The following is a 72,089-nucleotide window of genomic DNA, read 5'->3' as shown; positions in this document are numbered from 1 at the left end:
TTTCAGTCATAAGCACTTTTAAGCTATCGGTCGTGTCAATCAACGGTCTGATGATTCAAATTCTTTAACTGTTTTGATCTACTTCTCGAGTTCGTTTAAATGACACTTGTCAATCATTTTTCAGGACACCCCCACGAGTGAAGATAACGAGAAACACGAGGCGGAAGACAAAGAAAAGGAAGTGACGTCAGCTGAGGGTGGCGCAGACGATTGTGAAATGGCGGGCCAGACGTCAGAAGAGGAAGATGAGCAATCTGAGGATGAAATAGACGTGGAAAACGAGGCTGAAGGAACATGAGAAACGGGTATTAACTCAGGGCAATTACGCTTCTGAAAAGGGATTGTGCCAAGGAAATATTTCATTGAAAAAATACATACGCGTGAGACAAATGCTGACGCCCACGTGACTTGACAGGAACTCTCGCGTGACTTAAAAACCAAAGATGGTGGTGCATTGCACTGAGAGAAACTGTTCAAAGTGCTGAAGCCCATATTACGGAAGAAATTAAGCCAAGTTGAAAGGCTATCGGAAGTGCTACATGTTACTTGCCCTACATTCGGCAGAGGAAAAGGTAGCGAAACTAATAAGACGCGGAGTGCATTTTTATATAGCAAATCCTGAATAGGGTCATTAGAAAACTATACTAAAACAAGAATATCTAATGTTTTGAGAAAATTCAATTGTGTCCTTGCAATGCAGGCAGTATAATACAAGGAAACTCGTTAAACCGAACTTCGTTTAATTCGATATAGTCTTTAACTGGAGGTTCCGCCAGAAGAAATTTCCGATACTACGGTCGAATACAAGTAGAACGTTTGTCTCGAACTACGAGTACTTCGAGTTAACGAGGATTTACTGTATTTACTGTATCGAACTCATTTACACTAAAATAAGCAATAATTTTATAATAAACTCTTAGGATCCCTGGACCCACTGTGTTATAATTGAAAGGGTTCCGTGTGTAAAATGGCTTACACTATTACGCTGTATCCGCCGCGGTGACGTTCTTAGAACGAATATCCTCATCATTATTTCATTTGACATTCTATATGATACTGACGTTCGGATAAGGAACAGGGTTTATCTCTTTAACGAACATGCAATTGTCACAAAACGTCACTGAACGTCACTTAACGCCACTCAACGTCAGCCAACAAGTGACGTGCTGTCGCAACACGCAACTGCAATAATACATCATATCAAATACATTCCATAATAAATATGCCTTGTCAATAAATAGACAGAATATAAACAATTATAGCATGTATACAACTGCTCTATGATTCTAATTTATACATAAATATAAGCCAATCACTTACCGTATTCAGCCGTCTTGTTAATGCTTTGCACCCAGGGCTTTGTTAAACTTTTGCCGCTACCATGTTTGTACATATTATTGTTCAGTGGTATAATGTTATATGTGTCCGTTGGTATTTAACGACCACACGATCCGCTTTAACATTGTCGTATGTGAAGGTATGAATGTAAATCTATGCAAGTTATGTATAATGTATGTAAATAAAAGATACTTAATTCTCTACTAGAGTCACCCTTTGTTTTTATAGCATTCGAATGATTATGTTCGGAAGGTTCGTGTGCAAAGGGTCAGTGGTCACGCTGTATCACTGTTGAGTTGCGCCGTCACCGCTGAAACGTTGTCTCGCGAGGTTCATCTGGATTTGGGAGCGTGAATTTACGCCGGTTTCACAGTATTCAGCCAAACTGGGGAAACCAGGAATGAGCTTAGGAAATGTGATCCATGTGGCGACTTGAGTGAGTAAGTGGGCTGGGTTTAACGCCGCTTGGAACAGTATTTCAGTTATATGACAGAGTGTCAGCTTGATATGGGAGGAATGTCAAAAGCGATGCAGGTCTTAGACGTTTACCACTTTGGTGAAACCCACGAGCACTGTCCGGACAAACCTAGAAACATAATTGGGTTGAACCGGGATTCGAACATACGACGTAGTGAGAGTGGTAACATTAGACGTTGTGCGAGTGGTAACTTTAGACGTAGTGTGATAGGTAACATTAGACGTTGTGTGAGTGGTAACATTATACGTAGTGTGATAGGTAACATTAGACGTGGTGTCAGTGGTAACATTAGACGTAGTGTGAGTGGTAACATTAGACGTAGTGTGATAGGTAACATTAGACGTGGTGTCAGTGGTAACATTAGACGTGGTGTGAGTGGTAAAATTAGACGTTTTGTGAGTGGTAACATTAGTCGTTGTGTGAGTGGTAGCATTAGATGCAGTGTCAGTTATCACATTGGACTTAGTGTCAGTAACCACATTAGACGTAGTGTGACTGGTAACATAAGACAGGTGTTTAGTGGTAACAATGAACGCAGTGTGATGGTAACATCAGACGAGACTTTAAGGGGAAACCTTTAACGCAGTGTGAGGGGTAACATTACATGTAAGTAACATTAGGCGAAGTTGTAACCATAGACATAGTGTGATGGCAACTTTAGACGGGGTTTTATGAGTAACATTCAACGCAGTGTGGGGTAACAATAGCTGTTGTATCAATGGTAACATTAGACGTAGTGTGGTGGAAACCTCAGACGTAGTGTCAGTTGTAGCTTTAGACGCAGTATCAGTTGTAACAATAGAAGTGGTAACATTCTACCTAATGTGAGGGTAACATTGGATTAGTGTGAGTGGTAGCATTAGACGTAGTGTGGGTGGTAACATTAGACGTAGTGTGGGCGGTAACATTAGACGTAGGGTGGGCGGTAACATTAGACGTAGTGTGGTGGTAACATTAGACGTAGTGTGGGTGGTAATATTTAGACGTAGTGTGGGTGGTAACATTAGACGTAGTGTGGGTGGTAACATTAGACGTGGTGTCAGTGCTGCTATTAGACATATAACTGTCCCCCTGAGAAGGTATGTGAGACCACGTCTTTCAAAATATGTTTATTTCTTCCACTTTTTTTAATCGTTGTATATATGTTCGTTCAATCTGGCTAAATTTGTCATTAATCGCCAACAGCAGAAGGGATTATGTAAATCCGGCTGGGGTCCATGCAGGTAGCAAAAGTACTGAAAGTCTCCATGGACCCTAGCATGGTGATCTACCTTCAGCTGCTGGCGATCTGTAGCCCTTTTTTACATTGTACTGTTTCATTTAGCGATATCTTTTTATGGTTGTATGCTAGTTTTAAACATTAATCTGTGATGTTCTGGTAATTTTACTGTCTATCGATGACAGGTTTTATTTAGTTTAAATACATGTACTAAAAATGTATGACTTCGCGTCAGGATATGGCTGAAATACTGCCGATGTGAGGTTAAAAAATAACTCACTCACTCACTCATGCTATTTGACGCAGTGTCAGGCGAACATCATGCGTAGTGTGCGAGAAGTGTAAAATGGTATGACAGGTGTAAAACTGAATGAAATGTAAGGGGTGACATTAGGCGAAGTGCCAGGGTAATATTGAACGATGGGTCTGTGGTGAGATAAGACGTAGAGCCCGGATAATATGTTTGTTGTTTGTTATTAACCGCGAAAATCAGTAATATTCAAGCTATATGAGGGTGGTCTGTACGGTGACATTCATCAACTAAGTCAGCGAACCTGACCACCCGATCGTGTTCGTCGTACCAAGGGTAATAATTCATGGTGGGCTTGTAGTGATTGGACGTAGTTCCAGGGTAATATTGGATGGTAACACTGTGAAAATATTAGAAGCAGGGTCAGGGTAATATTGGATGGTAAAACTGTGATAATATTAGAAGCAGGGTCAGAGTAATATTGGATGGTAAACCTGTGATGATATTTGAAGCAGGGTCAGGGTAATATTGGATGGTAAAACTGTGATAATATTAGAAGCAGGGTCAGGGTAATATTGGATGGTAAAACTGTGATGATATTAGAAGCAGTGCCAGGGTAATATTGGATGGTAAAACTGTGATGATATTAGAAGCAGGGTCAGGGTAATATTGGATGGTAAAACTGTGATGATATTAGAAGCAGGGTCAGGGTAATATTGGATGGTAAAATAATGATAATATTAGAAGCAGGGTCAGGGTAATATTGGATGGTAAAACTGTGATGATATTAGAAGCAGGGTCAGGGTAATATTGGATTGTAAAATAGTGATAATATTAGAAGCAGGGTCAGGGTAATATTGGATGGTAAACTTGTGATGATATTAGAAGCAGGGTCAGGGTAATATTGGATGGTAAAACTGTGATAATATTAGAAGCAGGGTCAGGGTAATATTGGATGGTAAAACTGTGATGATATTAGAAGCAGGGTCAGGGTAATATTGGATGGTATGTCTGATGATATTAGAAGCAGGGTCAGGGTAATATTGGATGGTAAAACTGTGATAATATTAGAAGCAGGGTCAGGGTAATATTGGATGGTAAAACTGTGATGATATTAGAAGCAGGGTCAGGGTAATATTGGATGGTAAACCTGTGATGATATTAGAAGCAGGGTCAGGGTAATATTGGATGGTAAAATAGATATAATATTAGAAGCAGGGTCAGGGTAATATTGGATGGTAAAACTGTGATGATGTTAGAAGCAGGGTCAGGGTAATATTGGATGGTAAAACTGTGATGATATTAGAAGCAGGGTCAGGGTAATATTGGATGGTAAAACTGTGATGATATTAGAAGCAGGGTCAGGGTAATATTGGATGGTAAAATAGTGATAATATTAGAAGCAGGGTCAGGGTAATATTGGATGGTAAAACTGTGATGATATTAGAAGCAGGGTCAGGGTAATATTGGATGGTAAAATAGTGATAATATTAGAAGCAGGGTCAGGGTACTATTGGATGGTAAACCTGTGATGATATTAGAAGCAGGGTCAGGGTAATATTGGATGGTAAAACTGTGATAATATTAGAAGCAGGGTCAGGGTAATATTGGATGGTAAAACTGTGATGATATTAGAAGCAGGGTCAGGGTAATATTGGATGGTAAACCTGTGATGATATTAGAAGCAGGGTCAGGGTAATATTGGATGGTAAAACTGTGATAATATTAGAAGCAGGGTCAGGGTAATATTGGATGGTAAAACTGTGATGATATTAGAAGCAGGGTCAGGGTAATATTGGATGGTAAAACTGTGATGATATTAGAAGCAGGGTCAGGGTAATATTGGATGGTAAAACTGTGATGATATTAGAAGCAGGGTCAGGGTAATATTGGATGGTAAAACTGTGATGATATTAGAAGCAGGGTCAGGGTAATATTGGATGGTAAAATAGTGATGATATTAGAAGCAGGGTCAGGGTAATATTGGATGGTAAAATAGTGATGATATTTGAAGCAGGGTCAGGGTAATATTGGATGGTATGTCTGGTGATATTAGATGCAGTGCCGGGGTATATTGGGTCGCAGATCTGTAGTAATACTAGTCGCAGTGTCAGGGTAATTTTGGAGGGTAAGTCTGTGGGGATATTAGACGTGGTGCCGTGGTAATATTGGATAGTAGGTCTGTGGTAATATTAGACGGAGTGGAAAAGCAATACCAGAATTTGATAGGAGATATGTGGTAATATTGAGCGTAGGGCAAGGGTAATATTGGATGGTAAATTTGTGATAATATAAGATGCAATGCTAGGATAGCAGACATATAGTAACATTGGACGTAGTGCCAGGATAATTTTGGATAGTAGATCTGTGGTGATATAAGATGCAGTGCCAGGTTAATATTGGATAGAAGGTCTGTGTTAATATAAGATGCAATGCCGGGGTAATATTAGATCGTAGTTATGTGGTAATATTGGACGCAGTGTCAGGGTAATATCGGATGGCAGGTGTGTGGTGATATCAGTACATAGTATATATAGTAACAGAGGAAACAGAGACAGGATCGATTGTAGAATCTCCTTCAAAAGACGTATTCGCTCTCGAATAAAACATGAGCCATCCCTTAGACGGAGTGGAAAGGTAATACGAATTGGATAGGAGATATGTGGTAATGTTGGGCGTAGTGCAAGGGTAATATTGGATTGTAAATCAGAGATAATATAAGATGCAATGCTAGGGTAATATTGGACAGTAGACAAACGGTAATGTTAGACGTAATGCCAGGATAATATTGGATAGTAGTTTTGTGGTGATATAAGATGCAGTGCCAGGTTAATATTGGATAGTAGGTCTGTGATAATATAAGACATAATGCCGGGGTAATATTGGATAGTAGATATGTGATAATATTAGACGTAATGCCAGGGTAATATTGGATGGCAGGTGTGTGGTGATATCAGCACATAGTATATATAGTAACAGAGGAAACAGAGACAGGATCGATTGTAGAATCTCCTTCAAAAGACGTATTCGCTCTCGAATAAAACACGAGCCATCCCTTGAATCTAATCATGGAGTAGACACGACAACAGTACTCCCAGTTACTTTGAAGCTATGACCCGTCCCACTGACCCCCGACTCTCGCTACGTTACAGATAGCCCCTTTAAGCACTGGCTCTAGAGGATGTTTTTGCCCTTAATTGACCAAGATGAAAGCCAGAGCCACGCTTGTTTAAGTACAGTTGTTGATGTTTTTTCGACAGCAACCTTTAGTTCGGAAGTGTAAACACTCGTTGAACGTCAACACAAATGCAGGGACTTAGCGGGAGAGTGGCGACCTCAGAGTATGTAGTATAATATTGAAATAGCATTTTTTAAATAAAGGTGACCACCAGTGTTAGATATATGTTACTATTTGCAATCATCCACACGGCCATGTCGAGATAATGCTTTTGTCGAATTATTGTGAAGATGGGTGAGGATGGGTGAGCATTGGTGGGATGGATGTAATTATTCAGAAAATAGATGGTATAGAATATACTTAACAATTTTCTGCCTCAATCTTAACACACACATCCTCCAAAATACCCCGTCTGCCACACCTCAAATAACAGTTGTCTGGATATGACGGACGTTCGGAAAAAAATGTATTGTGAAAAAAATGTTTGGCTACTCCTTTCCGAGAATACTGAGTATACGGGTTTGCAGTGAAATTTTCTGTATATTTTGAAACCGCCTGCTAACCGCAATTTTGTCATACGGTCTTCAAACAGAAGTTTTAGTCCTTTACCTCAACCAAACATACCCCAGTCTCTTCAAAGACTAGATCTCGATACGCTAGTCCTAATCCCTTGTTTATGAGGTCAAAGAAAAAGGAGTATATCCGCCGTTTGTGCTATTCCCGGAGGTGATAAACGGTTCGTCCCAAGTCATTGGAGTTCCAAACAAGGTAATTTTACTTTGAATTACTTCCAGATATCCAGCCAAACAAAAACAAAGTGGGCTATAGTCGGCTTGTCATCCTTGTGGGCAGGAGGCCACCGGAGGCTGGAAATTTGTCTGAGTGTGGATGGTGTGTTTGGGTGCTGTGTTTTGGGTTTCTTGTCCTGTTCTCAGAAATCCAGGTCCAGTTACTTTCTGTTTTGTTTTCGGACTTTGTGCATGTTTGTGTTTATTCACATGGAGAAGGTTTGTGTATGCACATGTTTTTTTATAGCAATAGTTTATTAATAACCACATTTACTTTACCTTACTCCCATGTAACTTGTCCTGGGTATAATGTGTTTGTCTCTAGAGGCGAGACCCGTGAAGATCAAGCTAAGAATTAGTCTTCAGCAACCCATGCTTGTCGAAAGATGCTACTGTGCTTGTCGCAAGAGGCGACTAACGGGATCGGCTGTTCAGGCTCGCTGACTTGGTTGATGCATGCCATCGTATCCCAATTGATTGTTTCGATGTCCATGATATCAATGACTGGTTTGTCTGGTCCAGACTCAATTATTTACATGATGTCGCTGGAATAATGCTCATTGTGGCATTCATGTAAAAATTACAGACGCCATTCGTGACGTCACAGTTTCGAAGACAAATTCCTTCACATTGACTGGTGACTTGTTGAATATGCGTTGCGTGACATACATGTTGCGACTTTCCCTGGGTTTCACACTAAACAGCTTCGCAAAGGGCAGTGTGCTAAATGACCAACCTCTGTACACCCGCGGGGAGTACCCAGTGACCTATGTTTGTCATAGGGGCGATTATATGTGTTTGGGTTCGGTGACTTGGTTGATCAAGGCCGAAGTTAACTTTTCTTGACGGGGGGCAAATATTTGTTCAAGTATCACTTCTCCCCAACTTGATTCAAATAAAACTGTTTTCTATAAAAAAAAAAATCTAGGAGGGGGCAACTGCCCTTTGAACAGCATTTCAGTTATATCACGGCGTGTCAGTATGATGGGGAGGAAAGCCCGAGGGGATGCGGGTCTTGGACGTTTACCACTTCCACTTTGGTGAAACTCACTATCACGGTTATGGTGCCGACAAACCTGGAACGCCCCCACACCCCACCCCACCCCGACACCCCACCCACACCCACACCCACACCCACCCCGACCCCAAACATCCAATTTAATGAGGAAGATGTAACGGCGGTGTAAACATCATTGTGACTGCGTGTGTACCGTATCTATGCTCGGCAAGGAGTTATGACTGATACGACTACCATATATGGGAGAGAGACTGCACAACATTTTAAGTGCTCAGCAATCACGTGACCAGGTCGTCCGCTGCTCATATCACGTGACAACTCTAGGCATTCCCATATCAAGTGATTTGGTGGGCAATGGTCGATCTAGCGAAAGTCTTTCCCAAACAACTGGAAAAGTCTTTCTCGAAGTGGTACTTTGGCGCAAATTAGTAACGCTTTATGTACCACGGATTTCCCCGTATCGGCTACCCACCTTTTTTGCAGACACCGTACATGTTGGATTTGCCCTCGGTCAAGTGACTTGAATAAAGTGTGCATCACTATCCTCATCAACCAGTTTCAGCTCCAGGATCAGCCTCTGGTGGACATTCTTCTTTTCCCATAATTATACATGACATGGAGTTGATGTAGGAAGTAAAAGCCGATTGCCGGTAATACAACAAATAATTCGCTTCTCTCAGTGAATTATGCACCGGATGTAGGCCATGCGACGAGACCGGCTCCGTGGTCTAATGGTAGAGCGTCCGCCCGGAGAGCGGAAGGTCCGGGGTTCGAGCCCCTGCCGCGTCATATCAAAAGACGTTCAAAGATGGTATTTGTTGTTACCCTGCCTGGCACTCGTGTTACCTTGCCTTGTACAAGGAATTAAGGGGCTTTAACAAAAAGTGGTCGCTTCGGCGTCAGTGTACTGTGTGGGGTATTTGTGTTTAACTGTGGGATGGTATCTCAATGGGCTAGCACAATAAATCAGCATTAATCCGAACAAGCAACCACACACACATACGGGCATGCACATCGCTATATAAATGCAATACTCTTGGACGTGACGTTAAACCTCATTTCACCCCACCTCACCATGCGGCGATAAACATACAGAAATTGTTGATGGGGTGACAATATGAAGCGCATGTAAAATCCCCCTTTGTTTATCCAATATATAGCAATAATTGAAATATTTACTGATTGCTTGTTGAATTCAGTGAGTGAGTGAGTTTCGTATTTAGACAAATTAATTAGATTAATTAATGCCCGCTGTAGACGCGGGTTCGATTCCCGACATGGGTACAATGTGTGAAGCCCATTTCAGATGTCCCCCGCCGTGATATTGCTGGAATATTGTTAAAAGTGGCGTAAAACCTTACTCACACACTCACTAACCCTGAAATGTTTAAAAATACAGATTTTGGGCAACCCAACGTTCTTCCAAAATTTCGGTTTGGCACGGGTGACCCAGTACGAAAAGATCCCTCAATTTGCACGATTATCTGCCTTAGGTGGCAGGATCCGCTTTATTTTTCCAATCGCTCCGAGGGTTTAACGGCTAAATAAAGAGGGGACACTCGAATTCGAGGTTAAACCATAAGACACACACTGTCCATTTTCGTCTTTACAAAAAGTGAATCTATTCTACAGCGTAATCCCATGTAAACCCACAGTGCAAAAATACACCCCCCAATATATCTTCAGGTTTATGGCACAACGTTATGACGTCTCTCAACTTCAAGAGCATATTTCCTCCGCTTTTTTCACCGCAGTAAACTTTTGAAGGCGCCGCTCTCGAAGGAGATATATGGGATGGGTGAAAGGTTGGAGAATATAGAGTCGAATCTGACAAATCGGTCCTCATTTTAGGAATTAGTGACAAACCTCGAGTGTTTGTAGGACAAGTAAATATGGATTCATTAAGTTATTACCTGTACAATCTATCAATTTCACTATTTCCTCCGCTGTGTTCGGCGTCAAATGTTTGGTTATTGCTCGAGTTGAATATGAAATATAACCCTAGATCCGACGTTCGAACAAATATAACTGCTTGAAACGGCAGAAGTAGAATGCTAAAATCCACCGGGTGACGTCTCTTGGATGGGTGTTTGAAATCCAGTTGTGTGCATTTCTCTCCAAACACCCGATTGTAAATAGCGATTACTTTCAGAATACAGCTGTGAAGTCACGTTTTTTAAGAGGGAATTAATATTCAAATTGTGAAATCTTTTTCAAATTCAAATTAATCGTTGTTATTAGATTGCAGCTGCTGTGTGATTTAAAAAGAATTGATCAGTTGACTTTTAACAAGTGGGCTTTCAGAAACCAGTTGAAACACTCGAAACTATTGGTTGGGTCAGTTAGTAATTAGAAATGTTTATTTTATCTGAATAAACGAGTGACATTGGCAAGCGCAGTTCGGTATGGCAAGGTTCTTGGTTAAATGGGTTCCGCTTGAACGTTGTCTAATGTGTAATTACATATGTGTATACCATTCATTCGATATGTCAGATATCACCAAGTTCGACTCTCCTTAAAGGTGGGCTATGCTCTGCTAAATTGGCAGACCAAGCAAATTGTTTTGAAGTCGTTTACACATCATATACTTTGCTTGAACTATACATTCTCACTCACTCACTTACTCACACACTCACTCACTCACTCACTCACTCACTCACTCACTCACTCACTCACTCACTCACATATCAACGACCATATGAGCCGTGTTCGAATGCATTTTAATATTTATATAAAATATAGCCCGTAATACTGTTGTTGGCTTTATAAACAAATGGCCTCAAGTTTTACGAAACAAGTTTAATATCTTCTAGACGCCCTGAATAAAATATATTTCGGGCTTCCAAGATGAGTTGTCTTTTAAACAACTGTCACTAGGTTCATGTTTGAAAGTGTTTACATTCTTCAGATCAAGATAGCGGTTAGATCCTGTAAACCTTAGAACAGCCCTCCATCGTTATTGTCGACTCATCGCTACTTACAGCAGGACGACCCTCAAGAACATCCAATACACAGAAGAATTGCCCCATTCAACATAGAGACCTGTGTGAAATTGCATGCACCAATTGAAGCTAATTTGTCTTCTCCTCCTAAAACACGACAGATAGAAATATCTTTTGAAGAGCCCGGGGACTACGTCGCCACGATATGGTCACGTTATTTGGCCGCCAGGCGGCGACACCCTCTCACGTTCAAGACGGCTGTTTAAATTCTCCATAATTTCTCTAAACATGTATCCTAATTTCGATCAATCATGGCTGCGTCTCTAGCTCTCGAATGCTGCCTCAAATCCGAACTCTCGTCACCAAGAGATCTCGTCAAGTAGGCGCGACCTGGCAGCCATTAGCTCCTTCAGTTACCATGACGACAAGCAGGTATCCGGGCATGCGCGGTACTCAAACCTGCTTCTCTATTGACTGTCGGAGCTAAGGTTAGCTGGCAATTTAAGAGTAAGATGTCCCAGTGAATGTGCTTGGCGTCATCAATCATTATTGTTGTCTATTGCAAGACAGACTGGAAGAGCGGCATATTAAGCAATTGTATGCTTCAATTACATTTCATATGGACAGGCTTTCAAACAAATCTACTTGACTTTACGGTGTTTTGAAAAGACAAACTACTCACTATTCATGATAATTCACAGTTTAGACAACTGGAAGTACCTCATATCATTCTTCTTGAGACCTGGCTTTATCAATTAACGTTCTGGACATGTGTTCCGAGGTATTTAAAGCCATTGACCAGAGAGGCTATACGATTATATAATTTATGAAGAAGACTGTTTGCTTAACAATTTACGATTCATCATACAAACGAGTGTTCAACAAGTTAATTTATGTCTAACAAGTAGGTATCATCAAAGCGCCCGGTATAATTTAATATATTGCCCATAAAGGTTGAAAGATCGAGTATAATAAGGGTTCGATATTTGCACATGAGCGTTTTAGCTATTTTTAAACTTGATTGGTCAGTTGTAGCAACATGAGGCCATATTGCCAAAATAGTTTGGGTTCCTTTGGTTCATTTTAAACGTGACATAAGTATGTATATATTATTATTATTATTATTATTATTATTATTATTATTTTAATGACAAGGTGCCGCGGTCGTTTCCTGACTAGAGTTGCGTCCCTTGGACACGACCTAAACCTATCATCATGGGTTCGAATTCCGGTTGGCCCCGATTATGTTTCTAGGTTTGGCAGTGTCTCAATCTCGTATTTTATTCTTTAATAAGTAACCGCCTTCGTAGTCTAGTGGTAGAGCGGCTGCCTGGGGAGCGGAAGGTCGGGGTCATACCAAAAGACGTTAAAAGATGCTATTTGTTGTTAACCTGACTGGCGCTCGGCATTATATAGTGTCTGAGTGTGGTATCCACGGTAGAAATTGGTAGGTATCTCAGTGGGCTAGCACTGTAAAATCCGCATTAGTGTTGACTAGCAAAAGCAGTCACACACACACACACATACACAAACACACACACGCACACACACGCACGCGCGCGCACGCACGCATGTCGCTGCATAAGAGCAAGCAGCCGCACGCACACAGTCACTCACCCGACGTAAACCCCGTTTTCCACACCTCACCTTTAATTTAAGTACAGAGACATGGGACCGCTCCACCAATCGGTTTTATCGCTGCCACTAATAGGTAATTAATTGTACTGGAGTTACATACTGGCTAGTCCTAGCACTAAAATCGTTTGGGGAAAAACTTTACATGCATTTTAAAATAAAAAAATGTTACCGATTCACTGTTTGATTGTTTAATATTTTGACAAAGATTTTACACTGACGTGGATGTCGTACGCATTGCACCCAACAATGAGTGTGCGTATCAATAGTTGTAAAACATATTTTCTGATAATTATTTCTCTTCCACCGTTTCTATTTGCTCGAAATTTTAAGCTCTTCATTTAATGGGCAACTAATGGGCAAATATATTCATATACGAATCATTTTAAAAGTGAAATAACATTCTGATATAAATCTGACTGGTTTGAAATTGTGGGACAAAATGATTGATGTTAGACTTTCTGGTCAATCATGTTTGATTGTTGTGTCGGCGTTAGGTTAATTCGATTATCAGGGAAAGATATTTTGAGTAAAAAATAATTTGTTCCAGACCACACTGTCAAAATTATTTTTGCCTCAGTTTTTGGTTTGTTTTTTAAATTGTTAATTCGAAATGCCGAAGAAAATGAATTCTCGGCCCCTCTTCCCAAATAGTTGGGCTCCTACGTTTCAGAAAGAAATATGTATGTGTGAAATTTGTGAACAGTCATTTTGTCTTCGTCATTCTGCCCGGATGTATACTCTTACTGTCGATGCTCGTCATTTTCCAAACGTGACCCAGTTGACCAATCAGCTTAGCCGTGCCAGGATTTTATTATCGTGTTTTTGAAACCCCTAATCACCCTGAATCCTGGTTTTTCAGCAGAATACCTGTTCGTGGGTTTTCACAAAGTGGTCAACGCGAAAGGCATGTATCGTTTTCCTCCCTTATTAAGCTGACATGCCGTGATGCAAATACTGTCCAAAGTAACGTTAGACCCACTCCCTAATTGCGCCGACGTTGTAAGGCACATGTCCTCCAACCAGCCGATCCAAAAAACATAAATAGGTTTAGTGACCTTCAATAACAAAAAAACACATTGATCACGGCTGCGTCGTAAGGAAGCGCGTCCAGCTATTCCAGCATAAACCGACGCTCACAAGAGCGCGTACATTTCAAATCACAGTGGTTTCGCATAGAAATTAATGTTTAACTTCATTAACTGATAATTTACCGTATTGCATGATATAAAAAAAACAATCTCGCTTGAATGTTACAATTTCCATTTATACTTGGAACAGGAGCAATATTTATGATAAATACAATAAAGCAATGTTCCGAAGTTTGATAGGAATTATTTTTAACTATTTATATATTTGATTCTGGCTGTGAAAATCATCCGACGCAACCATATTCGCTTTATCAGATTTATTCTTAGTAGGTCAAAGGTGAACATGTTTATTGCATGGCAATGACGTTTGAACCGGACCACGCCCACGAAAATGCAAACATTGCACTTTCATTTCCTTGACTGTCGTCGTTTATTGATTGCTGCAGATTTCAATCTACAAGCATTCATAAAGTCTTTACCTTAACAGCCATTTTCATTACTTGTTTTAAACATATATACACTTATTTTTATCTACTCGTCTTTTATATTTCATTATTATTTTTATATCATTTATTTTATTGAATACCTATGTTTGTAGATTCTGATGAGTTCACGGAGTTGGGTTTATATCCGCTTTGAACAGTATTTCAATTCATATATCAGGTGAACATATATAAGTGAATTGTCACTGGGAAATTGGCAGGGGTGTCGTGTTGGTAAAGAAAGGGATGACATACGACGGAAACGTGGATTCGCGGATCGTTGCACTGCTAAGGGAGAAAACTCTGCACACGCCTTATGGCTACGACTCCTTGCACTTGCCACAAGACAAAATTATGGTCGCTAATTGGAGCAGAGATTCATGTCTATGGTGTCGACGAGTACACTTAAACTCTTCGTAAGAGGCGACTTACGGGATCGGGTTGTCAGGCTTGCTGACTTGGTTGATGCATGTCTTCGTATCCCAATTGCGTGGATCGATGCTCATGATGTCAATCACTGGATTGTCTGGTGTTTTTTACAGACTGCCGTCATACAGCTGGAATATTGCTGAGTGTGGTGTTAAAAAACATACTTCACAACACATCACTTAATTTTTTCGTGATTACCCAATATGAAAATATTCATAATTAACAGTCATCGTGAACACGTCATCTCCATTAATGTCGACTCCTTTAACAATCGGTACAGGGCATAAAATACATTTTTCGTGATCACCCATCGAGTTAATATTCATAACCTGCAGCTATTGTGAACATCCGTTATGTCGGGCCCTTTAAGGTTTCGTACTTGGGATATTTATAGTTTAATAGTTTGTTGTTGAACGCCGCACTCAGCAATATTCCAGCTATGTGGCAACGGTCTGTAAAAAATGGAGTCTGCACAATACAATCCAGTGACTGACATCATGAGCATCGGCTTAGACAATAGGGATATAGGGATGTACAATTCAAGTCAGCGAGCCTGACCACACGATCCCGTTAGTCGCCTCTTACGACAAACATGGGTTGGTGAAGACCAATTCTAACCTGGACCTTCACAGGGAATCTTATAGGATGGGGCCAAACATGTCAAAATCAAATGTCAAAATCCTCTTTTCGCCTACTCCTTTCCTCGCGTTAATCTTTCATTTCACTTTCACATATAAGTCCCAGTGTCAATCCAAAATCAATGCTGGAGATAGCGAAACCACACCAGCAGTCTATTTCGCTAAACCCAGTGTCGCCAGTCCAAATCCTCAAGGTCAGAGGTCACCCTGAACTTCAAATATGGCGGCCGTGCCGTCAAATTAATAGCTTATGCTAGCGCTGCAGTAATTACTATATTGTCCCCTCTTCGATATTAAGGGGCGGTCTGGGTATGTGTGTGCAGTTGTTTATGAGCTGTCAAAGGTAAGAGGGTAATACTGGCTGTCATACCGGGTATGGCGAGATAGAGACCTGTTGTAGGCTGCGCAACACGCTGTTGTGTGCCCGCCGCGTGAAGGACCCGCGTGATAGATTGTGTAAACGTTCTGTGTTTAACAGGGGTATTAGCAACCAAAGCTCTCAACTTTGCTACCTGAGGTTACGTAAAAGGGGATGACGCAAGCTTTGGGTGGTTTTAGGGGCAGACCTTTTAATATTAAGTGATGGGGCGGATTTGTGTTGGAGACGAAACATTTCTTTCTCTTTACACTCTAAGATATCCACTTTTCTTTTTGAAAAAGGACGCCAACGTGTGTTTTGGAGAATGTCCAAAGCACAATTTATTTTGGGGAGTAAATTTTGAGGCAAAATATTTTCGAGAACAATTGGGGTTTTCCACAACAAAAAATCTCTTGCTGGTTCACGGAGGATGTCGAATAATAAAGATCCTTTCGGTAACCTTACTCTGTTGGGCCGACAGCTGATGCTGGTTTGTAGAGGGTGTAGGATAAAAAAGGTTTTATACTAACTTTATTCTACTGGGCCGACAGTCGACACTTGCCTCTAATAAATGTAAACGTGGTAATGCAGTGTTATGCAAATATTCGACCAAACATATTTACGACAAATAATGTGAAGGGTGACGTCACAGAGAATCATATATGAAAAGTTAATAAGCGAAAGGGATTACATATTTGTCCAAGTAAGTTCTCGAAGCTGAATTCTAAATGTACTGTTCAATCTGCTGTGAACTTTGACCCAATCTCAAGGTGAGTGACCTTTTTCAACCTGCCATAAAGTTTGCCCATGTCTTATCGGCAGGTTACATCGAACCCAATTATAGGCTTTGTGTGTTGTTAGTGTAAACAGGCCTTATTTACAAGGCGTATTGCAGTGAGTGAAGGTGTAATATTGCGTTGACTACCGTTCTAAAGTCCTGCTTACACTCCTTCAACAAAAGCGTGTTGTAATATCAACACGACGTTTAGCGATGAATAGTTCATGAATCATCATCAGATGGGCTCGTCAATTTAAAAAAAATGATTTCATTTTCAGGGCTCTGATTAATAAAAAATTAAGATTCAGTGAAATTTCGTTATTGTTTTAAGAAAAATGATAAACGAGACCCGGGACAAATGTTTGTTTGTTTGTTTTTGTTTGTTGTAATTCCGCTTTCAGCAACATTCAAGCTCTGTCCACACTCGGCTTGCACGTAATAACCTTGTCGAAACCAGTGGTTGATAGCGTGACCGACGTCTCACGCCGTAAGGGAACGGTGACACAATCACAGATCCGGGTAGGAATAGGTCTTCAGCAACCCATGATTGTCATAAAAGGCGATTATGCCTGTCGTAAGAGGCGACTAACGGGATCGGATGGTCAGGTTCGCTGACTTGGTTGATGCATGTCGTCGTATCCCAATTGCGTGGATCGATGCTCATGATATCAATCACTGGTTTGTCTAGTCCAGACACTATTTTTTACAGACCGCCGTCATATAGCTGGAATATTTGTGAATGCAGCGTTAAACAACAAATAAAGAAACAAACACAATCACAGAGCCTGACCATAAGATCCAAATTTTAGTCGGCTCTTACGACAGTCGGGGGCACGGGTGGCCCAGTCGGCTAGGGCGCCGCGATTCGCTGTGCAGAGTTGCGTCCCTTGGGCACGCCAGAAACATATGCTTGTGGGTTCGAATCCCGGTTCGCCCCGATTATGTTTCTAGGTTTGTCAGAACCATACCCATGCTAGTGGGTTTCATCGATGCGGTAAACGTCTGAGACCCACATTAAGCTGACACGCCGTGATATAACTGGAATACTGTTAAAAGCAGCGTTAAACCCAACTCACTCACTCACTCACTCACTCACTCTTACGACAGTCATGGGTAACTGGGGGCCTAGTCACAAACGCGCAAGCTGTACAACATGTGGATGAACGGAACAAAATACACGCTTGAAGAATGACTGGGTGAATATTGTTTTCGGGCACTTTCAACATAAATCATACTCGAGTCTGGGTCTGTAAACATAGTGGTTAATAGTGTGAGCAAGGATCCGTGACATCAGGGAACGTTGACATACCATCAGTTTACATCTTAACTGTAATGCAAAAAATTAAACATAACAAAATACATAAATTTCTGTATGCCGAACTTCGAATTTGTGTTTCCTGGAACAAGCAACGAATTTTGATTTCTTGCTAATTTGAGAAGTCATTTCAATTTGACAATATGTGTGTCATGGAGCGATACCTAAAGACATTAACTGGGGTTAAAAAGTTAATATATATGGTGTGCTTGGAAAACAGTTGGGGGTTTTTAAATTCCAAATTTTAATTTTTTAAATTTAAAAGACTTCCAGAATTTTTTAATAAAACCACTGACAGTAGTATTCTCTGATTCCCGCCCTGGTGAAAATGTGTTACCATGGCGAGGGCAAACATAGATTACGTTCCATCTCAGAAACGTGAATTTCGGACATTTTTTAGCAAAAACGAAATATAAGAAAAACATATACTACATGATATAGGCTTCTGAGTAAAAATCGTTATCAGCTACTAAGGTACTTCAATGTATGTGACAACGACAGGTGACGCAGGATTATATTACATCGCTATTCTTAATCACCTCTTTAAATAAATAGGTAATCTATCGCCAAACATTTATCTTCATGTTGAACAGCTGTAATTGAAGATATTGTTTCTCACAAACATTATAAATGCTCATAGTGCGCTAAATATTGAAGGAGGGCTGTTTATTGTTATTTGTTTTGAAGGTCGTAGATTACAGGAAACTTGTTTTTAGAGAGCCATAACTGGAGTGGATTGTCCACATAGATTCTGCTTTGAATTTGACAACTGCCATCTTTATTCAATTAAGACTTGGAATATCGAATCTAAGTCCCATTTCAAAACTTTATCGTCTTAGTTTATGTTTGACATGACCTCTTTATGGGATAGTCTTGAATTTTATCGTTTTAATTTGGTTAAATTATAGATACGTAGGTAAAATTAGGAAGGAGATGGTTAAGTGGCTCATAACATGACTGATTTATTGATTTATGTATTGATTAATATTGTATGATGTATTGATTAATATTGAATGATGTACTGCATGATGTATTGGTGGATTGGTAATTGATGTATTGATTGACTGATTGTTTCTTGAAGGTCATACATAAATGGTCACTATCTAGAGGTTATCGTCTTGTAGATCTCATTCAATCGTTCTTTCATACATTCATTCACTCACTCACTCACTCACTCACTCACTCACTCACCCACTATTTATCTATTTATTTTCTTGGTATACTTTTCCATTAAACCCACTGACATGCACACAAACACACATTCACGATTAATGTTCGTCGTGACAAAGTCAGCAGTACCTGTTCCAAGTGCAAAACATTTTTTCATTTTCCTTGTGCCTGATAACGCTATACCCATCGACAATACTCAATTTCTAACGACAAAGTCATTTAGCCATCAACGTAGTCGTATTGCAAGAAATAGACGTATAGATTTTTGTGTAATCATTTAATCTGCCAATATCACGACAATGAACAGCAATGTTCCTTTCAGAGTAATTGCCATACGCCCCCAACAGTTTCTAGTTCGCTCAAAGTTTATTAGAACAATATTTTATCCCAATCTATCAGAGTGACGTCCGCCATTGTTGAAAACATAGTCCACGCGCCTCCTCGGAGCCTAAGACGGCAGGGAGAGGAGTTATGAATGAGGGTGTTTAAATGTCAGTTTAGGACAGCATAACCTTAACCTGACTGTAATAAGTCATAGTGTCTAACGCGGCTTAATTGATGACGTCTATCCGAATAGCAGAGGGATTTGGTCGCGAAACGCCATGCAAGCGCGGAGACGTATCCAATATGGCGGAGTCACTTCAGACAGAATGGCGGTCGTCAGGTGAGAGGCCGAGTCAACGCTCATCCCCTCACAACTGATTGTGTTTTAACGACTTTCTTATCTGTTGAAGTCTCTAGAGCTCATTTAAAGGCTAATCTGTCTCTCTGGCATTCTTGACGTGTGTAGTATGACTAACTCACAACACGATTTGATTAAATGATGTCCGGGGCCTGATACGTCTGACTGAGGTGGCGTGAAAGCGGCCCATTCAATCGTCGTTGCTGTCTGAAATGTGTATATGTTATAAACAAGACTACACAAGAAGGCCAATGAATTCTACGTGGATTTTTATGGGCTGATATTTTGGAAGATCGGTTCAACGTGTCCAGCATGCGGTGTTTGAATGAGTGAGTGAGTGGGTATAACGTGAATATTATGACGGCTGTGTGACGACCTGTCAGCTTGCTGGGTGAGGACAGCCGAAGTGATGCAGGTTTTAGACATTTACCACTTTGGTGAAACGCACACATGTTGTTAACTACCCGAGTTAGAGGTTGCACCAGAGTCGCATACGTAATTGCGGTGGGTACAGGTTACATGTGTTGTGTGGTTGTGTTGTGTAGTTGTATGTGGATGTGGCGATGCAGAGCGTGTCGTGTGGTGATGTGGAACGTGTTCTGTGGTGATGTGGAGCGTGTTGTGTGGTGATGTGGAGCATGTCGTGTGGTGATGCAGAGCGTGTTGTGTGGTAACGTGGAACGTGTTGTGTGGTGATGCAGAGCGTGTTGTGTGGTGATGTGGAACGTGTCGTGTGGTGATGTGGAACGTGCCGTGTGGTGATGCAGAGCGTGTTGTGTGGTGATGCAGAGCGTGTTGTGTAATGATGTGGAACGTGTTGTGTGATTATGCAGAGCGTGTTGTGTGGTAACGTGGAACGTGTTGTGTGATATGCAGAGCATGTTGTGTGGTGATGTGGAGTGTGTTGTGTGATTATGCAGAGCATGTTGTGTGGTGATGTGGAGCGTGTTGTGTGATTATGCAGAGCATGTTGTGTGGTGATGTGGAACGTGTTGTGTGGTGATGTGGAGCGTGTCGTGTGGTGATGTGGAACGTGTTGTGTGGTGATGTGGAACGTGTTGTGTGGTGATGCAGAGCGTGTTGTGTGGTAACGTGGAACGTGTTGTGTGGTGATGTGGAACGTGTTGTGTGGTGATGTGGAACGTGTTGTTTGGAACATGTTGTGTGGTAACGTGGAGCGTGTTGTGTGGTGATGTTGAACGTGTTGTGTGGAACGTGTTGTGTGGTCATGTGGAGCGTGTTGTGTGGTGATGTGGAACGTGTTGTGTGATTATGCAGAGCGTGTTGTGTGGTGATGTGGAGCGTGTCGTGTGGTGATGCAGAGCGTGTTGTGTGGTAACGTGGAACGTGTTGTGTGGTGATGCAGAGCGTGTTGTGTGGTAACGTGGAACGTGTTGTGTGGTGATACAGAGCGTGTTGTGTGGTGATGTGGAACGTGTCGTGTGGTGATGTGGAACGTGCCGTGTGATGATGCAGAGCGTGTTGTGTGGTGATGCAGAGCGGGTTGTGTTGGTTTGGTGCCATGTTTCACCGGGTTGTTCTGTGCTGGTGGAACGTGATGTGGAACGTGTTGTGTGATTATGCAGAGCGTGTTGTGTGGTGATGTGGAGCGTGTCGTGTGGTCATGCAGAGCGTGTTGTTTGGTGATGTGGAACGTGTTGTGTGGTGATGTGGAGCGTGTTGTGTGGTTATGCAGAGCGTGTTGTGTGGTAACGTGGAACGTGTTGTGTGATATGCAGAGCATGTTGTGTGGTGATGTGGAGTGTGTTGTGTGATTATGCAGAGCGTGTTGTGTGGTGATGTGGAACGTGTTGTGTGATTATGCAGAGCGTGTTGTGTTGTGATGTGGAGCGTGTTGTGTGATTATGCAGAGCGTGTTGTGTGGTGATGTGGAACGTGTTGTATGATGATGTGGAACGTGTTGTGTGGTGATGCAGAGCGTGTTGTGTGGTGATGTGGAACGTGTTGTGTGGTGATGTGGAACGTGTTTTGTGGTGATGCAGAGGGTGATGTGGAACGTTTTGTGTGGTAACGTGGAGCGTGTTGTGTGGTGATGTGGAACGTGTTGTGTGGAACGTGTTGTGTGGTGATGTGGAGCGTGTTGTGTGGTGATGTGGAGCGTGTCGTGTCGTGATGTGGAACGTGCCGTGTGGTGATGCAGAGCGTGTTGTGTGGTGATGCAGAGCGGGTTGTGTAATGATGTGGAACGTGTTGTGTGATTATGCAGAGCGTGTTGTGTTGGTTTGGTGCCATGTTTCACCGGGTTGTTCTGTGCTGTGAAATCATTTGCGTTCTTGTGCAGTGTTGTGCGGCGATGTGTCATCTCGTTCTTTACTGTGTTGTGTCTTGACTCTCTGTGTTCTGTTGTTGCGCGGTACCAGTTATTCCTGCGTTGTGCTGTGCTGTTTTGCTGTCATTTTCTTTCTTGTACCTTGCAGTGATACGTCATTTAGTACTGCACTGTGTTGTGTTGTGTGAAGTTGCGTTCACTTGTACTGTACTCTGTTGTGTCGTAATGTCCTGTTTTGTGATTTGTTTTACTAAGCTCTTCTGTTTTTACTAAGTTGCCCAACCCTTTGCTGGGTTGTGTTACACCGTGTGGTATTGTATTATCCTATATATAACACGACAATTTTTTGTCTAAATAAATGAACGAACGACTGCTTTACGATTATTTACAACATTAACAATTTCGCTTCCAGGATGTTTAATTCTCTCGACGGCGAATATATTTGTCCGAAAGTGATTAACAACATGCATAAACCTCTCTCGTAATTCCCCACAAGCCGTATCGTGTTTGATATCATGTCAACGACGCCATTCACACAACACATCGGACATGACGGCGTCATATAAATGATTAACAACATGGAGAAAAATTAAGCATCGTTCCTTCAACCCTTCTCAGAGGTCGTACATTAAGTACTTAATGACGTATCTCCTTGTCGTATCACCAATACCCAACCTACTCAATACTATAACAATACGATACTTGTCACCTTTATCAGGAATCGACATAGCTTGGTCGGATCTCTGATAATTTTTACAACATGGGAAACGTCAAGAGACCTCAAGAGGTAGAACGGCCGATAATAATGGACAATTAATCGAAATATTGGGCTATCATTTCACCTACCGCCAGGCAATAATGCTGTATGACCACTTTATTGCCGAAATAAAATTTGGAAGAAAACGGAGCGCTTACACGCTGAAGTATCTTTAAGAGCAAGCCGAAACGCCGATTATAATTGTTGTCATGCAACTTGTATTGCGTAATGCGCTTAAACTGCAATCATCATAAATCATAATATTGAGAATAATGATCAGACCGAAGAATGAAGCCATTGAGTTGAACATTACAAGTATTAAATGGCTAATAATTCATGTACAAATGTCGAATAACCGTCTGTAAAAAACCAGTTGTTTTTAAAGTAAATATACTGTGGCTGTAAAAACCCTTCTTACGTGAGTGTGTTGTCATCTTTGACTTATTTACGATTTATAAAGTCACGTTTACACCTATAACTCATAACCGACCGTATTTCATTTGTCTCATATTGAAAGTAGCTCCCCTACTTTAAGAGTCGCTGTTAATGCATGTTTAACTAACAAGACAGATCAAATAGCCTTCATTTATTACAGTAAATCATGTCAATTTGACAAAAATAATTTTAGAGGCGTTCTTTAGCTACACTGAGTGAGAGAGTGAGTGAGTATGGTTTTACGCCGCTTTTAGCAATATCATGGCGGGGGACACCAGAAATGGGCTTCACACATTGTACCCATGTCGGGAATCGAACCCGGGTTTTCGGCATGACGAGCGAACGCTTTAACCACTAGGCTACCCGACCGCCCCTATACTACACTCCAACGGTCTTATTTTATCAATGTCTCTGTGGTGATTTTCATGTTTAGTTATCTTCCCCAGCTGTTTGTAATGTTCACGTGATGATTCCAGGTTAGAATTGGTCCCCGACCTATGCTGGTCGTATGAAGCGAATGGATCAGGTGGTCAGACCCGGTGACTGGTGATGGTGTGTCAACCTACCCCGACGGCGTTGATCGTTGCAGATAATAATCACTGGACTGGCTGGTACTGACTCGATTATTTACAGGCCGCTGTCATGATCATATATGTGGAAGATTGCTGAGTGCGGTTCAACAACAAGCATACATACATACGCCAGTTCAGATTCACACAGCCTGACTGAAGGGTGTGTCTCTTCTTCTTTCACTGCTACTATAACTTATACTATATAATCTTCACTGTTTATCAGTGGCTACAGCGTTGGACCCATCCCCGCTGATCAAGTGTATCCTATGATAAATAAAAAACCCACTGTTTTTTCCTTTACTGACAACCAAACAAACTGGCTCCCCTGAACGAAAGTTCGGCATTATCTGCAGTATATTGGAACTCTCGTACTGTTAACTATCATGGAAGAAGTCTCCCGTGAAGATGCGGGTTAGAAGTCTTCAGCAACCTATGATTGTCTTAAGATGCGGCTAACGGGTTCGAGTGGTCAGGCTCACTGACTTGCATGTCATCGTATCCTAATTTCGCATATCGATGCTCATGGCGTCAATCACTGGATTGTCTGGTCTGGTCGATTATTTATAAGCCGCCGTCATATAGCTGGAATATTGCTGGTGTGGCGTTAAGGAACACACAATCACTCAATCAAAGGACGAGATCAAGATGACTTTGAGTGTTGACTCCGAAACAAATTGACTAACGGCGACATCATCAACTGCAAATTTTAGAAGATATTGTGTGCTGTATTCATGACGTGAACAAAAATACACCGATGGACTGACACCCGTGCGTCAATGACAATTCACATCCAGCACATCCACACAAAGGGAGATCTTTTCAGCATTTTCGTCAAATTCTCACACCCCTTGTACCCCATTAACTTCAATTTAGGGGCACGCAGAGCACACTTATTACTTTGAAATGGACAATTGGAGCAACCATATGTTATACATTGTCAGTGACGAAACACGTTCAAAGAAAAACGAACTTTACAAAGGATCAAGCACCAGAAGTGGAACACAGAGTCGCTGAGTTACATCGGACGAGCTCCTCAGAGATATCTATCATTGAGAAGATGGTTGAACTTGCGATTGCTCCCAGAACCAATCCTTTCATCTAGGGCTTTGACTAGGATGATATAATTGAATTATAATTGTTGGTTTTGCACAGCAGGAGGTACCAGCAAGATTTTGGTCTCAATAGGCTTTGAATTAGCCTTATTTATGTATGTGATCGGAACTCAAAACCTTCAAAACCAGGTAGTTGAGAAAAACATAATCATCTGAATTAGACCCAGCATAGCAATAGGAAAGTGTATGCGGCCTCCGTGGCACCTCTTTGCATTTAATTGAAGCAATTTGTCAACTTTCGAATTCACCTTTAAGAACAATTCCCACTTAGACTATTGTATTAACGCTCGTGCGTGATTCGTGCTCGGCCACGCCTCCAGGCAACGGAACCGTCTTGAGAGTGACCTCTCCCTGTTTCAAGTCTGAAGCTATGGATTGACTCTCGCGGTCTGAATTTACAGCCCTAGAACGACACAAAATGTGGCCAACTTTACGATTTTGATCGCAAACCAAACAGTATATTACCTTTTTGTTTACTTTTGGGGCGATTAAACGTGACGGTGTGAAAGAAATCCGCCACGGAGACTCCGTGTTAGACAAGAGGTTATAGGCAGCTGACGTATTGCTTGGAACCTCTATAGTTAAGACAGCGGAGTGCAGATTAATAAGAGCCAATGGCCAATTAGATAGTATTCAATTACTGCACAGTGGCAGTAAAGAACGATAACTGTGTCAAGCCTCGTTGTGGTTGATCAATAGAAATTCCTAATGCATTGGGCATACCCCGAGACTATGCATCGTGTGCTCTGTGTTGCGGGAGACTCAGAGAATGTTATTAGGAATCTTAGACTAGTGAATATAATCAAATGTAACGAAGTTCGCCCTTCAGGTTGGTTGAGATGAAATTAAACTGCGAGATGGGTTTTCGTGTTTTTCTTTTCTTAATTGATAAATGATAACATTGTCGACCACGATTGTACCAGTTAAACCGAATAGTTTGAGTGTGCATGTAGACTGCGCATTTCTGATTATGGACAGATAGATATGGTCTCTTTTAAAGATCCCAGATCATATATTTACTTTAATATATCATTCATTCCCATTCCACTCTCTTTCCATTCCCAGCTCAAGCCATCTTCCCGAGGCAAGGGAGTTAATTGACAATAAAAGTCCAGTTTCCACCCTTGCCGAACCAGGCAGGAATTTCTTGGTTCGATCGGAGCGCGACCAGTGGCTATTACGAGTTATGTCCCTTCTATGTCCCTCCTATTGACCAATCAGATTCCACCTCTAATATCACTTGTATTTGCTTCAAATAGAATGGCGTCGCCCAGTGAAGACGATCTGATCGATAATCAAGATCTTCGCGAAGTGCATCATATCACATGAGAACCTTGATTAAAAACATGAAAAGACTTGGGAAATATCTGTTGACACCCAGTGGACTGTTCACATGCTTTGCAAATCCTGGAATCGACCGAAATCTGCATGGCCGTTTAAGAACAAGATTTCGATTTCGTTAGGCGATTTTGATTGGACCATGCATAGACTCGTTAGTCCAGCCAAAATATATCTCCATAATTGCAGCCTAGTCCGGCCAGGGTGGAAACTATTATAGTCTGTTAACTCCCTTGTCTCGAGAAGTAGAGATAAAGCAGCCAATACGACAGCTTATACACAACTTCTTCCCAGCTCAAGCAGCGTTTTCCTTACCCTCTTCTCAGCTCTAGCAGACTGTACTCACCCTCTTCTCAGCCCTAGCAGCCTGTACTCACCCTCTTCTCAGCTCTAGCAGCCTGTACTCACCCTCTTCTCAGCTCTAGCAGCCTGTACTCACCCTCTTCTCAGCTCTAGCAGCCTGTACTCACCCTCTTAATACCTCCTGGGCGGTCGGGTAGCCTAGTGGTTAAAGCGTTTGGCTCGTCACGCCGAAGCCCCGGGTTCGATTCCAGACATGGGTACATTGTGCGAAGCCCATTTCTGGTGTCCCCCGCCATGATATTGCTGGAATATTGCTAAAAGCCGCGAATCTCGGTTCGCCCCAATTATGTTTCTAGGCTTGTCAGCACCATACCAGTGCTCGTGGCTTTCACCAAAGTGGAAAACGTCTGAGACCTGCATCATTGCGGGCATTCCTATCACATAAAGGTGACACGCCATGATATAACTGTCATTCTGTTAAAGGCGGCCTCCAAAAGCAGCCTACCATCATCCCCGTTTCAGATTTAGGAGTTCCTTTAATAATTATTGCTTACTTTGTAGAATGATATCATGTAACCATTTACAGAACGGTTTGTCTTCAGCGACTATATGTCAGTTTGGTTCAGTATGAACAGTATGTCATGTATATTGCGATGTGTCATTTTGATGTGGGAGATAAGAATGCCTTAAATCAGGCCGTCGATGTTTACATGGGTATGAGGCGATCAGACAACGGATCATAATCGGCAGAACACTTAGACCCGAAACAATGATCAGGGGATCCTGGGGTGACTAAGGGGCATAACTCAGCACAACAAAGGGCGCGACAGATAATAAGACACCTGGCACAAAAAAAAAACCCAAAAAACCCCATCTCGTTCTATAAATAAGCGTTGGGAGGGGGTCAATGCCTCAATTTATCACACAGTGACCCTTTGAACACATCCCTAATAGTTCCCTGGCGGTTATTGGTATCCACTGCTTCGCGCATTTCGTGACGAAATGAGGATACGTTGGCTATAATGGCTGAATGTGAATATTGATTGGATAGGTCACCGTTCTTATAGACTAAGCCTCTACTGTGAACCTAGTGGTTAACCTAGTGCTGTGAACCTAGTCACTCGTCATGCCGAAGACCCGGGTTCGATTCCCGACATGGGTACAATGTGTGAAGCCCATTTCTGGTGTCGCCTGCCGTGATATTGCTGGAATATTGCTAAAAGCGGCGTAAAACCATACGCACTCTGCTGTGAACATGTACCCTGTTGAATATGAGATTGTGATGTCTATGTACCTTGTTGAATATGGGATTGTGATGTCTATGTTCCCTATTAAATATGAGATTGTGATGTCCATGTTCCCTGTTAAATATGAGATTGTGGTGTCTATGTTCCCTGTTGAATATGAGATTGTGTTGTCTATGTACCCTGTTGAATATAAGATTTTGGTGTCTATGTACCCTGTTGAATATGAGATTGTGGTGTCTATGTACCCTGTTGAATATGAGATTGTGATGTCCATGCACCCTGTTGAATATGAGATTGTACTCTCTATGTACCCTGTTCAATGCGAGATTGTGCTCTCTATATACCCTTTTGATTATAAGATTGTGCTCTCTATGTCCCCTGTTTGAATGTGAGATTGTGCTCTCAATGTACCCTGTTGAATATGAGATTGAGGTGTCTATGTACCCTTTTGAATATAAGATTTTGGTGTCTATGTACCCTGTTGAATATGAGATTGTGATGTCTATGTGCCATGTTGAATATGAGATTGTGATGTCTATGTACCCTGTTGAATATGAGATTGTGATGTCAGTGTACCCTGTTGAATATGAGATTGTGATGTCTATTTACCCTGTTAAATATGAGATTGTGGTGCCTTTATACCCTGTTGAATGTGAGATTTTGATGACTATGTACCCTGTTGAATATGAGATTGTGGTGTCTATGTCCCCTGTTGAATATGAGATTGTGATGTCTATGTACCCTGTTGAATATGAGATTGTGGTGTCTTTGCACCCTGTTGAATATGAGATTGTACTCTCTATTACCCTGTTCAATGTGAGATTGTGCTCTCTATGTTCCTTGTTGAATGTGAGAGTGTGCTCTCTATGTACCATGTTAAATATGGGATTGTGCTCTCCGTGTTCCTTGTTGAATGTGAGATTGTGCTCTCTATATACCCTGTAGAATGTGAGAATGTGTTCTCAATGTACCCTGCAGTATGTGAGATTGGACTCTCTATGTACCCATTTATATCACAGTGTGTCAGCTTGATATGGAAGAAAAGTGAGAGTGGACCCTCTTAGTAACTTGTTGAATGTACCCTGTTTGTATATGAGATTGGACCCTTTACGTACCTTCGTGCATATGAGAATTCTCTATGGACCCTGTGGAATGTGGAATTGGACTCTCTCTGTACCCTGCAGTGTGTGAGGATGTACTCTCTCTGCACCCTGCAGTGTGTGAGATTGTACTCTCTCTGCACCCTGCAGTGTGTGAGATTGTACTCTCTCTGTACCCTGCAGTGTGTGAGGATGTACTCTCTCTGCACCCTGCAGTGTGTGAGATTGTACTCTCTCTGCACCCTGCAGTGTGTGAGATTGTACTCTCTCTGTACCCTGCAGTGTGTGAGATTGTACTCTCTATGTACCCTGCAGTGTGTGAGGATGTACTCTCTCTGTACCCTGCAGTGTGTGAGATTGTACTCTCTCTGTACCCTGCAGTGTGAGAGGATGTACTCTCTCTGCACCCTGCAGTGTGTGAGGATGTACTCTCTCTGCACCCTGCAGTGTGAGAGATTATACTCTCTCTGCACCCTGCAGTGTGTGAGATTGTACTCTCTCTGTACCCTGCCGTGTGTGTGATGGTACTCTCTCTGTACCCTGCAGTGTGTGAGATTATACTCTCTATGTACCCTGCACTGTGTGAGATTGTACTCTCTATGTACCCTGCACTGTGTGAGAATGTACTCTCTATGTACCCTGCACTGTGTGAGAATGTACTCTCTGTACCCTGCAGTGTGTGAGATTGTACTCTCTCTGCACCCTGCAGTGTGTAAGATTGTACTCTCTATGTACCCTGCAGTGTGTGAGATTGTATTCTCTATGTACCTTGTTGAATGTGAGATTGTACTCTCTATCTACATTCATTTTTTATGTTAGATTGTACTCTCTATGTACCGTCTTGAATGTACCATGCTGTATGTGAGAGTGAACTCTCTATGTACCATTGTTGTATGTGAGATTGTACTCTCTATGTACCCTGCAGTGTGTGAGATTGTACTCTCTATGTACCCTGCAGTGTGTGAGATTGTACTCTCTATGTACCCTGCAGTGTGTGAGATTGTACTCTCTATGTACTCTGCAGTGTGTGAGATTGTACACTCTATGTACCCTGCAGTGTGTGAGATTATACTCTCTCTGTACCCTGCAGTGTGTGAGATTGTACTCTCTATGTACCATGTAGAATGTGAGATTGTACTCTCTATGTACCCTGCAGTGTGTGAGATTGTACTCTCTATGTACCATGTAGAATGTGAGATTGTATTCTCTATGTGCCATGTTGAATGTGAGATTGTACTCTCTATATACCCTGCAGTATGTGAGATTATACTCTCTATGTACCCTGCAGTGTGTGAGATTGTACTCTCTATGTACCATGTAGAATGTGAGATTGTATTCTCTATGTGCCATGTTGAATGTGAGATTGTACTCTCTATATACCCTGCAGTATGTGAGATTATACTCTCTCTGTACCCTGCAGTGTGTGAGATTGTACTCTCTCTGCACCCTGCAGTGTGTAAGATTATACTCTCTCTGTACCCTGCAGTGTTTGAGATTATACTCTCTCTGTACCCTGCAGTGTGTGAGATTATACTCTCTATGTTACCCTGCAGTGTGTGAGATTGTACTCTCTATGTACCCTGCAGTGTGTGAGATTGTATTCTCTATGTACCTTGTTGAATGTGAGATTGTACTCTCTATCTACATTCATTTTTTATGTTAGATTGTACTCTCTATGTACCGTCTTGAATGTACCATGCTGTATGTGAGAGTGAACTCTCTATGTACCATTGTTGTATGTGAGATTGTACTCTCTATATAGCAAGTCATATGTTACTTTGTACTCGCTACGTACCATGTTGTATATGTAATTTAACTCTCTTTCTGCCCCTTTTAATACCCCTCTCAGACACAGTATACTGACTCGGGGCGCCAGACAGGGTAACAGCAAGTACCATCGTTTAACGGCCTTTGGTATGACGCGGTTTCCACTATCCAGGCAGACGCTCTTCCACTAGACGATGGAGACCTACATTCAATTCTATATTCAACAAAGATAAATGTCTGAACGTGTGAATCTTGTAGATGATTTATCAATTCTGTTTGCCCGACTTGCTTTGTGAAAGCGATTCTCAACTGAAAGTATATATCTTGTGAGATCAAATGCAATTTTCAAAGAGAACCTATTTTCCTGACCACTCCTTCAAATCATGACTGAGTTTTTGTTTCTCCTCAAACTCAAAATAGGTTAGTAATCATTTAATCATTCACAGTTACTCTTTGTAACAATAATATCCTTTATTCCTGATGACAAGGGGATATCTGAGGTTCTTGTTATGACATAGGCCGTCAGGTAGTATTCCAAAGTGTTATATATTTCTTGATGTTCGTCTCAAGTCTGTCTTGAACACTCAATACATTCCGCTTAGTACCGACAGGGTTTTATTTGCTTGCATTAGTGGGAGGGGAATGTTTGTCAAACAACATTTGAAAGTCAATTTCATGTGAAGTAAATTGCTTATCTGGGATTGAAACAAGACAACCCTGCAAACACGCGTGTCAATTTGAGCGTCACACTCTGAAATGTTCCCTCTGCTGAAGCACCATCGTGGACAGTTTTGTATTTAGTATATTTCACTGTAAAAGGTTCATGCACTGGTATCTGTAACAAAAGGATTTGCATAAACACCTCCGGGTATGTCCGGCTTAGTAAATGTCCCTAAAGGACACTGAGGGCATTTGACGTACGAAGACTCGCGGAAAAGAACGATATTATCCGTGAGAATAACATGAACGTAATAAGGTTTAGAAATGTTCTAGCTCTCATTCGGACTAGGATTAGGCGAGGTGAGGTGAAATTGGGATTAACGTCGCGTCCAAGATTATTGCACTTATATAGCGACATTCATGCACGTGTGTGTGTGTGTGTGTGTGGCTGCCTGTACTAGTCCGGACTGATGCCGATTTAAAGTGCTAGCACACTGAGATACCATGCCGCAGTTTAACATGAATACCCCACTCAGACACAGTATACTGACTCCGAGCCAACCAGTCCTTGCTTCAGCCCCTTAATGCCGAGCGCCAGGCAGGGTAACAACAAGTACCATCTTTTAACGTCTATTGTATGACGCCGCCGGGGATCGAACCCCGGACCTTCCGCTCTCCGGGCGGACGCTCTACCACTAAACCACTCAGGCGGTCCGGACTAGGATTAATCATGACATAATGTTGGGAGAAAGCTGTTGACATAATCGAGCAAGTTTGGAGTTTTAACGCTGTTTGAACAGTATTCCTGTTATATCACGGCATGTTAGCTTAATGTGGGAGGAAAGCCCGAAGTGATGCGGTGTCAGACGTTTACCACTTCAGTGAACCACACGAGCACGGGTATGCTGCTGACAGACCTAGAAACATAATCGTGGCGAACCGAGATTGGAACCCTCGATCATAGGTTTCTGGTGTTCCCAAGGGACCCGACTCTGCACAGCTAATTGCGACTGGACCCCTCGAGCAAGGGTATGGAACTAGCATATGAAGGATGAAGCAATGGAACTAAGGGACGCAACTCTGCAGAGCTAATTGCGACTGGACCCCTCGAGCAAGGGTATGGAACTAACATATGAAGGATGAAGCAATGAAACTAAGGGACGCAACTCTGCAGAGCTAATTGGGACTGGACCCCTCGAGCATGGGTATGGAACTAACATATGAAGGATGAAGCAATGGAACTAAGGGACGCAACTCTGCACAGCTAATTGCGACTGGACCCCTCGAGCAAGGGTATGCAACTAACATATGAAGGATGAAGCAATGGAATTAAGGGACGCAACTCTGCACAGCTAATTGCGACTGGACCCCTCCAGCAAGGGTATGGAACTAACATATGAAGGATGAAGCAATGGAACTAAGGGACGCATCTCTGTTCAGCGAATCGCACCTTGGGTCAGCGGACCAGTCCTTGAAACACATTTCAACCTCAAAACCTCACCCAAATCCGGGCACAGTAAAACTATTTTCCCCAGCAAACGCAGAAGGCTCAATCGTATGCTTTTATATGCGATCAATCTAAAACGACCACACCTCAAAACGGCAACAAAAATTGCTTGCCGAAAAGTCAATTTGACTATAACGGCACCAGATTGCGATGGTGAAAACAACACCATATATTTTATCAGGTATGCCTAGATTGGTAACGTTTGGCAAAAGTTTGGTTTTATTTTCCTCAAAATTAATCACTGACGGTATATTCTACACAGATATATAAGATGTTCTCAATCAGCAAAACACATAATAATGATAAGCATTTGTTAGCCGTATCGGGTACACTATCTACGATGTCACTGCCATTGATGTTTGTTCGTTTGACGTTTAACACTGCACTCGTTAGGTTTTCAACTGCATCGGTCTGTAAACAATTGATATTATTGATATTATGAGCAATGTATCCCGATGCTACCAACCAAGTTTGGCAACGAGCCTGACCAGCCGATTCATTCAGTTTCCACAAGCATAGGTTATTGGGAACATATTCTGACACTATCATGGAACTGATCTGTGTCCTGTTCCTTTGTTTCTTTGTTTCAATTTTCGTGCTCACTCCGCTTATTCCACTTCCATCAGAATGGTAGTAGTGACTTTGCATGACAAAACAAGACAAGACAAGACAAGACAAAACAAAACAAGACAAGACAAGACAAGACAAGACAAGACAAGACAAGACAAGACAAGACAAGACAAGACAATTTTATTCAGTATAGAGGCCAGTGGCCCAAAATACAGATATATAAAGGTTTAATTTCTTAGCGCTATTTTACACACACACACACACACACGCACGCACGCACGCACGCACGCACGCACGCACGCACGCACGCACAAACATACAAACACACATACACATACACACACATACATATATATACATCTGTTTTCATTCTTGGAAAATAGGTATATTAAGTGTTATTTAACATATTTCTCATTTTTTGCACATTGAATAGGTATCAGAGATCATTTATTGTTTGTGTATTTTGAGTGTTCATAATATTTATGAATAAGTTTACTGCACTGTCATTTCTGGTGTATTTACTAATATACTTTTTTCTAATATAGGTATATGCATCACATACATGTAAAACATGAATCTCGTCTTCTAAGAACATTTTGTCATTTAGCCTACAATGAGGGCATAGTCTTAAATGGTATAGTAATATTAGTGTATCTTCCTGTTTTTGTCATAAGTCTAAAATTGCCACATCTAAATCTTGTGAAAGAGATTCTCAAATGTAAAGTTGCATGAACTAGCTGTAAACCGCGCAACGCCTGATCCTCACACATGGGATCCCACAGGAACATGAAACGATACAAAAAAATATATTGTCCAAACTTATATACGTAAGAAATGTCTTAAAACAATACAAAAATGTAATTCAACTTCAACTACAAAAAAACATCACACAGTGATGTCAGGATTATCACCATAGCAGACAGAACGGTCATCTGTATGACATAGATTGGGGCTACCCATAGCCGTGTGGCAACAAACTTTTGCTGCGTGTCGAGTTGTATCCTGTTTTAACGTGCTAATGGAGGACATTTACGTTATTGACTGAAATGTGTGATTCCAGCTCTTCAAGGAGACTTTATTGTGTTTGAGGACACTGACTACTTGCTCGAATACTGAACACTTGACCCCACCTTCATTACTGTACCCATGACATCATTATATGTGAGGGGCGGTCGGGTAGCCTAGTGGTTAAAGCGTTCGCTCGTCACGCCGAAGACCCGGGTTCGATTCCCGACATGGGTACAATGTGTGAAGCCCATTTCTGGTGTCCCCCGCCGTGATATTGCTGGAATATTGCTAAAAGCGGCGTAAAACCATCCTCACTCACTCATTATATGTGCCATTTGATAAAATTCTGTACACATACCCCATGCTGACGTGCCATTCAACAACATTATTTTGTTTCGAGTCGCTTCATGGTCTTTTTAGAAAATGCAATTTTGGGTTTGGTATCGTTTGATTCAATCTCATTAAAATCAGATCTTAGTTCTCGCTATCGCCAAACAAAGATCTGAGGACATCCCATTACGGGTCACGTCAGAACGACCTTTCATCCGACCAATCAAAGCGTCGCTTGCCAGATAATGAAAGTGACAGTCGGAATGTGTTTGCTAATCATGCAACCTCGAAAACGTTAACACGGGGTATTCCAAACGACAGCTACGGCCCGAACGACTTATTCCGTCAAAATTATCGTCTATCTCTCGCTTCCGTGGGATAAACATTTGAACGGAGGAGGCGTTGCACAGTTCGTGGGAAGCACTCTCATGCAATCTCAGCCATATATTAGACATTCCGGAATGTTCGTTTGTTCAGTTTTCAAAATTTTAATCGAGAACTGTGTCAACATATTTTTCAAGCGTTGTCTGAAATAGAAGTTGCCATGTTGAAACGAGTGCCGTAAAGCTCGAAAAAGCTGCTTTCTAATTGGCTGATGTCGACTTCTTGTTCGTCATTTCTGTGGTCGGTCAAAGTTCGCGAAAGGTCGTTCTGACGTGATCTGTAATGGGATGTCCTCAGATCTTGTGTTTAGCGGCAGCGAGAACCTAGATCTGATTTTAATGAGATTGCGTTTTATTCACCCGTCAGTTTAGTTTATATACCATGATGTTCGTGTTTGGAGATTTCATTTTTCATAACAGAAATTATGTACACACTTTGATTTGAAGAAACAAGTTGCCACCTGGTTGTGTTATGTCATGTGATAGTCACGTACACGAAACGGGTTCCAATATGGATTCCGGTCGATGGTGGCCGAGATCCTACTGGGGTGAGCCGAATTATCGCACAAACAGAAATTATTTAGCAAGCTGAAATTTGACGTCATCAGAAGTGAAACCTTGTTAACTCGAACTCTTTAAACTCGATATATCGACCAAGGCGGTGAATGTTTATGGTCCGGGCAGAATCTGTGATAATCTAAAAGCTATTTCCCATTTCGAACGTGGAATATCTCGAACCTTTTGTTGTATTAATCAGAACCATTAATCGATAAATTGGCATCTATGTATATGACCACCCTGCTCGATCACACCTTTTCACGACGATATAGATAGTATAATTGCATAATAAAACACAAAACCAAATCAAAGGTTTCAAATTGCTCCAAACAATGACACGTGATTGACATGCACCGCACTTGAATCAATTGAAACCTTCCAAAACAAAGGAAATAACTCCTTATGAGACACAAGAACGACTCATGCTCAACACCATCATTGTGAGATATAAGTGAAACACAAGTCACTCGAAAACTTGGACAGGAACTAAAACGAACGGAAGAGGGCGATCAAATCTCGGTAGCTTCTGTATCGTCAAAGATCGTCTAATTTGGTCGACGACAGGCGCCCGATGAAACAATTAAGGCGATTGTTGGGGAACACCGTCTCTGAAGACTTCCGTTTATTGTTTTCTCGAGAGCCCAATGTCCGGTTCTTACGTGGCGTCGATTGTTCCTTGGGCTTCTAATTGTGTTGATAGTAATTGAAAACCATTGTGGTATTACGTAGATAGAATTGTGGGGCGTCGTTTAGTTTCATGATACTGAATAATGAAGTTGAAAAGGTCTGGTTTCTATTTTAAAGGATCGGTTTCATAATATGCTTTAGGTGGAATAATTCATATCAATTAGTAATGACCACAAGACAAATTAAACCTGCTTGATTTCTGTGTGATAATGGCCTAATCTACCTAATTCAAGAAATGAGCATTTTTTTAGAAAGGGTTTTGAAAGTAATCAGACATGGTTCATATGAATGACAGTTAGACTTTGTAACACAGTACGTAAACTAAAGGCTCAAATGTGCCGAAATGGCGGATTCTATACGTTTTCGGGAAGTATTTTTAAGAACATTTCAACATGAGTAATTTTGGTGCTGAATTTCTTTCGAAATGTTGACAACGATAGTACAAACATATGGTAAAAAGCTCATCTTGGGTCCAATACTTGCTCATAATTAGGTTTTCTCTCAAATTTGAAAAATCAACTCTCTCATTTTTGCCATAATTATGGATTTCATTATGTCTGAAGTCCATTACTTGCACGTGTAAGAAAGAAAAATAACCATTTTGATATGTCTGCACATCTATATTTCAAAGTTATCTGTAACTGTTATTTTTTTTAAATATCTTTTTTTTTATGTATTTCCAGCAGACCCCAAAGGGTCCTTATCTTTACCTCCTTTACAGAGTATAATTCTCAAAGACCTTCAAGATCATCTCCACTGAAGAAATTGTTAGTGTCACTTACATCGTTTATCCAGCAATAAGACGAAAGAAATAAACATAGTTATTGTTATATACATAGTTATAGTTATATACATAGTTATAGTTATATACATAGTTATAGTTATATACATAGTAAAGGCCATACAAATTACATAGTTGTTCTTCGGATCTCTTTTTCCTTAAATGTGTTTTTTGTTTTTGATGTTAAAACATTATTACTTTCAACACCAAAAGTTGATAATGCATCTTATCAATATCTCAGAAACGGAAGAGATCCTAAAGAAAAAGATATTACAGAATTTAGGTTTAGGATACGTCCTTTTTCACACTTGGGAGAACGTTTATTATATATAGGCCTCACGGCCTAGCGTGAACCGTATATATTATATCTCTGTAATTATACTGAATTAGTTAAAGAATATACATTGTGAATTATCAGACCAAAATAGTGCGTTTGGTATGATGTATATATTGTGACCCAAGCAGTGAGCGTTAAGATGCAGGATAACTGTTTTAGTGAAGATCATGGATTGTGAATGGCGTATATATTGTGACCCAAGCAGTGAGCGTTAAGATGCAGGATAACTGTTTAAGTGAAGATCGTGGATTGTGAATGGCGTATATATTGTGACCCAAGCAGTGAGCGTGAAGATGCAGGATAATTGTTGAAGTGAAGATCGTGGATTGTGAATGGCGTATATATTGTGACCCAAGCAGTGAGCGTTAAGATGTAGGACACCTATTCATGTGAAGATCGTGGATTATGAATGGCGTATAAATTGTTACCCAAGCAGTGTGCTTTAAGATGAAGGACACCTATTCATGTGAAGATCGTGGATTATGAATGACGTATATACTGTGTCCCGTCAGTGTCCTGTAAGATGTAGGACACCTATGCATGTGAAGATAGTGGATTATGAATGGTGTATATATTGTTACCCAAGCAGTGTCCTTTAAGATGTAGGACACCTATTCATGTGAAGATCGTGGATTATGAATGACGTATATACTGTGTCCTGTCAGTGTGCTTTAAGATGTAGGACACCTATTCATGTGAAGATCGTGGATTATGAATGGTGTATATATTGTTACCCAAGCAGTGTGCTTTAAGATGTGGGACACCTATTCATGTGAAGATCGTGGATTATGAATGGTGTATATATTGTTACCCAAGCAGTGAGCTTTAAGATGTAGGACACCCATTCATGTTAAGATCGTGGATTATGAATGACGTATATACTGTGTCCCGGCAAGCCTAGGAATTTTTCCACTTTTATCAACTCGTGTTGATATATTTGATATCAAAAGACACTCGGGTGAGATTCTCTCTCTCTATATATATATTGTATATTGTGTCCCAAGCAGGGAGCGTTAAGATGTAGGATAACTATAGATATGAAAATAATGGATTGTGAATGACGGATTGTGACCCAGGCAATGTTTGAAGATGTAGTATGTTAAAAGTTAAGAAAAAGGGGTCTAACGTAAGTGCGTTTGGTTTAACGCGGCTTTCAACATTTTTGCATAATACAATGTATATTACAGCATGTCAGATTGGTGTGGAGGAAAACCCGACATGAAGCGGTTCATAGACGTTAACCACTTTGGTTTGGTGTTGGTTTGTTTGTTGTTTAACGCCGCACTCAGCAATATTCCAGCTATATGACGGCGGTCTGTAAATAATCGAGTCTGGACAATCCAGTGATTAATATCATGAGCATCGATCCACGCAATTGGGATCGATGACATGCATCAACCAAGTCAGCGAGCCTGACCACCCGATCCCGTTAGTCGCCTCTAACGACAAGTACAGTCACCTTTTACGGCAAGCATGGGTTTTATGAAGACCTATTCTACCCCGGATCTTCACGGTTCTTACCACTTTGGTGAAACCCATGAGCATTAAGCTACCAAACCTAGAAACATAATCAGGACGAAGCCACGATCACAGGTTTCTGGCACCAGTGTCTTTGGATTTGGGGAAGTTTCATGCCTCACCAGTCGTGGATGACTTGACGTTCTTGTGTATCAATGACAGACCATCAGCAACCCCCACGGTCTTGCCGCCTCGCCTGTAGTCATTTCCCGAGCATGGCTACTAAAATATGTTATACAGGAGGGGCTGATAATTCAAACTATTAGACAAATACCTTAACGATCTACTCAAATATGCGAAAACATTTAAGCATCAATTCTGGAATGATGATCACAGTTATCGCAGTGCGGTTATCTCTTAAGCGTGGCTACCTCGTCTCAAAGGCCGAAGATTACATCAACGCCATCTATTGGCCAAGGGTGAACAACTCTGTTTACAGAAACTTTGACACTGTATGGAGTTGTACAGGAGATGATATGTTCGGGAGCTTAAGACCCACCTATCAATGGACGTATGAGATAGCGTGAATAAGTTGGGATGGTTCAGTTATTCTGTTTCATGTACCAAAGGGAGATAACAGACTTACGGAACGTTTGACATGAATATGAATCAAGGTGATATCTGACAAAGCAAGGATTAAAATTGTGTTAGGACTAACCCTATTGTTTGTACTTACTTGCTGATACAGCCGCATGATTCTAAACAGTTTCCGTGCTCGTCCATTAACCTAGTGACACTGTATTTTGGATCACCTTGAGAAAGTGTTTAACCAATTCGTTCCAACTCTTTATTTCTGTGGTGTTATATCACATTTTTTAATATTCATATATGGTTAAAACTGGCGTTATAAAACATATACTTTTGAAAGAAATATTAATACAAAAATAGGAACTATTTACAAGGTAGTAGGAAATAATACTTATTTTATTCGCTAATGCTTTACTGCAGTTACCTCTTACAGAGCTCGTCGATCAGATAACTATTCATGTCCCTATTATTTAGTAGATAAACATTCCGTGTTTTCAGTGTAGAGCTAGGTTACCTGTAGATTTAACCCCGCTAAATTGAATTTGGGACCGAACCCGCATCGTGGGGTTTAAAATGTTAAATTTAGAGCGGTTAAATCTACAGGTAACCTAGCTCAACATTGAAAACACGGTATTTTTATCTCCATTCTACCATGACTAAATAAAACGCGAACTCTTTCGTGTTAGCAAATATACTGAGTGAAGCGGCACGAAATGTATTGCCACACATCCTTTGAATATTGTAGTAACCGCATCTGTGCATTTTGTAACCTGTAATTGTAGATATGATTAAATAGTACTATGAATATTAGCTTCCGCGGTGATGCGGCCGTCAAACCAGCTGTTTCAATCAGAGGGGGTTTATTGTGATTTAATGGCCTCTGATTGACCAATCACAATCGAGGAAATTCCAAATTCATGGTAGAAAACTGTGTAAAAGTAGCTGTTCGTTACATTATTTTTACATCCACAGTATATTATGTTGACTGTAATGATAATGTGTGTGCTATAAAATACCCTGTACATAAAGCCTCTCTGTGTCTCTGAAAGATAAAAAGTTTTACCTTGTTTATCAAGATAAAATATCAAGAGGATTTGAGAGATCACGCAGACTCTGGCGCCATGTTAAAGCCCTCTAACGACCCGCCGATAACTACTTCAGTTTCTAATGCAGACAATCAATTTTGTTTAATTCACTATGCCAGATATACATCATTACAGAACGCAGCACCGATACAAGAAACATTAATTTGCCATGGTGTTGGAGCTGTACGGTAAAGCACTGATGCCTTGTCGGGTTGAACTGAACGTGGTGGCTTACTGACACTCTAGTACGGACGGATTAGTGCAATAATGAGTTCAAGATAACGTTCTTTTACACAGTAATTGACACACACTGATTAGATAAATCGGCCTGGTCACAATCAGGTGTCATATGTTTTAGACAAGCTTGTTGGACCCATATGACTACTTATATGATGAAAACGACATGACGTTATTTAATTTCAGCTTTCCATTTGACATTAGATTTTTTTGCCATGGCAATGGCCCACAAACATGTGAATTTTCTTCGTTATTGTTTGCAGCCTAAACTCTTTGATGAAGCTTGATTGTAATTATTCATAAATGCATATTCCATTGTACAATTTCTATATCATGAGCATGTGTTTATAAATCACTGTCACATGGTGGTGATACCAGGTGAGCGAGAAAAGGTAAGCATGTTCTGCTCCACCGGTGGTGCTCGTTGCAAACACATGCAAAATCAAGTCAATTGTTCACCTGAAAACAACACGGGGAAAATATAGTAAAGTCAAATTAGGGAATTCAATCGGACATAGTTTTTGTCTCTGATGTCCTCCACATGATTGCCTTGAAAGTTGTAACCTTGATCAAAGAATGTTTAGCCAAAGTCGAATGATCAGCTTTGAAATCTTCGTAGTAAGAGCATGATCGATGGTACCTCTAATCGAATCACAGAATCTGGTGCTGCAGGAATATTGCTGGACATACAGGGGAAGTTTACAATTGTGGATAGTCCTATTCCTGTTCACTTTAGGGTAGACGAAACTAGGATTGTACAACCTGAAGTCAGGAATAACGAAGTCAACAGCGACGCAAAACAAACATACAGTTGAACCTCGTTAATCCGGACGGAACTTTCCAAAGAAATCTCCCGGGTTAAAATATGTCCGGATTACGAAGGTTTTCCTTTGCCTATACGAATACGTCCTCAAAACAGATCGTCCGGATTGTAGAGTTTCCGGATTAACGGGGCACGCACTAACGATTTCACTGTATAATGGAGTTTCTAAACATGGCATGTCATACATGCGTACACCAAAGGTTTCACGCCACTTTTAGAACCATCACAACGGGGGTGACATTGTACCCTTACAAAGAATAATACGCAAATATCATAATTCAATATTATTATATTCAATATATAATATCAATCTTCAGAAACCAGCTACAGCCATCCACAAAAGTACGAGACATTGCGAGATTTGGCAATAATGTGGTTCATCTCGTCGGTGCGCCCGCCACCAAACGAGAAAAGTTGACTAAGCGATGTAAGGGAGCTAACTCTAAATACGGAAGCTATTGCTGCACAACAGCGTTGTACCGCGTATGATAGTATTCGCTCCGTACATGCGAGGTAACTGCGCGGAGGGTGTGTTTTCGTACGTCCCGTGTTAGATTCCCAAACATGGCTACAACTTGTGAAAGCAATGATGATTTCTTGCCTCACCATTTCTAGATATCAGGTAAAACAATCCGCTCACAGATTATAGGCATTCCTGACCAACTCGTGTTATTCCGGGACAAGCCGAATAGCGACTCGTGCCCCTCTCATGGCCATTTTTGCGACTGGGTTCCGTCTTAGCGCAAACGGGCATACCTAAAACAATTGTCAACTCGTTGCGCAATGGTTCACATACATTTCCCCATATATTATATATATTTCAGATGCAATTTAAAGCACATCGGGTAGTGCGGAATTATACAGTATGATTGAAAACATTTAACTGTGTCTTGGGTATATGTTTAGGTGCAAGACATATGTAAAATCAAAAAATATTTCTGAGGGATTATTTGACAAAGAACTCGAAATCATACGCGCATTCTGATTGGTTTGTCGTATTTTTGCATATAACATTTATCGATGGGGGCGAGTCTTCTTGCAGGTTACGGAAAGGGGCGAGTGGTGACGCATGAGATTATGGGCTGGATTTCATCTGGGAAATTGATACACAACACCGACTTCATTCACTGGGATGGAATTGTAATTGTTGAAAAGGAAATTTGTCATATAATTCCACTGAAAGACCTCTGTTTAAATTCACACCAAAATCAGTCAACCAGAACCAAAACAGGCTGCACGAGCCAATCGTGACAATCAATCGTGGTCAAATATACCACTCAATTTGAGACACAGTGAGAATGCTCACACAACCTGTGGGTATTCCTGGTAAGAATATAGGACCTCTCCAAACGACGCTTGCCATAAGAGGCAATGAAATAACACGGGAGGTCAGGCTCAGTGACGTAGTGGATTGTGTATCATGGCGCGCTTATGGCGTAGATCGTTGCACAATCTTTCTGGTTTGGTCCAACCTACATTATTTACAGACCGCCGCAAAATAGCTGCAATATTGCTGAGTGTGACGTTAAACAGCAAGCGATGAAACAAAACCAGTAAGAAAACTAAAAAAAACCCAGAATATAAAAGACATCAACATTTGTAAAACGTTTATTTTCGAAGATTCACGAACATAACGAGGTTATTGTTTTTCTGTGTTGAGGCTCCATGATTAGGTGTCAATATTTTCGGTCTGTCAAGAAATTGTATTTGTGATTATAATTCTCGACACTTGAAATAGAATTAAGGAATGACTTGAATAAATTTTGTTGGGATTGCCAATTGCCAGAGCGTAAGTTTCCACTAGCCGCGTCGCCCAGGTCGTTTTCCTCCTGTCATCTTTGGGGGTCGTGGTCGTCGTCCATCCGGTCGTCGGCGTGGAGGTTGTGTAGGCTGTGAAGCTTGTGGGTCTGGTGTATTTTCCCCAGTCTGTCCCGTGGGTCCCCACAGGGACAGATCTAAGGATGCGATAGCCGTTGAACTGCAGTCAACAACCTGGTTGCTGGAGGCGAAAACATGAAATATATGAATGGTTGAACTTATTGTATGAATGGTAGATATCAATCTCATTAAAATCAGATCTTAGTCCTCGCTACCACTAAACAAAGATGTGAGGACATCCCAGGGGTCACGTCAGACCGACCTTGCGCGAACTTTGACCGACCAATGGAATGACCAATCAGAAGGCAGCTTTCTCGTGCTTTACGGCACTAATTTCAAATTGGCGACTACGCTTCGAAACATATTTTGACAAATTCTCGATTACAAATTTGAAACCTGAACAAAAGAACATTCTGGAATGGCTAATAGATGGTCTAGATTGTATGGATTCAGTCGTTAAACCCTATCTATCGTTCGGAATACCCCGTGTTTTCGAGGTTGCATGATTCGAAAATCACATTCCGACTGTCACTTTCATAATCTGGTAAGCAACGCTCTGATTGGTCGGATGAAAGGTCGTTCTGACGTGACCCCTAATGGGGTGTCTTCAGATCTTTGATTAGCTGTAGCGAGAACTAAGGTCTGATTTTAATGAGATTGCGTAGATATTAAAAACTCTTCGTCGGTTTGCATCAATAGCAGCGCGGGAGATATTGTTCAAATGGTTCTTGATACATAGTTGGTGACGTTTTTGGCTGCATTTACTATCTAGGTTCACAACTGATTTGAACAAATTTCAAGTAATATCCTGACGTGGCAACTTGATATGGAACGTTAGCGTTAAGACGTACGTGAATCTCAACAACACAGTGTTAACAGGACACATGTTATAATCGACAAGAATCTGGCACTCTTGTGAATCCAGACGTAATCTTCTCAACGTATTATATTATTGTATAGTGAGTGAGTGGGGTGCTATGAATAGGATTTCAGTTATACCACGCCGTCAGCTCATTGTGGGAGAAAACGATGCAAGTCTCAGACGTTTACCTCTTAGGTGAAACCTACGTGCACGGATTTCGTGCTGAAGAACCTAGAAACATTATCTGAGACTCGAACCACGATCATAGATTTCTGGCGTGCTCAAGGGACACAACTCTGTACAGCTACTCGCGGTATCTTAGTCGACCCGTGCACCCGGATTATTATATAAGTAAACGAATAAGTAACATATGGGCTTCAGAGTTAGTTATTTTAGTGAGTAATCTGATATATTTTTTATTTGCGAAAAATCAATTTATCCACAAGCATTTATTGATAATGAAATCATATCCGACTTACTTATTGTCTTCAGGCAAGCGGAACGGGCGTGTCTGGATGCTGTTGATGTCGGTGTTGTCACAGATGATACGGGATAGAGATACTTGCTCAAGGGAGGCAATTTGTTCTGGAACAAATGAAAACATCGGTGCTCTGAGTGAGAGAGTTTTACGACTCTTGAAGCAATATTCCAGCATTATTATGGGGGAAGGCATCAGAAGTAGACAAATACAGTAAACTACGATTATAACGAACACGCTTATAACGAACTGACGGATATAACGAAGTTACTTTTTTGGTCCCGACTATTTGCTGTTGTTATACTGTATATATGATTATAACGAACTACGGTTATAACGAACTTAAATTACTAGTCCCTTTGAGTTCGTTATAACCGTACTTTACTGTATTGTACCTTTGTTCGGGTTCGAATCAGGGCATTTGGCGTGACGAGCCACCACTTTATCTAAAAGGCTACCCCTTGTCTCCTTGACATTAATACAGAATAAATACATTAAACAAAATAAACATAACCTACTGATCGACAAAACAAGATTATCATTATTACATACCTGTAGTGAATCCCTTAACTGGATCTGTGGTTTCATACCAGTAACTGTCGCCATATTTCAAATCGGCAAACTGTTCTCCCAGCAAGCAGATGTACAAGCTCCCAACAGCGGCACCTCCAACTGGAGCTTCGGAGACGCCCCCGGTGTACAGATCGATGTCATCAGGGGAACTGAAATCCGTTTTATCAGGTGAATCTAACATTAAGAAACTATATACCTAACTGTTTTTGTACTTTGGCAATGTTTTGTTTTAGTTCAATGAAAAGGTTGTATATTTGGTGATGTGAGATTTTAACTCCGCTTCGATCAATATGTGATCGGTTATTTGACGGGTTGTCATCTTCCCGAGGAAAGAGAGTTAACTGACTTTAAAAGTACAGTTTCCATCCTTGCCGAACTAGGCTGGAATTCCTGGGCTCGATCGTAGCGCCACCTGTGGCTATTACGAGCTATGTCCCTTCCATGCATCTCCTATGGACCAACCAGATTTAACCTCTCGCATCACTTGCATTTGCTTCAAGCAAAATAGCGGCGCCCAGTCAATACGATCTGATCGATTATCAAGATCTGGATTGTGATCAAACGGGTCTTTCATCGCGAAGTGCACCAGATCACGTGAGCACCTTCATTAAAACATGAAAAGATTTAGAAAATACCTGTCGACAACGAGTTGGCAGTGCACATGCTTCGCAAATCCTGCAATCGACCGAAATCTGAATGACAGTTTACGAACTGGATTTCGATTTCGTTGCGCAATTTTGATTGGACTATGCATAGACTCGTTAGTCAAGCTAAAATGTAACTCCTTAATACAAGGATAGTTCGGCAAGGGTGGAAAGTAGACTTTCATAGTCAGTTAACTCCCTTGCCTTGGGAAGATGACGAGTTGTCGGCATGATGCGTCTTCCCGAGGCAAAGAAGTTAACTCACTGTAAAAAGTCAGTTAACTCGCTTGCCTCGGGAAGATGGCATTATGTGGCAAAGTTGGGGGATCCCACATACCGACCCACCCCCAGACCGCTCCATCCCCAAGGCGTTTTGTTTCTATTACTTGGTTTACAGAACCAGGCTAGTTAAGTGATGTTGCATCAACGCTTATCAAGTCGGATAATCACTCATCAAAATGATAAATGTACAAACTGCTTCCACATGCAGCCAGTAAACTGGTACAAGGTTAATAACCGGTTTATTCACATACTCATAGCTCTACTTCACCAGTACTCAGTGTGTGGTGTTGTTCCCATTCATGTCTATAAAATTATCATTCTGATACAATTGAATAAAATGCACAGAATAAAATTAAAGAACTTAAGATTAAAAGTGAAAATCATATTTTTCTCTCATCCTAACGAAACTTTAAAATACATAAAATATTTATTTGAAGAGTCTAATCTTTTGCCTTTTTGCGTTACGTATTGGAAAGGTTCAACTTACGTGTATGTCCTTTCTATGTCTCTTCCCGCTCGACCAGAAAATACGTTATTGGTGGGATAAGTAACATTTGGCAGCTGGCAGTAATGTCTCCAGGCGTTATAGGCAGGGAGCCCATGGTCTCGGCCTCTCTGGATGTTGAGAGACACGATGTCCAACCCAGACTCGGCCGTGGTTTCAAACAAATGGTTCCTCATCTCGTCCGCGTACCATGCATCAACTCTCTCATTCGCTCCACCAAGAAGGCCTTCAAAGATGGAATTAATATTTTTCCGGACGTAGGAAGGCCGGTTGTACATTTTTGTCAAAGAAACGTCATCATTTTCGAAACGCATAGTCTTTGGGATCATTGTATGTCCAAATCTGAACGACGCCGTCGAGAAGACGTTTGCAAGACTTGGGTCGACGGTCTGGTCATACGAGTAGTCACCGGAAGTAAGACCGTGTGAGGTCATGGCGTCCCTTCCGATGATTTCCGGTAGCCACTGGTTGTACGTGATGACCTGCAGCTGTGCCCCTACAATCTTCCTGGCTTCGTTGAAGAGAGTTTCGTGAGACCAGGAGGGCTGAAGGGAAGCCAAGGTTGTGGCAATGCGATTGTGTTCGCGGACGAAGAGGGTGTGGAGTGCAGAGAGACCAGGGAAGACGTTCACACGACTATCACCTGTAAAGAAGCCCAATAATAATAATAATAATAATAATAATAATAATAATAATAATAATAATGATGATGATAATAATAATTACCATCATCATAATCATAGACATAATCATAATCATATACTCTTAAAAAAATGAAACGCGAAGCCAGATTTGTGTGAATTAGGAAAATACATTTATACGAGGCACCGTACAAAGTATTGAGCCAAAATGTTGTGGAGAGAACACCTGGTGATTGTAGCCATGGCAGTTATCGGTACATAGGAAAAGTCCAAGGTGAAGGTCATCTACCATCAATAACGCGTATGTCCACCGTTGGAATCGATAGCGGCCTGACATCTCCTGCCCATGGAAGAGACGAGTATCAGAATCACATCCTCGGGAATGATAGCCCGATTAGCCTGCAACGCAAAATCCAACTGCTGCAACGTCTGGGGTTGTGCTTGACGTGGGCGTAGCCGTCTATCCAATTCATCCCACGGGTGCGCTATTGGGTTCATATCCGGGGATCTGGAGGGCCAGGGGAGAACATGAATGTTGTTGTGTAGACAGGCTCTTGTGATCCGTGCTGCATTCGCTCGAGCGTTGTCCTGCTGGAATACACCTTTGCCGTTGGCAGCAATTGTGAGGACGTTTGGTAGGAGAATTTCGATAATGTATCGTTGATACAAGATTGCCCTGAATATGGACGAAACCTGTCCTGCCATGATGAGAGATAGTCGTCCACATCATAACGCTACCTCCACAAAACCTGTCAACTTCCTGTACTCAGATCGGCGTAACGTTCTCCTCGACGTCTGTAACCCGTGCTCTTCCATCCCCTCGACGGGGGAGAAATCTTGATTCGTCGTTGAACCAGACAGTCGAACAGGACGTCTTGCTCGTAGACCTGCAGCTTTTCGTACGGTTTCGTACGGTCTGGTCGGAGATTCTGCACACTCCGGGTATTTGGGATGCGGTTGAGGTGGCTGTGGTCGTCCTTTCACATAGGTTGCGGTCGGATGTAGCGATCTTGGGCTGGGGTGGTTACTCTTGGTCGTCCCAACCTTGGCCGATCACGTGTTGACCCATACTGTTGAAACCGATCCCATAGCCTTGTGATGGTGCTGGGCGCTACATTGACGACCCTGGCTACAGCTGATCGGGATTCCCCTGCCTGCAAGCGGCCTATGACGTTGTTTCTTTGCACTTCTGTTAATCTTGGCATGTTGTTGAACTGTCACTGTTCGATTGACGCAGATGGCAGGCAATCAAAAACCCTGCACCCTGTACCGTTCAAAGTGTCCCCTTTGTTAATGCACTGGGTGCGTTTTTCCGAATCGTACGTGTTTCCCGACTCATGGTTTGCATGGTGTTGTGATCATTTTGATCCGGGAAATTTGTCACTGACACTATAACACATTAAACATCTTCATGTTGCACATCTTAGTCCTCTAATTTTTTCTAATATTTATATATTTATATATTAATAGTAATAATAATTTTGATGATTTAGAGAAGTGTGATCGCCTTACCAAATCGATCAGTGAATGAATGTTCATAAACGCTGCAATCAGAAATATTATGCTCTGAAAATGTTTGTTTGTTGCATGAATTCTCTTCTAATTTGTTTCTATAATAAAATAATTTATGTGACAGCGATACGGTGAATAACCTTTGGTTCTCATCATGCTGCTTAGATTGTGTCATTTGAAACCCCCACTAACCTGCAAGGAAACAGTAATCAGCTGTGTCGTTGGGGTCAAGGGCGCACGCTGTCCCCTCTCCAGCAGGCAGCAGGTTGTCTGACGTCACCTTCAGAAGACCTGTAGCAAGGTTATAGGAGTCAGTGAGTTGGGTTCAATGCAACCCAGTCATCTAAGGCGCTAGGCAGAGTTACGTCCTTTGGCTTGTTGGGGTTCTCGCTCTCTCCCCTCTCTCCATCACAGAAGGCTCACACGCTCCCTCCTTCACTCACTCACTCCTTCACTCATTCACTCCTTCACTCACTCATTCACTCACGCACTCACGGACCCACACAAAACCACCTTCCGACTCATTCATTCATTCACTCGACTGGTGAAGATCCGGGGTAGAATAGGTCTTCAGCAACCTATGCTTGCCGTAAAAGGCGACTATGCTGGAACGGGTGGTCAGGCTCGCTGACTTCGTTGATGCATGCCATCGATCCCAATTGCGTGGGTCGATATTCATGATGTTAATAACTGGATTGTCGGGTCCAGACTCGATTATTTACAGACCGCCGTCATATAACTGGAGTCTTGCTGAGTGCGGTGTTAAACAACAAACAACAACAACACTCACTCACTCACTAGCAGTCTGCCTTGTAAAGAGGGCATTAAAGATGGTGGACAGCAGGATACTAACCGCCTGTGAGGTCAATGAGTTTGGCCGTCTCAACAGTACTGGCACCATAGATCTGGGAACCATCGATGAATGAAGTCAAAGAGTTCTTCTGTTCCCGGGGAGCTGGAATAAATCATGCATACACAAATGTAACTGTCATTAAGTATACGTCCTGTTAGAGGTAAAGAGAGGTGTCGTACAGGAATATAATATAATATAATATATATATATATATATATATATATATATATGTAGATAGATAGATAGATAGATAGACCACGAAAGCGACCGATTCCGTGTTAGAATATATCCCTGCTTGTCGTGAGAGGCGACTGTATTGGATCGGGTGATCGTTGATTGTGTGTCATCGTATCCGATAACGTCGGACGTTGTTCATAATATCAATCACCAGTTTTGCCTGGTGCAATCCCGATTTCTTACAAGACGCAATGATAAACTTGGTACAGTAAACTACGGTTATAACGAACTCAAAGGGACCACTAATTTTAGTTCGTTGTAGCCGTGGTTCGTTATATGCATATATACAGCATAACTACAGCAAAAAGTCCGGACAAAAAAGTAGGTTCTTTTTATCCCTCAGTTCGTTATAAGCGTGTTCGTTATAACCGTAGTTTACTGTATATTGCTGGCCGTAATACCAACAAACAAATACCAGTCGCGGCGGTGCCTTACCTCCGGGGGCTACTTCAGCTGGCTCGGAGCGGACAAAGTTCATGCAGTCCTTGGTGGGGAAATTGGCATCTCGGAATGGCAGGGAGATCGGGAAACAAGGGTTACTTGGACTGGAAACGTCAAGCAGGACATCATTGGAAATAAATAATTTACTATGGTTATGTGATAGATATGTTTATGTTTTTACGTTTGATACAAGGAACTCTATTTGATCACAAATTACACTCAGCGTCATTATTGAATCTATACAAATAAGTGACAATAGGTGAGTGAGTGAGTGAGTGTGGTTTTACGCCGCTTTTAGCAATATTCGAGCAATATCACGGCGAGGGACACCACAAATGGGCTTCACACATTGTACCCATGTCGGGAATCGAACCTGGGTCTTCGGCGTGACGAGCGAACGCTTTAACCACTAGGCTACCCTGACCGCCCCAGTGACAATAGGTCTGAGTATGTTGACTATGTGACAGTTTAAGAACATGTTGGTTCTGCCTATATCAGTATGACTGGATGCTGTAATTGTAATGGAACTGCACTCTTGAAAGTTGAAAATGCGACGTTTTGTCAGGACGGTGCAAATTGTTACCCACTACTCGATGTTATTAACAAATGATCTTCAAGAACGAATTATCCGTCATTATTCTGCATCTACATGTAAGTATTACCTTATTAACATGATTACTTTACCTTGGTAGAAATATTTTGTCCTGAAACTTATTGGAAACTGTCGATATATGTTTGAACAACATCTCTCTCTCTCTCTCTCTCTCTCTCTCTCTCTCTCTCTCTCTCTCTCTCTCTCTCTCTCTCTCTCTCTCTCTCTCTCTCTCTCTGACCAAGACCCTCTCCCTCCTTGGATACTCCCTTACCCTGAACCCTCTCAAACCCCAGACACGCTCTCTCGCGTGGCAGCAGATAACTCTCTGTCATCTTATTATATGCGTGACCCCTCAATAAGGACGCTAAGTATACTACTTTCACAAAGAAAATGTAAAGAACTATAAAAGGAAGATGGTTATAACGAGGGTCCAACTCACTCTGTTGTCGCGTCTTCAAGGACATTGCAGCACTCGATCTTGTCACCATTGTCTAATGAAGAGTAAGACAAATATAAACGTCATGTGTCATAGTAACGACTGATGGGGGTGTGGATGCAGCGTAATAGCTTATTTCCCGATATCAGTAGGCTAACATCGATGTCAATAGTAATGTCAATAGTGTCGACATGTACAACAAACTGCTATTGATAATTAATTATTCGTTTTTAATTAATTCGGATTCGTTTTATCCAAAACACCTTGTTCAAGCAGAAATGTGAGTATCAATTCATAAAAGAAATCATATCAGACACTAATCAGAGTTACCTCCCTTCATTCCTAAACAAGTTAACCTCGGTCATGACGGGCGTCTTTTGCTTTTCCATACTACTACTACTACTACTACTACTACTACTACTACTACTACTACTACTACTACTACCAAGAACAATAACAACAATAATCAATGTTTAAAATCTAAATTTGTTTTAACGTGTTTAAGGTGAGGTTGTGTTTTGGTTTTTTTTGGGCTGTGAGACGATCGTCCATTTCATATGTTTAGACCTAACTGCATTTTGATAGAACCACCAAATGACTTGTCTTTTGTGAACAATGATTCGAATAGTATTTCAACAACAACGTTCAAGAAATTTCATTGTGTGATGAAGGCCCCACAGCTTGTTTGTTTGTTTGTTGTTTAACGCCGCACTCAGCAATATTCCAGCTATATGACGTCAGTCTGTAAATAATTGAGTCTGAACCAGGAACTCTAGTGAATGACATCATGAGCATCGATCCACGCACTGGGGTACGATGACATGCATCAACCAATTCAGCGATCCTGACCACCCGATCCCGTAATTCGCATCTTACGACAAGCATGGGTTGCTGAGGACCCATTCTACCCCGGATCTTCACGGGTCCGTGATATAACTGACCTTCTCTTCAAGGGCACGTTGAACTATACTCACTCATTTCATTTCACTATGCTTGTCGTAAGGGTGGTCAGGCTCGCTGACTTGGTTGATGCATGTCATTGTATCCCAGTTGCGAAGATCGATGCTCATGATGTCAATCACTGGATTGTCTGGTCGAGTATTTACAGACCGCCGTCATATAGCTGGAATATTGCTGTGTGCGGCGCTAAACAACCATCAAACAAACAAACAACGTTATATCACGGTGTGATCGCCTGATATGGGCAGCCATCCCCAAGTGAGGCAGGTCTCAGACAGACGTTCTAATCGGACGTGCGGCACTTACTGGTAGTGACGGGAGTACCGGTCAAGTCGTGGTCAAGGAACTGTCCCCATTGCATAGCCATCACACTGAGGCGGTTTGACGTCCGGTTCAGCTCGAAGTGGACATTATTGCTGACCGTTCGTGCAGTCGGCAAAGGTACCCCGGATGCTGTGTTGAGGCGTGGAGTGCCATTCGCTGGAAAAGACATTACAGTGATATAGCATAACTACAAATGTTTACGCACAATATAAGTAAGTCAGTGGGTTTCGTTTGACGCCGCTTTGACAGTATTCCAATCATATCAGTGAGTGAGTGTGGTTTTACGCCGCTTTTAGCAATATTCCAGCAATATCACGGCGGGGGACACCAGAAATGGGCTTCACACATTGTACCCATGTCGGGAATCGAACCCGGGTCTTCGGCGTGACGAGCGAACGCTTTAACCACTAGGCTACCCGACCGCCCCCCAATCATATCATGGCGTGTCAATTTACTGCGAGGAAAGCCCAAAACGATGCAGACATTTACCACTTTGGTGAAACCCACGAGCACGGGTATGGTGCTGACAAACCTATAACGAAGTCAGGGCTAATGTGAGATTGGAACCCACGATCAATGGGTCCTGGCACGAAACATGGGTACAGTGTAATGGTCCTTTAACTATTCTGCACGTGGGGTCACGGGTGGCCAAATCGTCTAAGGCGCCGTGATTCGCTGTGCAGAGTTGCGTCCCTTTGGCACGCCAGAAACCTATGATTGTGGGTTCGAATCCAGGTTCGCCCCGATTATGTTTCTAGGTTTGTCAGCACCATACCCATGCTCGTGAGTTTCACTGAAGTGGTAAACGTCTGAGACCTGCATCACTTCGGGCTTTCCTCCCACATCAAGCTGACACGCCGTGATATAACAGGAATACTGTAAAAAGCGGCGTAAAACCCAACTCACTCACTCACTATTCTGCACGTACCAAACATTAATCGGCCGGAATGCAGGCCTTCCAAAAACAGTATCTGGTCTAACAGGGTTTCGCTCTTTTTTAAAAGTCCTACTCTTTCTTGTCCATATAATTAACTATCGCTATGAACCAATTCATGGATAACAACCTCCATGCAAGCATTGACTCATCGGCACATACACTGTATGTAACTCCGATTTTTAAGTTACTGAATGTTATTCAACTTTTATTGCATTAAGGACATTTAATACAGTCTCTATTCTCGTGACTTTTTTCATACTAATCGTGTAGGAAGGATGGTTTTATATTTTTAAAATTTTATCAACTCTCCTCCAATGCAAGCAGGTCGTGCACCCGACATTGTTCGGGTGTTTGTTGTTTACAAAATGGGGTATTCATAATTTAAAAGAACGATTAATGTCGGTTTATACATAGGATAAAAACACAACATTTTGAGAGATGTAAGAAAACACATCTCCGGGTAAAAAAGGGCTCCGCCCCGCGTTACTTCTTAAATCTCCTAAATACTATTTACATTCAACCTTTTCACATACCATCATTGTACACCGCCGGTAAGACTCGCCTGAAGTTCCGGTTGACGGAGCCCCACAAGGGGTTGTTCATGTTGTTGCACACGCCGTCTATTGTCCTGAAGCGACTGGCCTCGCAAGTCTGCCGCCTGTAACACATCAATACATTCGTCACCACTCGCCCCTTTCCGTAACCTGCAAGAAGGACTCGTGCCCCTATCGATGAATGTTATGTTCGAAAATACGACAAACCAATCAGAATGCGCGTATGGCTTCAAGTTCTTCGTCAAAGAATCCCTCAGGAATAACTTTTGATTTTACATATGTCTTGCATCTAAAAATATACCCAAGACACAGTTAAATGTGTTCATACTGTATAATTCCGTATGCCCCGATGTGCTTTGAATTGCATCTGAATTAACCATCACGCAACGAGTTGACAATTGTTTTTGTTATGCCCGTTTGCGCTAAGACATCAATGGCCTTAAAACTGCAGGCTAGTTCTGAAATATATTCTTCACGTTTTTCAAAACTGACTGGGCACGGTTGATGATTTTGTTTGTTATTATTTTATTTCTTATTTAGGCTACTAATGTGTCAAAAATTAAAAAAATTATGCATCACGTGATCTGTCTTAGCCTCGCTCTGGAGCTCGAGATGGGAAAACAAACTTATTTAGTATGTTTTCGCGGATGATTCCACTCACTTGACCAATCCGGACGTGTGGCCCGAGTCTGTACGTGGACTGCTGGCGATCTGACCCGCCGACTCAGCGTCGTATACTGTTGGTAGGATCGACTTCTTGCTCGCTGGAAAAAAAGGAAGCATGTTCAGCGGTACGTTTGGACTACCTCAGTGGGGATGTTTCAAAGAAGGCTCGACACCGGCCGTGTTAGTACAAAATAGTCATGCAAACCTGTCACCTATTCAAACCATTCAACGTTGAACTTGATAACAGCGAAACCCCGTTAAACCGAACCCTGGCAGTCCGGAAACCCACTTTCCGGACAATAGTGCTGCGCACGTCTACATAAATGTTTGTTTGGTTGGTTTTTTTAACGAAGCAGTCGGCAATCGAATCTAGATCACCTTGTTGACATTATGGGTATTGATCCACGTAACTCCGGTACGATGACCTGTATCAACCATGTCAGCGAGCCATGCTACTGATCCCGTCAACTCTCACCGGAGCTTCACGGGGTTGTCTACATAAACACACGCGGACACCACTCAGTCAGTGAGTGAGTGGGGTTTTACGCAGCTTTTATCAATATTCCAGCAATATCACGTCGGGAGACACCACAAATGGGCTTCACACATTGTACCCATGTCGGGAATCGAACCCGGGTCTTCGGCGTGACGAGCGAACGCTTTAACCACTAAAGAAAGCATGTCGCTCTTTATTGCACTTATTACAAAGGTCTTTAACGCGTCGTATTGACTGAAGAGGTGAGATGGGGTGAAATGGGGGTTATCTTATGTAGCGACGTGCATCCACGTGTGTGTGTGTGTGTGTGTCTGCTTACAATTACCCCACTCAGACACAGTGTACTGACTTCGAGCCCAACAGTTGTTGTTGGCCCTTAATGCCGAGAGCCAGGCAGGGAAATAACAAGTTCTATCGTTTAACGTCGTTTGGTATGACACCGCCGTTATCGAAACCCGGACCTTCCGCACTCCGGGTGGACGCTCTACCACTAGACCACGGAGACGGTTATGTTTATTTTTTTACTGAAGAACAAAGGGAAGTTCAGTATGTAATAATGGCTTCCACTCTGTCATAAAATCTATATCTACACAATAAAAGATGAGGTGAAATATTGCTATCTGACGTGTCACTAGTAAGCCAATAAGCCTCGTCATCTCCTTGTACACACAAGCTCCATGTGTCAAGAACAGACATCTTCCCGATGCAAGGGAGTTAACTGACTATACAAGTCCAGTTTCCATCCTTGCCGAACGAGGCTTGAATTCCGGAGTTACAGTATGGCTGGTCTATGCATATTCCAATCAAAATCCAAATCTTTTCATGTTTTAAATCAAGGTGCTAACGTGATTTGATGCACTTCGCGTGGTAAGACCCGTTTCATAACAATATAGATCTTAATTATCGATCAGATCGTCTGGAATGGGCGCCGCCATTTTGTTTGAGGCAAATGCAAGTGATATGAGAGATGGAATCTGATTGGACAATTAGCGGGACATAGAAGTGACGTAAGTCGTAATAGCCACTGGTGGGGCTGCGACGGACCTGGAAATTCCAGTCTAGTTCGGCAAGGGTGGAAACTGGACTTTCATACTCAGTGAACAAGCTTGCCTCGGGAAGATGTGAAAAGAGAGCGTCTGTTCAAATAGCGGTAGCTCGGTGGTTGGACGTTAAGATATGGCACTCGCTCGATCGAGTGCTGGTCCACTCGGGGTCAGAATAATGTGTCTGAGAGGGATAGCCATTTTAATCTGCGGCATGGTATCTCAGTGGGCGAGCTCTATGAAACATGCATTAGTTTGGACTATATAAACTGAGGGGCAAACGATACTATACCTAGTTGTTAAATTTGATTATGTGTAGGATAAAACACGTCAGAGGATTTTTATGAGATTTTAAACCCGAATCCATTGGATAAAACCGAGTTTTATCCCGAGGATTAATTCTCATAAAACCCGAGGGTAAGTGTTTCAAACATACTTTCCTTGATCCCTAGGAAACGGGCGTAAAATATGTGTTGCTGGCGTAGGGGTAGAAGAAGACATTCTTAAAAGTATTGTAAGTCATCAGTGCGTCTGCAGCTTTGTGGTACACTCTCTGAACGACAGCTACGAAGGTTGCATCTTCGAACCACAGGAATGTACGGTTGTTTGTCATTTAATATTACATTTCATTACACTGTGTTCAAATGCAAAATAGATTTCTTGCAGTCAAACAGTCATATATTACAATATGAACGGAACTTGTATTAATAAAATCCCCGGGATGGTATATAAACCGGGATAGTTTATGAGATATAACCCCGCTGGAAAACAACAGAATGACGTCACAGGAAGAGTATTAATCTATTTAACCATCACTCATTACTGCAACATTTTGTTCAGTAATCAGTGTCGGGGTAATTTTGTCTAAAAATAAATTGGTTCAATGAAGACTGGGGTAAAGAAATGAATTAGCAACCACATGGTCATGGCCCCTGCCATGTTTGAAATCAGCTGTTGTGATTTATGCTAAATAACAATAATTGTTTAAACGTTTTAAATCATATTTTTATTTTTTTTTAAATAAATCTACGTGGAAGTATTATGTGAATGCTGACTAAGCGCCAGTACATTTCATTCTTTGATATACTATTGGGGAAGAAGATGAAACTGTTGAGGAATATCTTGGAGTGTTATTTAGTGGGAATCGGTAACACTTGCACTTGTGAGTTACCTCCCGTTGGAAGTGCTTGTTGTTATCACAGCTCCAAGAAACATCAAAGAAAAAGATGTGAAAGGAGTGAGTGAGTGAGTGAGTGAGTTGGGTTTAACGCCGCTTTTAACAGTAGTCCAGTCATATCACGGCGTGTCAGCTTAATGTGGGAGGAAAGCCCGAAGTGATGCAGGTCTCAGACGTTTACCACTTCGGTGAAACCCACGAGCACGGGTATGGTGCTGACAAACCTAGAAACATAATCGGGGCGAACCAGGATTCGAACCCACAATCATAGGTTTCTGGCATTCCCAATGGACGCAACTCTGCACAGCGAATCGCGGCGCCTTAGACGACTGGGCCACCCGTGCCCCCAGATGTGAAAGGAAGGTCCATAAGTGACAAAACTCTACTCAATAAGCATGGGTGTTCCGATTGATAGTGGGAATGGAATTGCAGATCAAGTTACTGGAGCAATGCTTTAGGAATTTACAAATATTAAACAATTCGATATACCTGTTGATTGCGAATTAAACTTATTTGATCATCTTATAAAACCAATATTACTATACGGGTCAGAAATATGGGGATATGAAAACATATTATTTAGAACGGATATATTTAATTTCTGTGAATATATCTTTAACGTCAAACATTCGACATCTGATTTGTATGTTTTTGGGTACCGTGGTAGCTATCCAATTGAACGTTTTGTTAAGGTTAAAGCTGTAAACTTCAAGGCTATATTACCTACCAATGTAGATAGATTGTCTTATATTATATACTGCACACTGTTTAGTTTGTCGTCTGATACGAATGTTGATTTTTGATTCTTTCAGAAAATGTGAAATATAGTTTAAATGAAACCGGCTTTTCCTACATCTGGTAAAATCTTTTCTATTAAAAAAATGTAACTTTGCTTACAAATAATGTAAAACTTGTATTAATGGATCAATTTAGACAATCCTTACTTTAACTCAATTCAAAATTTTTCAAACGGAAAATATTATCAGTGTAAAGAAAACTTGAATACTAGTATTCGACCCAATCTTTTGAATTTACTCTTTAATCTTCGAAAGTCACCTTTAACGAGACGCATGGGTTGCTGAAGACCAATTCTACCCCGGAATTTTACGGGTCCTGAGTGTTATATACATCTGATTAATAACAATGCTCAAACCCTTCCACAGTAATACGTTTTACCAATTTCATGATTCATCAAAACAAAATATCCGTTCGTGTTAATAACCATTGATGATAATAGTTCTGTACAAGCTAAATAAGTATTCATAATGTCTTACCAACTGCTGTAATTAAAATGGCGAACAGAGTCCATCTCCCTCTCGTCATGGTGGCCGTCATGCTTGCGATACAGTATCCTATTTCCACAGTACTTATATGGTCTTTTCCTACCCCCGGGGTACACCCTATTTTATCAGGCCATCACAGTACCCGAAATATAATGAACTTATGTTGCCGTCATGGTCACGTGACATATTACGCGTTGATTTAAGATTTGTGAAGGCGATTGGTTCATGTGCTATTTCGTAAGTAAATCCAATAAGGATTATCTCAAATGCAATCTTGTTTAGCAGCCCCAGTAATTATGTTCGCTGTTGATATTGTATATAACAAAGCTGGCGGACGTTGGGATAAGTGGCGAAATGAGTTTGTTTGTACGTTATGTAACGCCATACAGTAATGTTCCAGTTAGTGTAAGGGCGTTCTGTATATAATCGACTCTATATATTACAGACCATTGTTTGATATTATTAGCTTCCATCCACGTCGTCGGTATACGATGACACGAAAACAAGAAACTCAATTAATACAATGTTCCAATGTAAAGGTCCCAATGAGTACAATGTTCAAGGTCCCAATGAGTACAATGTTCAAGGTCCCAATGAGTACAATGTTCAAGGTCCCAATGAGTACAATATACCAATAATGTTTCAATGTACAAGGTCCCAATGAGTACAATGTACAAGGTCCCAATGAGTACAACGTTCCAATGTACACGGTCCCAATGAGTACGATGTTCAATGTACAAGGTCTCAATGAGTACAATGTTCCAATGTACATGGTCCCAATGAATACAATGTACCAATGTACATGGTCCAAATGAGTACAATGTACCAATTTACATATCCAAATGAATATAATGTTCCAATGTACAAGGTCCCAATGAGTACAACGTTCCAATGTACAAGGTCCCAATGAGTACAATGTACAAGGTCCCAATGAGTACAACGTTCCAATGTACAAGGTCTCAATGAGTACAATGTTCCAATGTACATGGTCTCAATGAGTACAATGTACCAATTTACAGATCCAAATGAATATAATGTTCCAATGTACAAGGTCCCAATGAGTACAATGTACCAATGTACAAGGTCCCAATGAGTACAATGTACAATATACAAGGTCCCAATGACTACAATGTACCAGTGTACGCAAATAAGGGAAACAACTATTTACAGGACCCTCCATGACGCACATGGTCAGTGCATGACATATTGTTATCCCACTATTGTGTATAGGGAGTATTCCTTTTTTCAGTTTCAAGTCCCATCCGACAAAAAGAATTATGTGTTCGTGCACAAAACAGATAAACAAAACTTGGCTTCACACTATATTCCAATGTGGAGAACCGAACCGGTTCAATGGCGTGACGAATGGACACTTTAACCGCCAGGCTACCGCAGCAACCCTCAAACTTAACTCTTGTATAACCAGGTTGATACATATCGAGTCTCATAATAGCATGAACATGTTAATAAAGGGGCACCACAGTTCTACTAATGCCCAAAAAAAATACTCTACACAATGACGAGCATTTCAATAATACGAAAATATGTTTTTATGGTTCAGGGAGAGGGGGTCATTGGAGTCACCCTCCCTCGGAATCTGCTGCCATGCGAAAGAGTGTGTCTGGGGTATGTCTGAGTGTACAAGGTGAGAGAGGGTCTGGGGTTGAGAGTGTCGGGGGGTGGCAGAGTGTCTGAGAGAGAGAGAGAGAGAGAGAGAGAGAGAGAGAGAGAGAGAGAGAGAGAGAGAGAGAGAGAGAGAGAGAGAGTCCTGAGTGAGACGGTGTCACTTATGCCCCTTGATTGATGTAATCCTGTTTAACACGAGATGAACATCATAACCTCTTAATCAGCTTCACCACTCTTGTTCAAACATATTTCGACAGTTTCCAATATTTCAGGACAAAATATTTCATATTCCATGAAGTTATTTCTGTGAATAACAAACAATTTCATCAGCATCAGCAACGGCAATAAATCTGCTTCCCTGACGAGCAGGTATAGATATGAGTAGTTTAGATATGTCGGTGTCTTTTCTACCAAGGTAAAGTCATCAAGTTAATAAGGTAATACTTATATGTAGATGCAGAATAATGACAAAAACGAAGGATTGAAGATCGTTTGTTAATAACATCGAATAGTGGCTAACAATTTACACGGTGACACCGGTTTCTGTACAAGATCCCTCCCGACAATTGTAACCGTGTATAAATCGGTTCTACACATGTAGGCTTCTTACATAGGGTGACTGGGTGGGTTGCTTTTAAAGCCGCTTTGAACAGTATTCTGGTTATATCACGGCCGTTTAGCTGAATGTGGGAGGAAAGCCCGAAGTGACGCATGCAGGTATCAGACGTTTACTTGAAAACCACAAGCACGGGTTCTGTGCTGACAAGCCTGGAAACATAATCGCGATGAACCAGGATTCGAACACACGATCATAGGTTTCTGGGTGCTCAAGGGACCTTACTCTACCGGCGAATTTCGGCGCCTTGGACGACTTTGCCAGCTTCTTATGCACACGCGATAAAGAAATGAAAAAAGGTAGCAGGTTCATTTATGTTCATGTTTATTGTTGAGGTGGTATAAATAAAAACGTATATACATGTACAGTACACATTCGTTCAGTGGCAAACACTCATACCAGTATTTGTCCGATATCATTCTCTTTACAAATTTCAAAAGATTAGACAAATGTTTAATAATGTAATATTAACTCTTATGTACACGTTGACGGTATCTTACAGTTAGTTACTGTCACCATATCATTTCACAGTAAACGGTTTGTACACTTAGAATACAATGGCCATGACACCAGACGTCGGTCAGGGTTACGTATGAGCTCGATAAAGGTCAAGGTTAGATTCAAGGTCAAGGTTTATGCCTTCATCTCCTCCTCGTCCTGTTTGCCCTTCAGTTTGCCGGTGAAGGCCACATAGTTGAACTGGCCCTTAGCGATAGGTGCTTCCTTCCATGTCATTTTGATCTGGATTACAAAAGCCACAGATTAGTATTAATCTAAATAGTATATAAACATATATGTTACTCCATACATTCTGCATCTATGACAATGCAACAATTCATTGATACAACACTACAGTGAAAATGTAGAAGTATTGGTCATAGGTTTTTCGGGACAAGCTGAGTACAAATGCTATTTGATGGTGCTAAAAATGATTCTGAATCCCGGAGTTGTCTCCCTTCACCTGTAATGACCTTCAGCTGCATATCTCACTATGAACTGTAGCTGAAGGTTCTGTGTTTCGTAAAACTCACCTCATCTTGGGTAAAGTTGTCTCCCATGTTCTGCAGGAGGTCTTTGATGCTGAAGTTGAGTAAAGGGATTTATAAGGATGGGGAGCTTCAAAGAAACCATGATGCAAATGTAAGTGATAATGGACAGATTAAATTGATTTTGACGCCTCCATTGAGCAATGGTTCAGTTATATAAGGGTGTGGCAGCTTAATGTAGTTCAAAGACAAAGGAAAAGTAACAACAGACCTTGAGTCATACACGATCAAAGTCTGGTTTGAGATGAGGGGAAAAAATTGCCACGTTGCTCTGCACAATAAAACTCAATAAATAGTTAGATTGCAATTCTGTAAACGAATTCTTAAAATAATGCTTTTGTAAATTCATAACTTCAAACGGGGTCATTTTATGAATATATACGATTTAATGGGAATGTGAGCCACTCCTTTGTTTGATCAATACCGGAAATTAACAACAAAGTATTTGAATTGCTTACTAATCCTCGGGCAGTGTTCCTTTGCCATCTTCGTCAAACATAGCGAAAGCATTCTTGATTGTTTCTTCCGAATCAGTACCTTGAAGAAGAAAATCAAGTTCATGATTGAAACCGGTTTTAGATTAAAGAGTGTACCATTGGAACATCTTTAAAATCCAGTTCGTTCTGACAGTGTTAAACATTACGTCTCTTGGCAGTCACTTCTTCAGAACATTTACGTCACTGGTTTAATTATTTGAAGACTCTAAGAATACAATGTTTTCTTTGAAGTTATGATTTTGTCAGTAATATTGCTGTGCGACCTACCTCCCATCTTCTCCCCGAACATGTTGAGGAAGGTGGTGAAGTTGAGGGGACCAGGTGCTTCCTTCAGCATCTCCTGCAGTTCTGCGTCAGATGGAACCTTTCCTGGTGATATCAAGGTTCAGAGTGAGTGAAGAGATATCATTTAACGTCAAAATCAGCATTAACTCGGTTCTGTCTCGACATTATCAAAAATATATAAAAAGATAGAATAGTCACTGTGGCTGGTATTAAGAATGTCAACCCGCATCAGTAGGATAACTGACATACAACCGTCCAGGTTTACAGTTGAAACGGCCTTCCATTCAAATTCGACCAAATTTAGACAGGCGTCGTGACCACTAATCACACAATTATAAAATGTTTGGACAACGATTCTTAAACTATAGATTCCAAATAAGTGAGTTTATTTAACGCTGATTTGATTCGTGCTTCGAATATATCACAGCGAATATTCCAGCAATATCAGGGCGAGGGACACCAGAAATGGGGTTTCCACATTGTACCCATTAGGGGAATCGAACCTGGGCCTTGAGCGTGACGAACAAAGGATTTAACCTCCATGCTTCCCCACCGCCCTTATTATAGGAAGATATTTAAAACAATTCAATATTAGATCATTCTTACCCAGGTTAGCGTAGATGCTCTTCAGGTCATCAACCTGGATGATTCCGTCCCTGTTGACGTCGATCAGAGCAAAGGCCTAAAATATAATGAAATATGCATGAAATATGCATGAAATAAACATGACATATACATGAAGTAATAACATATCTTTGTACAAACTAAGCTACTACTCTTGCAAGCCATGCCATGCGTGCCAGTGCATTATGCCGGAAGCGTAACGCTACGTGGGTAATATGTATGCAAAATTCTTATTCACAATATAAGATATCGTATCAGTAGACAAAATTATAGACCTTCAACCATCAATATACCCCATCTTATGATGAACCTTTCCATTACAAAAAAACCTTTGTACCTCTCGTCTTTTAAGTTTCCGCGTTATTGCTAAGTGATCTCGATTATCATAAATAAGAAAGGTAATTGTTGTCAAAATCTACTAGAGCTGTTAATCGGTCTTATATTAGGCCCGCATAAGTAGGTAATGTTGACATTGTGGCATATATTCAAAAGATTAAAACTTAATTCTTAGTCCCCCCCCTTGAAATGTATTGTCCCCATCAAGAATCTCCTCCCGAGGTATGTTTCCTCAATACTACAATTTTGGTTCCTTAGGGTATTTTTCGACCATTGAAAAACGGCATTCTCTATTTCCTCACAAATAAAGGCACAATATAATGTTTTACATTTAATTATTTTTTTTGACATTTTAAAGGATTTAAAAATCTTCCCCCTCAATCTAATTTTTGTAGCCGGATATCACTTTCGCTTGGTTGCATTTGATTTGTTATAACTTAATAAATAATAAATAATAAATGTTTTGAAAGAAGTCCAAATTATACCCCATGTTACATTTCTATATAACTTTCTCGAAGAGATAATCGGTAATATATTCCATATTGATTACGTTGTCAAATATCTTGATCAAATACATCCGTGATTCCTACGTAATATTAAATAGTATATGCACTCACCTCTTTAAATTCCTGGACCTGAGCAGGGCGGAACATAGCGAGAACGTTGGTGGGAGCCATTGTTGATATCTACAATAAGAAAAGTATATATTTACTGCATGATAATAATGCTAGAATCTAAAACAACATTTTCCTTCGCCATTGGCTCTCTTTGTGTCTTTCGGGTCGACTTTTCCCGAAAGAGTGAGTGAGTTGGGTTTAACGCCACTTTTAACAGTATTACAGTTATATCACGGCGTGTCAGCTTCATGTGGGAGGAAAGCCCGAAGTGATGCGAGTCTCAGACGTTTACCACTTCGGTGAAACCCACGAGCACGGTTATGGTGCTGACAAACCTAGAAACATAATCGGGGCGAACCGGGATTCGAACCCACAACCATAGGTTTCTGGCGTTCCCAAGGGACGCAACTCTGCACAGCGAATCGCGGCGCCTTAGACGACTGGGCCACTCGTGCCCCTTTCCCGAAAGAATACCAGTAATCACGATTGTAAGTCGTCGTGACTACTCGTGTAGGTCCGGTTGACGTTGAATGTATCCGGAATGAGGAATGGAACTGAACTGGTTCCACTGATTGTATGCTCAGTGAGGTATGTGCTCTTATTTGGAGAAATGAGCCCAATCTAGAACTGATAGCGGATCACGAACAACAAGTATTTATTGAGTTAAATCAAAAGAAATGGACCTCGATACATTTTCTAGAATACCTAGTGTTGTCGACCTTACCTTGAATCAGCTGGTGCGAGCGAAGGAAGACTTGAAATATCTTGCTGGAAGACGAAGTGATACTGACAATCCTGAGATCGTCAGTGTTTATATACACCCATCTACAATACTTTAAAGCATATCAAGTGTCCAATTCTCTGTGTAATGAGTCAACATTGCGTCACTTAGACGCATCTAATGAGTCTGGCCACATGGTCACTCTGGTAGCGGTCATTTGAGCAGCCGCTAATGTTCTAACCACGTGCTCTCGGCTGGGGGTCGAATGTACACAGTGAAATATACAGGAATACAATATACACCACTGTAATATACATGTTGTGTGTTATGTCAGGACTCATGAACGACACATTACCCGACGGGGCGTGTAAATAACATCAGGCAATACACTGAATATGGCCGACTGCAGGGAATATAGGTAATTTGAATTATGTCACAGCATACTCATACATGTACCAACCATATACTTTAAACTATCTTTAAAAACAGTCTAAACAATGCTTTACTGCATTAAAAATACAAAGAGTAACTGTTTGGTTTTTTTTTTCAAAATGGGCTTTATTTTGTACTGCCATGTATAATTGAATGTTTATAAGGCATAAAACGAGTGTAGTGTGATTATTTCTTGAAACATTACGACATTATGTAGAAATGGTGTGCATAAGGCTCAACAATGCGTGTAATGTGATTATTGCTTAGAACAGTACCAAATTATGTCGCAATGTGTTAAGGGCAAACAAAAGATTGGGCTTCTATCATAAAAATGTATCCAATGTGTGCAATGATGTTAATTATTTTTAAAAATTGTTAATTTTTTTTAAACATTACGAATTTATGTAGAAATTGGGTGTATAAGACTAAAATTTATGTGAATTTTGAATTGTGATTTTTAAGTTTAAACATTACCAAATGATGTAGACATGTGTTTAAGACAACAGGAAGTGTGCAATGTGGTTATTTCTTAAAACATTGCGAACGCATAGAAATGGTGCATATAAAGAAAAAAAATGGTGCAATGGTGGTGTGTATAAGACTAAAGAATTGTTGTGTCTTGAGTATTTCTTTGAACATCATACCGCCGTCATATAGCTGGAATATTGCCGAGAGAGCATTAAACAACAAACAAACAAACTTTAAACATAACGCAGTAATGTAGACAGTGCGCGCAATGTGGTTATTTCTTAAAACATAACGAACTTATAGAGATAGTGTATGTAAATGGATAAACAAGGGTGCAGTGTGTTTATTGCTTACAACATTGCCAAACTATGTTGAAATGTGTTTAAGGCAAAACAATGTGTGCAATGTGGTTATGTCTTTCAACAGTATGAATTTATGAATAAAGGTGCAAATAAGGAGACACAATGCGTGTTATGTGAGTTTGATGAAAATATTGCCAGGTTATGTAGACATACGTTCAAGGCAAAACAATTTGTGAAATATGGCTATTTCTTAAAACATGACGAACTTATGTATAAGTGGTCCTTATAAAGATAAACAATGCATGCAAAGTGATTATTGCTTAAACATTATAGCAGAGGTGGTGTGTATATACTAAAAATGTATGCGTCGAGATTATTTCTTTAAACATTACGAAATAATGTAGATATATGTTTTAGGCAAATAATGTGTGCAATCACATGTAATTACTCCTTTAGGCATTATTTATTCGTGTGCTTTTGAGTGAGGACGTGAGTATGGTTTTACCTCGCTTTTGGCTATATTCCAACAATATCACAGTGAAAGATACCTGAATGGGCTTTACATATTGTGTTCATGAAGTGAATCAAACCTAGCATGACCAGCGAACGCTTCAACAACGAGGCTATCCCACATATCGATTTTGGAAAATATATTCCACGACTTATAAACGTGAAAGTATACATGTACAGTTCAATAATTCTTTGATTATATATTTAGACTAAAATATATTGGCGAAGCGTATTCAGAAAAATAGCCACATTTCTCATTACTTCAACATTTGAAGTATTTAGAACACTATACATGGAAGGTATTTTTAAGCGAAGGATTAAATATTTTTTCACAAATATGTGACACATGAAATTCATCTTTAATGCTTCCGATGTTAGCTGATGTACACATTGCACGTGACAGATCAACATGTTTACCTGTAAGGGAATTATTACACTTAAAATTTTTGAGAGAGAGATTCTAATTTTACAGAAATCTCGTATTTATGATATGCATGTAGATGTGTTCCATACATTTCATTTTCACCCAGCAACTTTAACATTTTTTAACACTGGTGAGCACATCGAAGATAGATAATTCAACTTTAAGGAGATCTATTGAAAGTACACATTTGCATTCCCAAAAGTCATATATGATTTTATTGTTATCTAAAAAGCATCAAACTGGTCAGCACCACTGACTTTCCGTATTATATTTCACATTAAAGTTATAAAGAGAAATTCTAAATTTGTATTTAAAAAAACAAACGATTAACGCTTTATCATTTAACATTGTGATGTACATTAAGTATGCTTTAATACATGAATAATGTGTCAAAAGGTTTGATGTACATATTGCTTGGTCCCAGTTGTGAATATGAATATATACTCTTTGGGCAAATATTCATAAAAAAACAGCTTTACAACACTGTGTTCAAGCCAGACATCGGCAGATCCGTTGGAAAATAGCATATATAGTAAATCTGAAGCCGAAATATGTTTACCATTATCATCAAGTTGTTTTAATAATTTATAACATTGATTAGGTTAGCGCTATGATTTCCTTTTCTCTTATTTAAACCAATATTTAAGTACCCTACTTTGGCTAGATAGAAATTAAACAAACTTATACGACCGGTCTCACCAAGAACAGTCCTGTCAGAGGCGTACTTTCCAACACCGAGGAATCTTCGAAATATAGCGCATGAACTTTTTCTATAACATCAAAATATTTAATTCGGCAAATTTCCATTCAATACACTAAAATTGGTGTAATTTTGCAGTCAAAAATACTACAAGCTGTTGAGAAGTTAATAACCACATTTTGCTTAATTAATATATAAACAGACATGGCTGCTTTAGACGCTTGATATGCATGTGTCTTACACGCCGTCGACCAATTTAATCATGAAGAAAACATGAATCAAAAATATTTATAGTGAGTGAGTAAATATTTACGTCACATCGGCAATATTTCAGCCATATCGTGACGGGTCAAATATTTGTAACTCAAAGATTTTAAGCTAGAAACATACAATGTCCACTTTCCATGCTTAGGGGCAATGCCACCTTCCTACAAACAATAATTTTAGTCTCGTTTAAATTGACCGTGAGTCCCCATTTAGTTCCTTAATGTTCAATTGTATAATTATGCAAATCGGAAACTGTGTAATCAAATAAAGCAATACCATCAGCAAACACTAGTAGCATAATTGCCTCTATATTTTTAGATACAAATATTCCACGAGAACACTTCAAATTTTACTGTTTGATAGTTCATTTATAAAAAAAGATAAACAATATTTGACTAAGTATACACCCTTGTCGAACACCGGTACTGGTTGCAAAACATGGCGTTTAATCAGGAACTGTTTATACACAGACCTTGTCATCGGTGTATATCCTTTTGAGCACACGAGTACAATTTACCATCACAGCCTTTCCTAAGAAGAAGAAACAATATTTTTTGCTTTAAACATAATCAAAGGCTCTTTAAAAGTCAATGAACGCGTAGTAGAAACGACCTCTCGGTTTAAATCAATATTTAGTGCATAGAGATTGCAAAGGTAAATATAATAAGACTTGTGGAATAGTTTGGCCGAAAGCAAACTTGTGTTTCTGCGATATTGTGAAATGTCAGAAAACGACGAGGAATTGTTTGAAGATATTCATGATGTGCAGGAAACATATTCGATGCTCGGAAATCAGGGGACGAAAAATGTATTTCGCATCACAGTTCTAGTGACTGTGAGCGTTATGGCAACGATACTGGCACCGACAGTTGCGATGCCGAGTGGACAAAACAGCCCTTCAAAAGTTTCGAAAGCATTGATGTGGATGTAAATTGTTGTTCAAATTATCAGCGTTTAGTGAACATCAAATTAACCATTGATCCATACTTCATTCTTATAAAATGCCTACATTGTCTCCCTAGCATACATTTTATTACCGTGGACACTGTGAAAATCGAATCGGATACTAGTACATATACCGATATATCCATATTGATTAATTAAGTTTATAAGAAATGTGAATATGTTATAAAACATTATCATGATTATCATTGATAATGAATATCATCTTTAAAAAGTTCCATCAAATGATTTCAAGGGTTTTTTTTCAAATAGTAAAAAAATTGTGGAAATCAATAATCAAACTTGTATGACATCTCTTTTTTTTCTTCTTTTTTTTTCATTAAAAGTTTTTGTTGTAAATAGGATTATCTAATATTTTGAAATTAATTGAACAATGTTGAAATAATAAGCGAATTAGGTCTCACTTTATAATCTCTTGTTAAGTCTGTCATATTGATTTATGATGATTATTAGAATAGAGTATAAAAGGACAATAATTGTTTAACATTCAATATTTCATATATTTATTAGGGGCGGTCGGGTAGCCTAGTGGTTAAAGCGTTAGCTAGTCAGACCCGGGTTCGATTCCCGACATGGGTACAATGTGTGAAGCCCATTTCTGGTGTCACCCGCCGTGATATTGCTGGAATATTGCTAAAAGCGGCGTAAAACCATACTCACTCACTCATATATTTATTGCATAGGAACAAATTTCATCATCAAATAATCGTGCACCCTTGACACTGTCAATTGTTAACAGATCAAGCCTGCTGTGATGGTGATGGTGAGGTGAGGTGAAATGGGGTTTAACGTCGCGTCCAAGATTATTGCACTTATATAGCTACGGGAATGCACGTGTGTGTGTATGTGTGTGTGGCTGCTCGTACCACTAAGGACGGATGTCAATTTATCGTGCTAGCCCACTGAGATGTCATGCCGCAGTTTACCATGAATACCCAACTCAGACACACTATACTGACTCCGAGCCGACCAGTCCTTAAGGCCTCACAGGGTAACAACAAGTACCATCTTTAAACGTTTTTTGGTTTGACGCGGCCGGGATGAAACCCCGGACCTTTCGCCGTCCGGGCGAACGCTCTACCACTAGACCACGGAGGCGGTCCCTGCTGTGATGGTGTGACATTCTAGAAAATGCAAAGCTTAATATGACTGATATGTCAAAAGAAGACGTAGATGATATCATACAGGGTAAATACCAAGGAGACTACCCACACAATGGACACCCTCACAAATTTGTGCCGAAAAGGGCATCAGTGAAGTTTGTTTTCAAGTTCAAGTGGGCCAGAATAATTACCTACCTATTTGCTAAAACGTTTTCATAAGGAGATTAAAGAATCTATGTAAAACATTTGACAACTTTGGTGTCAAAACAAGATGTCATGGGAATAGCTGAATGAGTCCCCCACCATGCCGTTCTCCCAGTGACGAGTAGAGGGTGGTGGATGTTTTCACTTACTATTTTACCCCTGTTTGGTCGTATTCCCAAACAGAAGAATTATAAGGGGATGGCTTTACCGAGTGACACAGTGATGGCTGGAGTGTACAAGTTGTATATTGCATCTCGCAAAAAGAAAGAATTGTATCCCTGTCAACATTTAATTCCGTATGGTTCAAATACCCATCTCACAACACCGTAATGCGCCCATCATCCTAATTCTGTACTATTTGTCAAAGAAAGAATTTACGTATCAAGAAGTGCTAATCTTTCTGAAGAAATGAAACCTGAACATTTGCAGCAACATCAGAAGCATTTGTCACAAGCAAAGGCCGTCGGGTGTACTATCGAGATCAGTGTGACAAATCAATAAGCGACAGCTTATGGCTTCTCTTTGAGGAGATGAAAGAAATGAAGCAGCCCATTACATTCCAAAGACCTCCCTTGGAACTATGCACTGTTCATTTGACTATGCGTAGAATGTATTTTATCCATGTAAATCCCATCAAGTTGGCCCAATGTATTTTGGGCCCCAAGGAAGTGCTTTATGTTTGGTGTCCATTTTGAAGGTGGCCCTGAGCAAGTCAACTACCTCATTGCTGAAGCTGATTACACTGGGAAAGGTGCTAACTCTACCCTTAGTTATGTTCATCGCTATCTGGATACCTTTGCCATGCCTTCAGAGTCAATCAACTGCACTGTGATAATAATGCGTGGGGAAAATAAGAATACCTTTTCTTTGGTGTATTTGATCTGGAGGATTTTGTCAGGAAGAAATAATTCTGTGGAACTTCGTTTCCTGCTTGTTGGTCATACCTGGTTTGGGCCCGACTGGTATTTTGGCTTATTCAAGCAAATGCATCGAAGATCAAGCATTTCCCCCTTGAATGACTTAGCAGATGTCTTTAGGTCATCCAAGTATCAGACAGTGTGACAGTGTCACAATTGTGCCAACATCTGACTGGAAGGAAACTTTCAAGGAATTGCACCTGCCAATCCTAGAGATTACAAAGTATCAACACTTCAGGATGTCTTCAGATGTTTTTACGGGCTTCCCTAGCAGTGATCAAGTGAGATTGACAATGGTTACAGCAAGTACCATTGATAAAGAGAAATCATTG

The 72,089-nt window shown here is 40.9% G+C and overlaps 3 protein-coding genes across 3 annotated transcripts in view; 1 reads left to right on the top strand and 2 right to left on the bottom strand.

Annotated features, from left to right (window-relative positions):
• LOC139452654 (hematopoietically-expressed homeobox protein hhex-like) overlaps positions 1–1,484 on the top strand; it is an 18,161-nt gene extending 16,677 nt beyond the window's left edge. The window contains exon 4 of the mRNA XM_071234193.1: positions 125–1,484. Coding sequence (XP_071090294.1) covers positions 125–298 — 174 coding nt within the window. The 3' untranslated portion in view covers positions 299–1,484. The remainder of the gene's footprint in view (positions 1–124) is intronic.
• A 42,038-nt stretch (positions 1,485–43,522) lies between these two features.
• Positions 43,523–59,151, bottom strand: LOC139452064 (salivary peroxidase/catechol oxidase-like). Its single transcript, XM_071233368.1, has 12 exons — positions 59,091–59,151; positions 55,096–55,198; positions 54,414–54,538; positions 52,926–53,099; positions 51,663–51,714; positions 50,623–50,732; positions 49,951–50,052; positions 49,290–49,388; positions 46,927–47,587; positions 45,493–45,662; positions 44,942–45,047; positions 43,523–43,721 (listed from the first exon to the last, which is right to left on the bottom strand). The coding sequence occupies exons 1-12, from the start codon at positions 59,149–59,151 to the stop codon at positions 43,523–43,525; spliced, it is 1,962 nt and encodes a 653-aa protein (XP_071089469.1).
• Positions 59,152–61,974: 2,823 nt separating this feature from the next.
• LOC139453130 (myosin regulatory light chain B, smooth adductor muscle-like) lies at positions 61,975–64,806 on the bottom strand. Its single transcript, XM_071234760.1, has 6 exons — positions 64,747–64,806; positions 63,776–63,851; positions 63,152–63,253; positions 62,846–62,924; positions 62,373–62,421; positions 61,975–62,082 (listed from the first exon to the last, which is right to left on the bottom strand). The coding sequence occupies exons 1-6, from the start codon at positions 64,804–64,806 to the stop codon at positions 61,975–61,977; spliced, it is 474 nt and encodes a 157-aa protein (XP_071090861.1).
• Positions 64,807–72,089: the final 7,283 nt, after the last annotated feature.

This window comes from Haliotis cracherodii, unplaced genomic scaffold, assembly GCF_022045235.1.
Source record: "Haliotis cracherodii isolate W230 unplaced genomic scaffold, xgHalCrac1.p SCAF_9, whole genome shotgun sequence".
NCBI lineage: Eukaryota > Metazoa > Mollusca > Gastropoda > Lepetellida > Haliotidae > Haliotis > Haliotis cracherodii.
This window is presented reverse-complemented; position numbering and strand designations above follow the sequence as displayed.

What these genes read in the sequence shown, in the direction of transcription:
- LOC139453130 (XM_071234760.1), bottom strand. Translation starts at nt 64,806, where the DNA reads ATGGCTCCCACCAACGTTCTCGCTATGTTCCGCCCTGCTCAGGTCCAG. An exon ending in AGGTCCAGGAATTTAAAGAG is followed by an intron (nt 63,852 to 64,746) that starts GTGAGTGCATAT and finishes ATTATATTTTAG; the next exon opens with GCCTTTGCTCTGATCGACGT. An exon ending in GAGCATCTACGCTAACCTGG is followed by an intron (nt 63,254 to 63,775) that starts GTAAGAATGATC and finishes TGATATCACCAG; the next exon opens with GAAAGGTTCCATCTGACGCA.
- LOC139452064 (XM_071233368.1), bottom strand. Translation starts at nt 59,151, where the DNA reads ATGACGGCCACCATGACGAGAGGGAGATGGACTCTGTTCGCCATTTTA. An exon ending in ACCGGCGGTGTACAATGATG is followed by an intron (nt 53,100 to 54,413) that starts GTATGTGAAAAG and finishes TGTCTTTTCCAG; the next exon opens with CGAATGGCACTCCACGCCTC. An exon ending in GACATAGAAAGGACATACAC is followed by an intron (nt 45,663 to 46,926) that starts GTAAGTTGAACC and finishes AACGGATTTCAG; the next exon opens with TTCCCCTGATGACATCGATC.